Source organism: Humulus lupulus, chromosome 2 (assembly GCF_963169125.1).
Source record: "Humulus lupulus chromosome 2, drHumLupu1.1, whole genome shotgun sequence".
NCBI classification, from domain to species: Eukaryota; Viridiplantae; Streptophyta; class Magnoliopsida; order Rosales; family Cannabaceae; genus Humulus; species Humulus lupulus.
The window spans coordinates 729,662-801,750 of record NC_084794.1 but is presented as its reverse complement, the minus strand read 5'-3'; positions in this window follow the sequence as shown (position 1 = coordinate 801,750).

The window sequence follows — 72,089 nt, the reverse complement described above, 5'->3', positions numbered from 1 at the left end:
TGAGTGAATTACGAAATCGCTTCGGAGCCCTTGGCAGCTGCCTAGGAGATTTGGCCTGAAAGGTCAATTTTTTTGTTTGGTTGAATTAGGACCCCAATTCATGGTCAATAATAGCCCTATATAATATTACTGAGATGGGAAAAGGTTCAGAAAAATTAGAGCTTGTTAGAGAGAAATATGAGTGAATGACGAGATCGCTTCGAAGCCCTAGGCAGCTGCCTAGGAGATTTGGCCTGAAAGGTCAATTTTTTTGTTTGGTTTAATTAGGACCCAAATTCATGGTCAATAATAGCCCTATTTAATATTACTGAGATGGGAAAAGGTTCAAAAAAATTAGAGCTTGTTAGAGAGAAATATGAGTGATTGACGAGATCGCTTCGAAGTCCTAGGCAACTGCCAAGGAGATTTGGCCTGAAAGGTCAATTTTATTGTTTGGTTGAATTAGGACCCCAATTCATGGTCAATAATAGCCCTATTTAATATTACTGAGATGGGAAAAGGTTCAAAAAAATTAGAGCTTGTTAGAGAGAAATATGAGTGAATGACGAGATCGCTTCGGAGCCCTAGGCAGCAGCCTAGGAGATTTGGCCTGAAAGGTCAATTTTTTTGTTTGGTTGAATTAGGACCCCAATTCATAGTCAATAATAGCCCTATATAATGTTATTGAGATGGGAAGAGGTTCAAAAAAATTAGAGCTTGTTAGAGAGAAATATGAGTGAATTACGAAATCGCTACGGAGACCTAGGCAACTGCCTAGGAGATTTGGCCTGAAAGGTCAATTTTTTTGTTTGGATAAATTAGGAACCCAATTCATGGTCAATAATAGCCCTATTTAATATTACTGAGATGGGAAAAGGTTCAAAAAAATTAGAGCTTGTTAGAGAGAAATATGAGTGAATGACGAGATTGCTTCGGAGCCCAAGGCAGCAGCCTAGGAGATTTGGCCTGAACGGTCAATTTTTTTGTTTGGTTGAATTAGGACCCCAATTCATAGTCAATAATAGCCCTATATAATATTACTGAGATGGGAAAAGGTTCAGAAAAATTAGAGCTTGTTAGAGAGAAATATGAGTGAATGACGAGATCGCTTCGAAGCCCTAGGCAGCTGCCTAGGAGATTTGGCCTGAAAGGTCAATTTTTTTGTTTGGTTTAATTAGGACCCCAATTCATGGTCAATAATAGCCCTATATAATATTACTGAGATGGGAAAAGGTTCAGAAAAATTAGAGCTTGTTAGAGAGAAATATGAGTGAATGACGAGATCGCTTCGGAGCCCTACGCAGCTGCCTAGGAGATTTGGCCAGAAAGGTCAATTTTTTTGTTTGGTTGAATTAGGACCCCAATTCATAGTCAATAATAGCCCTATATAATATTATTGAGATGGGAAGAGGTTCAAAAAAATTAGAGCTTGTTAGAGAGAAATATGAGTGAATTACGAAATCGCTACGGAGACCTAGGCAGCTGCCTAGGAGATTTGGCCTGAAAGGTCAATTTTTTTGTTTGGATAAATTAGGACCCCAATTCATGGTCAATAATAGCCCTATATAATATTACTGAGATGGGAAAAGGTTCAGAAAAATTAGAGCTTGTTAGAGAGAAATATGAGTGAATGACGAGATCGCTTCGAAGCCCTAGGCAGCTGCCTAGGAGATTTGGCCTGAAAGGTCAATTTTTTTGTTTGGTTAAATTAGGACCCCAATTCATGGTCAATAATAGCCCTATTTAATATTACTGAGATGGGAAAAGGTTCAAAAAAATTAGAGCTTGTTAGAGAGAAATATGAGTGAATGACGAGATCGCTTCGCAGCCCTAGGCAGCTGCCTAGGAGATTTGGCCTGAAAGGTCAATTTTTTTGTTTGGTTGAATTAGGACCCCAATTCATGGTCAATAATAGCCCTATTTAATATTACTGAGATGGGAAAAGGTTCAAAAAAATTAGAGCTTGTTAGAGAGAAATATGAGTGAATGACGAGATCGCTTCGGAGCCCTAGGCAGCTGCCTAGGAGATTTGGCCAGAAAGGTCAATTTTTTTGTTTGGTTGAATTAGGACCCCAATTCATAGTGAATAAAAGCCCTATATAATATTATTGAGATGGGAAGAGGTTCAAAAAAATTAGATCTTGTTAGAGAGAAATATGAGTGAATTACGAAATCGCTACGGAGACCTAGGCAGCTGCCTAGAAGATTTGGCCTGAAAGGTCAATTTTTTTGTTTGGATAAATGAGGACCCCAATTCATGGTCAATAATAGCCCTATATAATATTACTGAGATGGGAAAAGGTTCAGAAAAATTAGAGCTTGTTAGAGAGAAATATGAGTGAATGACGAGATCGCTTCGGAGCCCTAGGCAGCTGCCTAGGAGATTTGGCCAGAAAGGTCAATTTCTTTGTTTGGTTGAATTAGGACCCCAATTCATAGTCAATAATAGCCCTATATAATATTATTGAGATGGGAAGAGGTTCAAAAAAATTAGAGCTTGTTAGAGAGAAATATGAGTGAATTACGAAATCGCTACGGAGACCTAGGCAACTGCCTAGGAGATTTGGCCTGAAAGGTCAATTTTTTTGTTTGGATAAATTAGGACCCCAATTCATGGTCAATAATAGCCCTATATAATATTACTGAGATGGGAAAAGGTTCAGAAAAATTAGAGCTTGTTAGAGAGAAATATGAGTGAATGACGAGATCGCTTCGAAGCCCTAGGCAGCTGCCTAGGAGATTTGGCCTGAAAGGTCAATTTTTTTGTTTGGTTAAATTAGGACCCCAATTCATGGTCAATAATAGACCTATTTAATATTACTGAGATGGGAAAAGGTTCAAAAAAATTAGAGCTTGTTAGAGAGAAATATGAGTGAATGACGAGATCGCTTCGCAGCCCTAGGCAGCTGCCTAGGAGATTTGGCCTGAAAGGTCAATTTTTTTGTTTGGTTGAATTAGGACCCCAATTCATGGTCAATAATAGCCCTATTTAATATTACTGAGATGGGAAAAGGTTCAAAAAAATTAGAGCTTGTTAGAGAGAAATATGAGTGAATGACGAGATCGCTTCGGAGCTCTAGGCAGCAGCAGCCTAGGAGATTTGGCCGGAAAGGTCAATTTTTTTGTTTGGTTGAATTAGGACCCCAATTCATAGTCAATAATAGCCCAATATAATATTATTGAGATGGGAAGAGGTTCAAAAAAATTAGAGCTTGTTAGAGAGAAATATGAGTGAATTACGAAATCGCTACGGAGACCTAGGCAGCTGCCTAGGAGATTTGGCCTGAAAGGTCAATTTTTTTGTTTGGATAAATTAGGACCCCAATTCATGGTCAATAATAGCCCTATATAATATTACTGAGATGGGAAAAGGTTCAGAAAAATTAGAGCTTGTTAGAGAGAAATATGAGTGAATGACGAGATCGCTTCGAAGCCCTAGGCAGCTGCCTAGGAGATTTGGCCTGAAAGGTCAATTTTTTTGTTTGGTTAAATTAGGACCCCAATTCATGGTCAATAATAGCCCTATTTAATATTACTGAGATGGGAAAAGGTTAAAAAATATTAGAGCTTGTTAGAGAGAAATATGAGTGAATGACGAGATCGCTTCGCAGCCCTAGGCAGCTGCCTAGGAGATTTGGCCTGAAAGGTCAATTTTTTTGTTTGGTTGAATTAGGACCCCAATTCATGGTCAATAATAGCCCTATATAATATTACTGAGATGGGAAAAGGTTCAGAAAAATTAGAGCTTGTTAGAGAGAAATATGAGTGAATGACGAGATCGCTTCGGAGCCCTTGGCTGCTGCCTAGGAGATTTGGCCAGAAAGGTCAATTTTTTTGTTTGGTTGAATTAGGACCCCAATTCATAGTCAATAATAGCCCTATATAATATTATTGAGATGGGAAGAGGTTCAAAAAAATTAGAGCTTGTTAGAGAGAAATATGAGTGAATTACGAAATCGCTACGGAGACCTAGGCAGCTGCCTAGGAGATTTGGCCTGAAAGGTCAATTTTTTTGTTTGGATAAATTAGGACCCCAATACATTGTCAATAATAGCCCTATATAATATTACTGAGATGGGAAAAGGTTCAGAAAAATTAGAGCTTGTTAGAGAGAAATATGAGTGAATGATGAGATCGCTTCGAAGCCCTAGGCAGCTGCCTAGGAGATTTGGCCTGAAAGGTCAATTTTTTTGTTTGGTTTAATTAGGACCCCAATTCATGGTCAATAATAGCCCAATTTAATATTACTGAGATGGGAAAAGGTTCAAAAAAATTAGAGCTTGTTAGAGAGAAATATGAGTGAATGACGAGATCGCTTCGGAGCCCTAGGCAGCTGCCTAGGAGATTTGGCCAGAAAGGTCAATTTTTTTGTTTGGTTGAATTAGGACCCCAATTCATAGTGAATAAAAGCCCTATATAATATTATTGAGATGGGAAGAGGTTCAAAAAAATTAGAGCTTGTTAGAGAGAAATATGAGTGAATTACGAAATCGCTTCGGAGACCTAGGCAGCTGCCTAGGAGATTTGGCCTGAAAGGTCAATTTTTTTGTTTGGTTGAATTAGGACCCCAATTCAAGGTCAATAATAGCCCTATATAATATTACTGAGATGGGAAAAGGTTCAGAAAAATTAGAGCTTGTTAGAGAGAAATATGAGTGAATGACGAGATCGCTTCGAAGCCCTAGGCAGCTGCCTAGGAGATTTGGCCTGAAAGGTTAATTTTTTTGTTTGGTTTAATTAGGACCCAAATTCATGGTCAATAATAGCCCTATTTAATATTACTGAGAAGGGAAAAGGTTCAAAAAAATTAGAGCTTGTTAGAGAGAAATATGAGTGAATTACGAAATCGCTACGGAGACCTAGGCAGCTGCCTAGGAGATTTGGCCTGAAAGGCCAATTTTTTTGTTTGGATAAATTAGGACCCCAATACATTGTCAATAATAGCCCTATATAATATTACTGAGATGGGAAAAGGTTCAGAAAAATTAGAGCTTGTTAGAGAGAAATATGAGTGAATGACGAGATCGCTTCGAAGCCCTAGGCAGCTGCCTAGGAGATTTGGCCTGAAAGGTCAATTTTTTTGTTTGGTTTAATTAGGACCCCAATTCATGGTCAATAATAGCCCTATTTAATATTACTTAGATGGGAAAAGGTTCAAAAAAATTAGAGCTTGTTAGAGAGAAATATGAGTGAATGACGAGATCGCTTCGGAGCCCTAGGCAGCTGCCTAGGAGATTTGGCCAGAAAGGTCAATTTTTTTGTTTGGTTGAATTAGGAACCCAATTCATAGTGAATAAAAGCCCTATATAATATTATTGAGATGGGAAAAGGTTCAGAAAAATTAGAGCTTGTTAGAGAGAAATATGAGTGAATGACGAGATCGCTTCGAAGCCCTAGGCAGCTGCCTAGGAGATTTGGCCTGAAAGGCCAATTTTTTTGTTTGGTTTAATTAGGACCCCAATTCATGGTCAATAATAGCCCTATTTAATATTACTGAGATGGGAAAAGGTTCAAAAAAATTAGAGCTTGTTAGAGAGAAATATGAGTGAATGACGAGATCGCTTCGAAGCCCTAGGCAGCTGCCTAGGAGATTTGGCCTGAAAGGTCAATTTTTTTGTTTGGATAAATTAGGAACCCAATTCATGGTCAATAATAGCCCTATATAATATTACTGAGATGGGAAAAGGTTCAAAAAAATTAGAGCTTGTTAGAGAGAAATATGAGTGAATGACGAGATCGCTTCGGAGCCCTAGGCAGCATCCTAGGAGATTTGGCCTGAAAGGTCAATTTTTTTGTTTGGTAGAATTAGGACCCCAATTCATAGTCAATAATAGCCCTATATAATATTACTAAGATGGGAAGAGGTTAAAAAAAATTAGAGCTAGTTAGAGAGAAATATGAGTGAATTACGAAATCGCTTCGGAGCCCTTGGCAGCTGCCTAGGAGATTTGGCCTGAAAGGTCAATTTTTTTGTTTGGTTGAATTTGGACCCCAATTCAAGGTCAATAATAGCCCTATATAATATTACTGAGATGGGAAAAGGTTAAAAAAAATTAGAGCTTGTTAGAGAGAAATATGAGTGAATTACGAAATCGCTTCGGAGACCTAGGCAGCTGCCTAGGAGATTTGGCCTGAAAGGTCAATTTTTTTGTTTGGTTGAACTAGGACCCCAATTCATGGTCAATAATAGCCCTATTTAATATTACTGAGATGGGAAAAGGTTCAAAAAAATTAGAGCTTGTTAGAGAGAAATATGAGTGAATGACGAGATCGCTTCGGAGCCCTAGGCAGCAGCCTAGGAGATTTGGCCTGAAAGGTCAATTTTTTTGTTTGGTTGAATTAGGACCCCAATTCATAGTCAATAATAGCCCTATATAATATTACTAAGATGGGAAGAGGTTCAAAAAAATTAGAGCTAGTTAGAGAGAAATATGAGTGAATTACGAAATCGCTTCGGAGCCCTTGGCAGCTGCCTAGGAGATTTGGCCTGAAAGGTCAATTTTTTTGTTTGGTTTAATTTGGACCCCAATTCAAGGTCAATAATAGCCCTATATAATATTACTGAGATGGGAAAAGGTTCAAAAAAATTAGAGCTTGTTAGAGAGAAATATGAGTGAATTACGAAATCGCTTCGGAGACCTAGGCAGCTGCCTAGGAGATTTGGCCTGAAAGGCCAATTTTTTTGTTTGGTTGAATTAGGACCCCAATTCATGGTCAATAATAGCCCTATATAATATTACTGAGATGGGAAAAGGTTCAGAAAAATTAGAGCTTGTTAGAGAGAAATATGAGTGAATGACGAGATCGCTTCGAAGCCCTAGGCAGCTGCCTAGGAGATTTGGCCTGAAAGGTCAATTTTTTTGTTTGGTTTAATTAGGACCCAAATTCATGGTCAATAATAGCCCTATTTAATATTACTGAGATGGGAAAAGGTTCAAAAAAATTAGAGCTTGTTTGAGAGAAATATGAGTGAATGACGAGATCGCTTCGAAGCCCTAGGCAGCTGCCTAGGAGATTTGGCCTGAAAGGTCAATTTTATTGTTTGGTTGAATTAGGACCCCAATTCATGGTCAATAATAGCCCTATTTAATATTACTGAGATGGGAAAAGGTTCAAAAAAATTAGAGCTTGTTAGAGAGAAATATGAGTGAATGACGAGATCGCTTCGGAGCCCTAGGCAGCAGCCTAGGAGATTTGGCCTGAAAGGTCAATTTTTTTGTTTGGTTGAATTAGGACCCCAATTCATAGTCAATAATAGCCCTATATAATATTATTGAGATGGGAAGAGGTTCAAAAAAATTAGAGCTTGTTAGAGAGAAATATGAGTGAATTACGAAATCGCTACGGAGACCTAGGCAGCTGCCTAGGAGATTTGGCCTGAAAGGTCAATTTTTTTGTTTGGATAAATTAGGAACCCAATTCATGGTCAATAATAGCCCTATTTAATATTACTGAGATGGGAAAAGGTTCAAAAAAATTAGAGCTTGTTAGAGAGAAATATGAGTGAATGACGAGATTGCTTCGGAGCCCTAGGCAGCAGCCTAGGAGATTTGGCCTGAACGGTCAATTTTTTTGTTTGGTTGAATTAGGACCCCAATTCATAGTCAATAATAGCCCTATATAATATTACTGAGATGGGAAAAGGTTCAGAAAAATTAGAGCTTGTTAGAGAGAAATATGAGTGAATGACGAGATCGCTTCGAAGCCCTAGGCAGCTGCCTAGGAGATTTGGCCTGAAAGGTCAATTTTTTTGTTTGGTTTAATTAGGACCCCAATTCATGGTCAATAATAGCCCTATTTAATATTACTGAGATGGGAAAAGGTTCAAAAAAATTAGAGCTTGTTAGAGAGAAATATGAGTGAATGACGAGATCGCTTCGAAGCCCTAGGCAGCTGCCTAGGAGATTTGGCCTGAAAGGTCAATTTTATTGTTTGGTTGAATTAGGACCCCAATTCATGGTCAATAATAGCCCTATTTAATATTACTGAGATGGGAAAAGGTTCAAAAAAATTAGAGCTTGTTAGAGAGAAATATGAGTGAATGACGAGATCGCTTCGGAGCCCTAGGCAGCAGCCTAGGAGATTTGGCCTGAAAGGTCAATTTTTTTGTTTGGTTGAATTAGGACCCCAATTCATAGTCAATAATAGCGCTATATAATATTATTGAGATGGGAAGAGGTTCAAAAAAATTAGAGCTAGTTAGAGAGAAATATGAGTGAATTACGAAATCGCTTCGGAGCCCTTGGCAGCTGCCTAGGAGATTTGGCCTGAAAGGTCAATTTTTTTGTTTGGTTGAATTTGGACCCCAATTCAAGGTCAATAATAGCCCTATATAATATTACTGAGATGGGAAAAGGTTAAAAAAAATTAGAGCTTGTTAGAGAGAAATATGAGTGAATTACGAAATCGCTTCGGAGACCTAGGCAGCTGCCTAGGAGATTTGGCCTGAAAGGTCAATTTTTTTGTTTGGTTGAACTAGGACCCCAATTCATGGTCAATAATAGCCCTATTTAATATTACTGAGATGGGAAAAGGTTCAAAAAAATTAGAGCTTGTTAGAGAGAAATATGAGTGAATGACGAGATCGCTTCGGAGCCCTAGGCAGCAGCCTAGGAGATTTGGCCTGAAAGGTCAATTTTTTTGTTTGGTTGAATTAGGACCCCAATTCATAGTCAATAATAGCCCTATATAATATTACTAAGATGGGAAGAGGTTCAAAAAAATTAGAGCTAGTTAGAGAGAAATATGAGTGAATTACGAAATCGCTTCGGAGCCCTTGGCAGCTGCCTAGGAGATTTGGCCTGAAAGGTCAATTTTTTTGTTTGGTTTAATTTGGACCCCAATTCAAGGTCAATAATAGCCCTATATAATATTACTGAGATGGGAAAAGGTTCAAAAAAATTAGAGCCTGTTAGAGAGAAATATGAGTGAATTACGAAATCGCTTCGGAGACCTAGGCAGCTGCCTAGGAGATTTGGCCTGAAAGGTCAATTTTTTTGTTTGGTTGAATTAGGACCCCAATTCATGGTCAATAATAGCCCTATATAATATTACTGAGATGGGAAAAGGTTCAGAAAAATTAGAGCTTGTTAGAGAGAAATATGAGTGAATGACGAGATCGCTTCGAAGCCCTAGGCAGCTGCCTAGGAGATTTGGCCTGAAAGGTCAATTTTTTTGTTTGGTTGAATTAGGACCCCAATTCATAGTCAATAATAGCCCTATATAATATTATTGAGATGGGAAGAGGTTCAAAAAAATTAGAGCTTGTTAGAGAGAAATATGAGTGAATTACGAAATCGCTACGGAGACCTAGTCAGCTGCCTAGGAGATTTGGCCTGAAAGGTCAATTTTTTTGTTTGGATAAATTAGGAACCCAATTCATGGTCAATAATAGCCCTATTTAATATTACTGAGATGGGAAAAGGTTCAAAAAAATTAGAGCTTGTTAGAGAGAAATATGAGTGAATGACGAGATTGCTTCGGAGCCCTAGGCAGCAGCCTAGGAGATTTGGCCTGAACGGTCAATTTTTTTGTTTGGTTGAATTAGGACCCCAATTCATAGTCAATAATAGCCCTATATAATATTACTGAGATGGGAAAAGGTTCAGAAAAATTAGACCTTGTTAGAGAGAAATATGAGTGAATGACGAGATCGCTTCGAAGCCCTAGGCAGCTGCCTAGGAGATTTGGCCTGAAAGGTCAATTTTTTTGTTTGGTTTAATTAGGACCCCAATTCATGGTCAATAATAGCCCTATTTAATATTACTGAGATGGGAAAAGGTTCAAAAAAATTAGAGCTTGTTAGAGAGAAATATGAGTGAATGACGAGATCGCTTCGAAGCCCTAGGCAGCTGCCTAGGAGATTTGGCCTGAAAGGTCAATTTTATTGTTTGGTTGAATTAGGACCCCAATTCATGGTCAATAATAGCCCTATTTAATATTACTGAGATGGGAAAAGGTTCAAAAAAATTAGAGCTTGTTAGAGAGAAATATGAGTGAATGACGAGATCGCTTCGGAGCCCTAGGCAGCAGCCTAGGAGATTTGGCCTGAAAGGTCAATTTTTTTGTTTGGTTGAATTAGGACCCCAATTCATAGTCAATAATAGCGCTATATAATATTATTGAGATGGGAAGAGGTTCAAAAAAATTAGAGCTAGTTAGAGAGAAATATGAGTGAATTACGAAATCGCTTCGGAGCCCTTGGCAGCTGCCTAGGAGATTTGGCCTGAAAGGTCAATTTTTTTGTTTGGTTGAATTTGGACCCCAATTCAAGGTCAATAATAGCCCTATATAATATTACTGAGATGGGAAAAGGTTAAAAAAAATTAGAGCTTGTTAGAGAGAAATATGAGTGAATTACGAAATCGCTTCGGAGACCTAGGCAGCTGCCTAGGAGATTTGGCCTGAAAGGTCAATTTTTTTGTTTGGTTGAACTAGGACCCCAATTCATGGTCAATAATAGCCCTATTTAATATTACTGAGATGGGAAAAGGTTCAAAAAAATTAGAGCTTGTTAGAGAGAAATATGAGTGAATGACGAGATCGCTTCGGAGCCCTAGGCAGCAGCCTAGGAGATTTGGCCTGAAAGGTCAATTTTTTTGTTTGGTTGAATTAGGACCCCAATTCATAGTCAATAATAGCCCTATATAATATTACTAAGATGGGAAGAGGTTCAAAAAAATTAGAGCTAGTTAGAGAGAAATATGAGTGAATTACGAAATCGCTTCGGAGCCCTTGGCAGCTGCCTAGGAGATTTGGCCTGAAAGGTCAATTTTTTTGTTTGGTTTAATTTGGACCCCAATTCAAGGTCAATAATAGCCCTATATAATATTACTGAGATGGGAAAAGGTTCAAAAAAATTAGAGCTTGTTAGAGAGAAATATGAGTGAATTACGAAATCGCTTCGGAGACCTAGGCAGCTGCCTAGGAGATTTGGCCTGAAAGGTCAATTTTTTTGTTTGGTTGAATTAGGACCCCAATTCATGGTCAATAATAGCCCTATATAATATTACTGAGATGGGAAAAGGTTCAGAAAAATTAGAGCTTGTTAGAGAGAAATATGAGTGAATGACGAGATCGCTTCGAAGCCCTAGGCAGCTGCCTAGGAGATTTGGCCTGAAAGGTCAATTTTTTTGTTTGGTTTAATTAGGACCCAAATTCATGGTCAATAATAGCCCTATTTAATATTACTGAGATGGGAAAAGGTTCAAAAAAATTAGAGCTTGTTAGAGAGAAATATGAGTGAATGACGAGATCGCTTCGAAGCCCTAGGCAGCTGCCTAGGAGATTTGGCCTGAAAGGTCAATTTTATTGTTTGGTTGAATTAGGACCCCAATTCATAGTCAATAATAGCCCTATATAATATTACTGAGATGGGAAAAGGTTCAGAAAAATTAGACCTTGTTAGAGAGAAATATGAGTGAATGACGAGATCGCTTCGAAGCCCTAGGCAGCTGCCTAGGAGATTTGGCCTGAAAGGTCAATTTTTTTGTTTGGTTTAATTAGGACCCCAATTCATGGTCAATAATAGCCCTATTTAATATTACTGAGATGGGAAAAGGTTCAAAAAAATTAGAGCTTGTTAGAGAGAAATATGAGTGAATGACGAGATCGCTTCGAAGCCCTAGGCAGCTGCCTAGGAGATTTGGCCTGAAAGGTCAATTTTATTGTTTGGTTGAATTAGGACCCCAATTCATGGTCAATAATAGCCCTATTTAATATTACTGAGATGGGAAAAGGTTCAAAAAAATTAGAGCTTGTTAGAGAGAAATATGAGTGAATGACGAGATCGCTTCGGAGCCCTAGGCAGCAGCCTAGGAGATTTGGCCTGAAAGGTCAATTTTTTTGTTTGGTTGAATTAGGACCCCAATTCATAGTCAATAATAGCGCTATATAATATTATTGAGATGGGAAGAGGTTCAAAAAAATTAGAGCTAGTTAGAGAGAAATATGAGTGAATTACGAAATCGCTTCGGAGCCCTTGGCAGCTGCCTAGGAGATTTGGCCTGAAAGGTCAATTTTTTTGTTTGGTTGAATTTGGACCCCAATTCAAGGTCAATAATAGCCCTATATAATATTACTGAGATGGGAAAAGGTTAAAAAAAATTAGAGCTTGTTAGAGAGAAATATGAGTGAATGACGAGATTGCTTCGGAGCCCTAGGCAGCAGCCTAGGAGATTTGGCCTGAACGGTCAATTTTTTTGTTTGGTTGAATTAGGACCCCAATTCATAGTCAATAATAGCCCTATATAATATTACTGAGATGGGAAAAGGTTCAGAAAAATTAGACCTTGTTAGAGAGAAATATGAGTGAATGACGAGATCGCTTCGAAGCCCTAGGCAGCTGCCTAGGAGATTTGGCCTGAAAGGTCAATTTTTTTGTTTGGTTTAATTAGGACCCCAATTCATGGTCAATAATAGCCCTATTTAATATTACTGAGATGGGAAAAGGTTCAAAAAAATTAGAGCTTGTTAGAGAGAAATATGAGTGAATGACGAGATCGCTTCGAAGCCCTAGGCAGCTGCCTAGGAGATTTGGCCTGAAAGGTCAATTTTATTGTTTGGTTGAATTAGGACCCCAATTCATGGTCAATAATAGCCCTATTTAATATTACTGAGATGGGAAAAGGTTCAAAAAAATTAGAGCTTGTTAGAGAGAAATATGAGTGAATGACGAGATCGCTTCGGAGCCCTAGGCAGCAGCCTAGGAGATTTGGCCTGAAAGGTCAATTTTTTTGTTTGGTTGAATTAGGACCCCAATTCATAGTCAATAATAGCGCTATATAATATTATTGAGATGGGAAGAGGTTCAAAAAAATTAGAGCTAGTTAGAGAGAAATATGAGTGAATTACGAAATCGCTTCGGAGCCCTTGGCAGCTGCCTAGGAGATTTGGCCTGAAAGGTCAATTTTTTTGTTTGGTTGAATTTGGACCCCAATTCAAGGTCAATAATAGCCCTATATAATATTACTGAGATGGGAAAAGGTTAAAAAAAATTAGAGCTTGTTAGAGAGAAATATGAGTGAATTACGAAATCGCTTCGGAGACCTAGGCAGCTGCCTAGGAGATTTGGCCTGAAAGGTCAATTTTTTTGTTTGGTTGAACTAGGACCCCAATTCATGGTCAATAATAGCCCTATTTAATATTACTGAGATGGGAAAAGGTTCAAAAAAATTAGAGCTTGTTAGAGAGAAATATGAGTGAATGACGAGATCGCTTCGGAGCCCTAGGCAGCAGCCTAGGAGATTTGGCCTGAAAGGTCAATTTTTTTGTTTGGTTGAATTAGGACCCCAATTCATAGTCAATAATAGCCCTATATAATATTACTAAGATGGGAAGAGGTTCAAAAAAATTAGAGCTAGTTAGAGAGAAATATGAGTGAATTACGAAATCGCTTCGGAGCCCTTGGCAGCTGCCTAGGAGATTTGGCCTGAAAGGTCAATTTTTTTGTTTGGTTTAATTTGGACCCCAATTCAAGGTCAATAATAGCCCTATATAATATTACTGAGATGGGAAAAGGTTCAAAAAAATTAGAGCTTGTTAGAGAGAAATATGAGTGAATTACGAAATCGCTTCGGAGACCTAGGCAGCTGCCTAGGAGATTTGGCCTGAAAGGTCAATTTTTTTGTTTGGTTGAATTAGGACCCCAATTCATGGTCAATAATAGCCCTATATAATATTACTGAGATGGGAAAAGGTTCAGAAAAATTAGAGCTTGTTAGAGAGAAATATGAGTGAATGACGAGATCGCTTCGAAGCCCTAGGCAGCTGCCTAGGAGATTTGGCCTGAAAGGTCAATTTTTTTGTTTGGTTTAATTAGGACCCAAATTCATGGTCAATAATAGCCCTATTTAATATTACTGAGATGGGAAAAGGTTCAAAAAAATTAGAGCTTGTTAGAGAGAAATATGAGTGAATGACGAGATCGCTTCGAAGCCCTAGGCAGCTGCCTAGGAGATTTGGCCTGAAAGGTCAATTTTATTGTTTGGTTGAATTAGGACCCCAATTCATAGTCAATAATAGCCCTATATAATATTACTGAGATGGGAAAAGGTTCAGAAAAATTAGACCTTGTTAGAGAGAAATATGAGTGAATGACGAGATCGCTTCGAAGCCCTAGGCAGCTGCCTAGGAGATTTGGCCTGAAAGGTCAATTTTTTTGTTTGGTTTAATTAGGACCCCAATTCATGGTCAATAATAGCCCTATTTAATATTACTGAGATGGGAAAAGGTTCAAAAAAATTAGAGCTTGTTAGAGAGAAATATGAGTGAATGACGAGATCGCTTCGAAGCCCTAGGCAGCTGCCTAGGAGATTTGGCCTGAAAGGTCAATTTTATTGTTTGGTTGAATTAGGACCCCAATTCATGGTCAATAATAGCCCTATTTAATATTACTGAGATGGGAAAAGGTTCAAAAAAATTAGAGCTTGTTAGAGAGAAATATGAGTGAATGACGAGATCGCTTCGGAGCCCTAGGCAGCAGCCTAGGAGATTTGGCCTGAAAGGTCAATTTTTTTGTTTGGTTGAATTAGGACCCCAATTCATAGTCAATAATAGCGCTATATAATATTATTGAGATGGGAAGAGGTTCAAAAAAATTAGAGCTAGTTAGAGAGAAATATGAGTGAATTACGAAATCGCTTCGGAGCCCTTGGCAGCTGCCTAGGAGATTTGGCCTGAAAGGTCAATTTTTTTGTTTGGTTGAATTTGGACCCCAATTCAAGGTCAATAATAGCCCTATATAATATTACTGAGATGGGAAAAGGTTAAAAAAAATTAGAGCTTGTTAGAGAGAAATATGAGTGAATTACGAAATCGCTTCGGAGACCTAGGCAGCTGCCTAGGAGATTTGGCCTGAAAGGTCAATTTTTTTGTTTGGTTGAACTAGGACCCCAATTCATGGTCAATAATAGCCCTATTTAATATTACTGAGATGGGAAAAGGTTCAAAAAAATTAGAGCTTGTTAGAGAGAAATATGAGTGAATGACGAGATCGCTTCGGAGCCCTAGGCAGCAGCCTAGGAGATTTGGCCTGAAAGGTCAATTTTTTTGTTTGGTTGAATTAGGACCCCAATTCATAGTCAATAATAGCCCTATATAATATTACTAAGATGGGAAGAGGTTCAAAAAAATTAGAGCTAGTTAGAGAGAAATATGAGTGAATTACGAAATCGCTTCGGAGCCCTTGGCAGCTGCCTAGGAGATTTGGCCTGAAAGGTCAATTTTTTTGTTTGGTTTAATTTGGACCCCAATTCAAGGTCAATAATAGCCCTATATAATATTACTGAGATGGGAAAAGGTTCAAAAAAATTAGAGCTTGTTAGAGAGAAATATGAGTGAATTACGAAATCGCTTCGGAGACCTAGGCAGCTGCCTAGGAGATTTGGCCTGAAAGGTCAATTTTTTTGTTTGGTTGAATTAGGACCCCAATTCATGGTCAATAATAGCCCTATATAATATTACTGAGATGGGAAAAGGTTCAGAAAAATTAGAGCTTGTTAGAGAGAAATATGAGTGAATGACGAGATCGCTTCGAAGCCCTAGGCAGCTGCCTAGGAGATTTGGCCTGAAAGGTCAATTTTATTGTTTGGTTGAATTAGGACCCCAATTCATGGTCAATAATAGCCCTATTTAATATTACTGAGATGGGAAAAGGTTCAAAAAAATTAGAGCTTGTTAGAGAGAAATATGAGTGAATGACGAGATCGCTTCGGAGCCCTAGGCAGCAGCCTAGGAGATTTTGCCTGAAAGGTCAATTTTTTTGTTTGGTTGAATTAGGACCCCAATTCATAGTCAATAATAGCCCTATATAATATTATTGAGATGGGAAGAGGTTCAAAAAAATTAGAGCTTGTTAGAGAGAAATATGAGTGAATTACGAAATCGCTACGGAGACCTAGGCAGCTGCCTAGGAGATTTGGCCTGAAAGGTCAATTTTTTTGTTTGGTTTAATTAGGACCCAAATTCATGGTCAATAATAGCCCTATTTAATATTACTGAGATGGGAAAAGGTTCAAAAAAATTAGAGCTTGTTAGAGAGAAATATGAGTGAATGACGAGATCGCTTCGAAGCCCTAGGCAGCTGCCTAGGAGATTTGGCCTGAAAGGTCAATTTTATTGTTTGGTTGAATTAGGACCCCAATTCATGGTCAATAATAGCCCTATTTAATATTACTGAGATGGGAAAAGGTTCAAAAAAATTAGAGCTTGTTAGAGAGAAATATGAGTGAATGACGAGATCGCTTCGGAGCCCTAGGCAGCAGCCTAGGAGATTTGGCCTGAAAGGTCAATTTTTTTGTTTGGTTGAATTAGGACCCCAATTCATAGTCAATAATAGCCCTATATAATATTATTGAGATGGGAAGAGGTTCAAAAAAATTAGAGCTTGTTAGAGAGAAATATGAGTGAATTACGAAATCGCTACGGAGACCTAGGCAGCTGCCTAGGAGATTTGGCCTGAAAGGTCAATTTTTTTGTTTGGATAAATTAGGAACCCAATTCATGGTCAATAATAGCCCTATTTAATATTACTGAGATGGGAAAAGGTTCAAAAAAATTAGAGCTTGTTAGAGAGAAATATGAGTGAATGACGAGATTGCTTCGGAGCCCTAGGCAGCAGCCTAGGAGATTTGGCCTGAACGGTCAATTTTTTTGTTTGGTTGAATTAGGACCCCAATTCATAGTCAATAATAGCCCTATATAATATTACTGAGATGGGAAAAGGTTCAGAAAAATTAGAGCTTGTTAGAGAGAAATATGAGTGAATGACGAGATCTCTTCGAAGCCCTAGGCAGCTGCCTAGGAGATTTGGCCTGAAAGGTCAATTTTTTTGTTTGGTTTAATTAGGACCCCAATTCATGGTCAATAATAGCCCTATTTAATATTACTGAGATGGGAAAAGGTTCAAAAAAATTAGAGCTTGTTAGAGAGAAATATGAGTGAATGACGAGATCGCTTCGAAGCCCTAGGCAGCTGCCTAGGAGATTTGGCCTGAAAGGTCAATTTTATTGTTTGGTTGAATTAGGACCCCAATTCATGGTCAATAATAGCCCTATTTAATATTACTGAGATGGGAAAAGGTTCAAAAAAATTAGAGCTTGTTAGAGAGAAATATGAGTGAATGACGAGATCGCTTCGGAGCCCTAGGCAGCAGCCTAGGAGATTTTGCCTGAAAGGTCAATTTTTTTGTTTGGTTGAATTAGGACCCCAATTCATAGTCAATAATAGCCCTATATAATATTATTGAGATGGGAAGAGGTTCAAAAAAATTAGAGCTTGTTAGAGAGAAATATGAGTGAATTACGAAATCGCTACGGAGACCTAGGCAGCTGCCTAGGAGATTTGGCCTGAAAGGTCAATTTTTTTGTTTGGATAAATTAGGAACCCAATTCATGGTCAATAATAGCCCTATTTAATATTACTGAGATTGGAAAAGGTTCAAAAAAATTAGAGCTTGTTAGAGAGAAATATGAGTGAATGACGAGATTGCTTCGGAGCCCTAGGCAGCAGCCTAGGAGATTTGGCCTGAACGGTCAATTTTTTTGTTTGGTTGAATTAGGACCCCAATTCATAGTCAATAATAGCCCTATATAATATTACTGAGATGGGAAAAGGTTCAGAAAAATTAGAGCTTGTTAGAGAGAAATATGAGTGAATGACGAGATCGCTTCGAAGCCCTCGGCTGCTGCCTAGGAGATTTGGCCTGAAAGGTCAATTTTTTTGTTTGGTTTAATTAGGACCCCAATTCATGGTCAATAATAGCCCTATTTAATATTACTGAGATGGGAAAAGGTTCAAAAAAATTAGAGCTTGTTAGAGAGAAATATGAGTGAATGACGAGATCGCTTCGAAGCCCTAGGCAGCTGCCTAGGAGATTTGGCCTGAAAGGTCAATTTTTTTGTTTGGATAAATTAGGAACCCAATTCATGGTCAATAATAGCCCTATATAATATTACTGAGATGGGAAAAGGTTCAAAAAAATTAGAGCTTGTTCGAGAGAAATATGAGTGAATTACGAAATCGCTTCGGAGCCCTAGGCAGCTGCCTAGGAGATTTGGCCTGAATGATCAATTTTTTTGTTTGGTTGAATTAGGACCCCAATTCATGGTCAACAATAGCCCTATATAATATTACTGAGATGGGAAAAGGTTCAGAAAAATTAGAGCTTGTTAGAGAGAAATATGAGTGAATGACGAGATCGCTTCGGAGCCCTTGGCAGCTGCCTAGGAGATTTGGCCAGAAAGGTCAATTTTTTTGTTTGGTTGAATTAGGACCCCAATTCATAGTCAATAATAGCCCTATATAATATTATTGAGATGGGAAGAGGTTCAAAAAAATTAGAGCTTGTTAGAGAGAAATATGAGTGAATTACGAAATCGCTACGGAGACCTAGGCAGCTGCCTAGGAGATTTGGCCTGAAAGGTCAATTTTTTTGTTTGGATAAATTAGGAACCCAATTCATGGTCAATAATAGCCCTATTTAATATTACTGAGATTGGAAAAGGTTCAAAAAAATTAGAGCTTGTTAGAGAGAAATATGAGTGAATGACGAGATTGCTTCGGAGCCCTAGGCAGCAGCCTAGGAGATTTGGCCTGAACGGTCAATTTTTTTGTTTGGTTGAATTAGGACCCCAATTCATAGTCAATAATAGCCCTATATAATATTACTGAGATGGGAAAAGGTTCAGAAAAATTAGAGCTTGTTAGAGAGAAATATGAGTGAATGACGAGATCGCTTCGAAGCCCTCGGCTGCTGCCTAGGAGATTTGGCCTGAAAGGTCAATTTTTTTGTTTGGTTTAATTAGGACCCCAATTCATGGTCAATAATAGCCCTATTTAATATTACTGAGATGGGAAAAGGTTCAAAAAAATTAGAGCTTGTTAGAGAGAAATATGAGTGAATGACGAGATCGCTTCGAAGCCCTAGGCAGCTGCCTAGGAGATTTGGCCTGAAAGGTCAATTTTTTTGTTTGGATAAATTAGGAACCCAATTCATGGTCAATAATAGCCCTATATAATATTACTGAGATGGGAAAAGGTTCAAAAAAATTAGAGCTTGTTCGAGAGAAATATGAGTGAATTACGAAATCGCTTCGGAGCCCTAGGCAGCTGCCTAGGAGATTTGGCCTGAATGATCAATTTTTTTGTTTGGTTGAATTAGGACCCCAATTCATGGTCAACAATAGCCCTATATAATATTACTGAGATGGGAAAAGGTTCAGAAAAATTAGAGCTTGTTAGAGAGAAATATGAGTGAATGACGAGATCGCTTCGGAGCCCTTGGCAGCTGCCTAGGAGATTTGGCCAGAAAGGTCAATTTTTTTGTTTGGTTGAATTAGGACCCCAATTCATAGTCAATAATAGCCCTATATAATATTATTGAGATGGGAAGAGGTTCAAAAAAATTAGAGCTTGTTAGAGAGAAATATGAGTGAATTACGAAATCGCTACGGAGACCTAGGCAGCTGCCTAGGAGATTTGGCCTGAAAGGTCAATTTTTTTGTTTGGATAAATTAGGACCCCAATACATTGTCAATAATAGCCCTATATAATATTACTGAGATGGGAAAAGGTTCAGAAAAATTAGAGCATGTTAGAGAGAAATATGAGTGAATGACGAGATCGCTTCGAAGCCCTAGGCAGCTGCCTAGGAGATTTGGCCAGATAGGTCAATTTTTTTGTTTGGTTGAATTAGGACCCCAATTCATAGTGAATAAAAGCCCTATATAATATTATTGAGATGGGAAGAGGTTCAAAAAAATTAGAGCTTGTTAGAGAGAAATATGAGTGAATTACGAAATCGCTACGGAGACCTAGGCAGCTGCCTAGGAGATTTGGCCTGAATGGTCAATTTTTTTGTTTGGATAAATTAGGAACCCAATTCATGGTCAATAATAGCCCTATATAATATTACTGAGATGGGAAAAAGTTCAAAAAAATTAGAGCTTGTTAGAGAGAAATATGAGTGAATTACGAAATCGATTCGGAGCCCTAGGCAGCTGCATAGGAGATTTGGCCTGAAAGATCAATTTTTTTGTTTGGTTGAATTAGGACCCCAATTCATGGTCAATAATAGCCCTATATAATATTACTGAGATGGGAAAAGGTTCAGAAAAATTAGAGCTTGTTAGAGAGAAATATGAGTGAATGACGAGATCGCTTCGAAGCCCTAGGCAGCAGCCTAGGAGATTTGGCCTGAAAGGTCAATTTTTTTGTTTGGTTTAATTAGGACCCCAATTCATCGTCAATAATAGCCCTATTTAATATTACTGAGATGGGAAAAGGTTCAAAAAAATTAGAGCTTGTTAGAGAGAAATATGAGTGAATGACGAGATCGCTTCGAAGCCCTAGGCAGCTGCCTAGGAGATTTGGCCTGAAAGGTCAATTTTTTTGTTTGGATAAATTAGGAACCCAATTCATGGTCAATAATAGCCCTATATAATATTACTGAGATGGGAAAAGGTTCAAAAAAATTAGAGCTTGTTCGAGAGAAATATGAGTGAATTACGAAATCGCTTCGGAGCCCTAGGCAGCTGCCTAGGAGATTTGGCCTGAAAGATCAATTTTTTTGTTTGGTTGAATTAGGACCCCAATTCATGGTCAACAATGGCCCTATATAATATTACTGAGATGGGAAAAGGTTCAGAAAAATTAGAGCTTGTTAGAGAGAAATATGAGTGAATGACGAGATCGCTTCGGAGCCCTTGGCAGCTGCCTAGGAGATTTGGCCAGAAAGGTCAATTTTTTTGTTTGGTTGAATTAGGACCCCAATTCATAGTCAATAATAGCCCTATATAATATTATTGAGATGGGAAGAGGTTCAAAAAAATTAGAGCTTGTTAGAGAGAAATATGAGTGAATTACGAAATCGCTACGGAGACCTAGGCAGCTGCCTAGGAGATTTGGCCTGAAAGGTCAATTTTTTTGTTTGGATAAATTAGGACCCCAATACATTGTCAATAATAGCCCTATATAATATTACTGAGATGGGAAAAGGTTCAGAAAAATTAGAGCATGTTAGAGAGAAATATGAGTGAATGACGAGATCTCTTCGAAGCCCTAGGCAGCTGCCTAGGAGATTTGGCCTGAAAGGTCAATTTTTTTGTTTGGTTTAATTAGGACCCCAATTCATGGTCAATAATAGCCCTATTTAATATTACTGAGATGGGAAAAGGTTCAAAAAAATTAGAGCTTGTTAGAGAGAAATATGAGTGAATGACGAGATCGCTTCGGAGCCCTAGGCAGCTGCCTAGGAGATTTGGCCAGAAAGGTCAATTTTTTTGTTTGGTTGAATTAGGACCCCAATTCATAGTGAATAAAAGCCCTATATAATATTATTGAGATGGGAAGAGGTTCAAAAAAATTAGAGCTTGTTAGAGAGAAATATGAGTGAATTACGAAATCGCTACGGAGACCTAGGCAGCTGCCTAGAAGATTTGGCCTGAAAGGTCAATTTTTTTGTTTGGATAAATGAGGACCCCAATTCATGGTCAATAATAGCCCTATATAATATTACTGAGATGGGAAAAGGTTCAGAAAAATTAGAGCTTGTTAGAGAGAAATATGAGTGAATGACGAGATCGCTTCGGAGCCCTAGGCAGCTGCCTAGGAGATTTGGCCAGAAAGGTCAATTTTTTTGTTTGGTTGAATTAGGACCCCAATTCATAGTCAATAATAGCCCTATATAATATTATTGAGATGGGAAGAGGTTCAAAAAAATTAGAGCTTGTTAGAGAGAAATATGAGTGAATTACGAAATCGCTACGGAGACCTAGGCAACTGCCTAGGAGATTTGGCCTGAAAGGTCAATTTTTTTGTTTGGATAAATTAGGACCCCAATTCATGGTCAATAATAGCCCTATATAATATTACTGAGATGGGAAAAGGTTCAGAAAAATTAGAGCTTGTTAGAGAGAAATATGAGTGAATAACGAGATCGCTTCGAAGCCCTAGGCAGCTGCCTAGGAGATTTGGCCTGAAAGGTCAATTTTTTTGTTTGGTTAAATTAGGACCCCAATTCATGGTCAATAATAGCCCTATATAATATTATTGAGATGGGAAGAGGTTCAAAAAAATTAGAGCTTGTTAGAGAGAAATATGAGTGAATTACGAAATCGCTACGGAGACCTAGGCAGCTGCCTAGAAGATTTGGCCTGAAAGGTCAATTTTTTTGTTTGGTTGAATTAGGACCCCAATTCATAGTCAATAATAGCCCTATATAATATTATTGAGATGGGAAGAGGTTCAAAAAAATTAGAGCTTGTTAGAGAGAAATATGAGTGAATTACGAAATCGCTACGGAGACCTAGGCAGCTGCCTAGGAGATTTGGCCTGAAAGGTCAATTTTTTTGTTTGGATAAATTAGGACCCCAATTCATGGTCAATAATAGCCCTATATAATATTACTGAGATGGGAAAAGGTTCAGAAAAATTAGAGGTTGTTAGAGAGAAATATGAGTGAATGACGAGATCGCTTCGAAGCCCTAGGCAGCTGCCTAGGAGATTTGGCCTGAAAGGTCAATTTTTTTGTTTGGTTAAATTAGGACCCCAATTCATGGTCAATAATAGCCCTATTTAATATTACTGAGATGGGAAAAGGTTCAAAAAAATTAGAGCTTGTTAGAGAGAAATATGAGTGAATGACGAGATCGCTTCGCAGCCCTAGGCAGCTGCCTAGGAGATTTGGCCTGAAAGGTCAATTTTTTTGTTTGGTTGAATTAGGACCCCAATTCATGGTCAATTATAGCCCTATTTAATATTACTGAGATGGGAAAAGGTTCAAAAAAATTAGAGCTTGTTAGAGAGAAATATGAGTGAATGACGAGATCGCTTCGGAGCCCTTGGCAGCTGCCTAGGAGATTTGGCCAGAAAGGTCAATTTTTTTGTTTGGTTGAATTAGGACCCCAATTCATAGTCAATAATAGCCCTATATAATATTATTGAGATGGGAAGAGGTTCAAAAAAATTAGAGCTTGTTAGAGAGAAATATGAGTGAATTACGAAATCGCTACGGAGACCTAGGCAGCTGCCTAGAAGATTTGGCCTGAAAGGTCAATTTTTTTGTTTGGATAAATGAGGACCCCAATTCATGGTCAATAATAGCCCTATATAATATTACTGAGATGGGAAAAGGTTCAGAAAAATTAGAGCTTGTTAGAGAGAAATATGAGTGAATGACGAGATCGCTTCGGAGCCCTAGGCAGCTGCCTAGGAGATTTGGCCAGAAAGGTCAATTTTTTTGTTTGGTTGAATTAGGACCCCAATTCATAGTCAATAATAGCCCTATATAATATTATTGAGATGGGAAGAGGTTCAAAAAAATTAGAGCTTGTTAGAGAGAAATATGAGTGAATTACGAAATCGCTACGGAGACCTAGGCAGCTGCCTAGGAGATTTGGCCTGAAAGGTCAACTTTTTTGTTTGGATAAATTAGGACCCCAATTCATGGTCAATAATAGCCCTATATAATATTACTGAGATGGGAAAAGGTTCAGAAACATTAGAGCTTGTTAGAGAGAAATATGAGTGAATGACGAGATCGCTTCGAAGCCCTAGGCAGCTGCCTAGGAGATTTGGCCTGAAAGGTCAATTTTTTTGTTTGGTTAAATTAGGACCCCAATTCATGGTCAATAATAGCCCTATTTAATATTACTGAGATGGGAAAAGGTTCAAAAAAATTAGAGCTTGTTAGAGAGAAATATGAGTGAATGACGAGATCGCTTCGCAGCCCTAGGCAGCTGCCTAGGAGATTTGGCCTGAAAGGTCAATTTTTTTGTTTGGTTGAATTAGGACCCCAATTCATGGTCAATAATAGCCCTATATAATATTACTGAGATGGGAAAAGGTTCAGAAAAATTACAGCTTGTTAGAGAGAAATATGAGTGAATGACGAGATCGCTTCGAAGCCCTAGGCAGCTGCCTAGGAGATTTGGCCTGAAAGGTCAATTTTTTTGTTTGGTTTAATTAGGACCCCAATTCATGGTCATTAATAGCCCTATTTATTATTACTGAGATGGGAAAAGGTTCAAAAAAATTAGAGCTTGTTAGAGAGAAATATGAGTGAATGACGAGATCGCTTCGGAGCCCTAGGCAGCTGCCTAGGAGATTTGGCCAGAAAGGTCAATTTTTTTGTTTGGTTGAATTAGGACCCCAATTCATAGTGAATAAAAGCCCTATATAATATTATTGAGATGGGAAGAGGTTCAAAAAAATTAGAGCTTGTTAGAGAGAAATATGAGTGAATTACGAAATCGCTACGGAGACCTAGGCAGCTGCCTAGAAGATTTGGCCTGAAAGGTCAATTTTTTTGTTTGGATAAATTAGGACCCCAATTCATGGTCAATAATAGCCCTATATAATATTACTGAGATGGGAAAAGGTTCAGAAAAATTAGAGCTTGTTAGAGAGAAATATGAGTGAATGACGAGATCGCTTCGGAGCCCTAGGCAGCTGCCTAGGAGATTTGGCCAGAAAGGTCAATTTTTTTGTTTGGTTGAATTAGGACCCCAATTCATAGTCAATAATAGCCCTATATAATATTATTGAGATGGGAAGAGGTTCAAAAAAATTAGAGCTTGTTAGAGAGAAATATGAGTGAATTACGAAATCGCTACGGAGACCTAGGCAGCTGCCTAGGAGATTTGGCCTGAAAGGTCAATTTTTTTGTTTGGATAAATTAGGACCCCAATTCATGGTCAATAATAGCCCTATATAATATTACTGAGATGGGAAAAGGTTCAGAAAAATTAGAGCTTGTTAGAGAGAAATATGAGTGAATAACGAGATCGCTTCGAAGCCCTAGGCAGCTGCCTAGGAGATTTGGCCTGAAAGGTCAATTTTTTTGTTTGGTTAAATTAGGACCCCAATTCATGGTCAATAATAGCCCTATATAATATTATTGAGATGGGAAGAGGTTCAAAAAAATTAGAGCTTGTTAGAGAGAAATATGAGTGAATTACGAAATCGCTACGGAGACCTAGGCAGCTGCCTAGGAGATTTGGCCTGAAAGGTCAATTTTTTTGTTTGGTTGAATTAGGACCCCAATTCATAGTCAATAATAGCCCTATATAATATTATTGAGATGGGAAGAGGTTCAAAAAAATTAGAGCTTGTTAGAGAGAAATATGAGTGAATTACGAAATCGCTACGGAGACCTAGGCAGCTGCCTAGGAGATTTGGCCTGAAAGGTCAATTTTTTTGTTTGGATAAATTAGGACCCCAATTCATGGTCAATAATAGCCCTATATAATATTACTGAGATGGGAAAAGGTTCAGAAAAATTAGAGCTTGTTAGAGAGAAATATGAGTGAATGACGAGATCGCTTCGAAGCCCTAGGCAGCTGCCTAGGAGATTTGGCCTGAAAGGTCAATTTTTTTGTTTGGTTAAATTAGGACCCCAATTCATGGTCAATAATAGCCCTATTTAATATTACTGAGATGGGAAAAGGTTCAAAAAAATTAGAGCTTGTTAGAGAGAAATATGAGTGAATGACGAGATCGCTTCGCAGCCCTAGGCAGCTGCCTAGGAGATTTGGCCTGAAAGGTCAATTTTTTTGTTTGGTTGAATTAGGACCCCAATTCATGGTCAATAATAGCCCTATTTAATATTACTGAGATGGGAAAAGGTTCAAAAAAATTAGAGCTTGTTAGAGAGAAATATGAGTGAATGACGAGATCGCTTCGGAGCCCTAGGCAGCAGCAGCCTAGGAGATTTGGCCTGAAAGGTCAATTTTTTTGTTTGGTTGAATTAGGACCCCAATTCATAGTCAAAAATAGCCCTATATAATATTATTGAGATGGGAAGAGGTTCAAAAAAATTAGAGCTTGTTAGAGAGAAATATGAGTGAATTACGAAATCGCTACGGAGACCTAGGCAGCTGCCTAGGAGATTTGGCCTGAAAGATCAATTTTTTTGTTTGGTTGAATTAGGACCCCAATTCATGGTCAATAATAGCCCTATATAATATTATTGAGATGGGAAAAGGTTCAAAAAATTTAGAGCTTGTTAGAGAGAAATATTAGTGAATTACGAAATCGCTTCGGAGCCCTAGGCAACTTCCTAGGAGATTAGGCCTGAAAGGTCACTTTTGTTGTTTGGTTGAATTAGGACCCCAATTCATGGACAATAATAGCCCTATTTAATATTATTGATATGGGAAAAGGTTAAAAAAAATTAGAGCTTGTTGGATGGAAATATGAGGGAATTACGAAATCGCTTCGGAGCCCTTGGCAGCTTGCCTAGGAGATTTGGCCTGAAAGGTCAATATTTTTGTTTGGTTGAATTAGGACCCCAATTCATGGTCTATAATAGCAGTATATAATATTATTAAGATGGGAAAAGGTTCAAAAAAATTTGAGCTTGTTAGAGAGAAATATGAGTGAATTACGAAATCGCTTCGGAGCCCTAGGCAGCTGCCTATGAGATTTGGCCTGAAAGGTCAATTTTTTTGTTTGGTTGAATTAGGACCCTAATTCATGGACAATAATAGCCCTATATAATATTATTGATATGGGAAAAGGTTAAAAAAAATTAGAGCATGTTGGATGGAAATATGAGGGAATTACGAAATCGCTTCGGAGCCCTTGGCAGCTTGCCAAGGAGATTTGGCCTGAAAGGTCAATTTTTTTGTTTGGTTGAATTAGGACCCCAATTCATGGTCAATAATAGCCCTATATAATATTTTTGAGATTGGAAAGGGTTCAAAAAAACTAGAGCTATTTAGAGAGAAATATGAGTGAATTTCGAAATCGCTTCGGAGCCCTAGGCAGCTGCCTATGAGATTTGGCCTGAAAGGTCAATTTTTTTGTTTGGTTGAATTAGGACCCCAATTCATGGTCAATAATCGCCCTATATAATATTATTGAGATGGGAAAAGGTTCAAAAAATTAGAGCTTGTTAGAGAGAAATATAAGTGAATTACGAAATCGCTTCGGAGCCCTAGGCAGCAGCCTAGGAGTTTTGGCCTGAAAGGTCTATTTTTTTGTTTGGTTGGATTAGGACCCCAATTCATGGCCAATAATTGCCCTATATAATATTATTGATATGGGAAAAGGTTAAAAAAAATTAGAGCTTGTTGGATGGAAATATGAGGGAATTACGAAATCGCTTCGGAGCCCTTGGCAGCTTGCCTAGGAGATTTGGCCTGAAAGGTCAATTTTTTTGTTTGGTTGAATTAGGACCCCAATTCATGGTCAATAATAGCCCTATATAATATTTTTGATATGGGAAAAGTTTCAAAAAAATTAGAGCAATTTATAGAGAAATATGAGTGAAATACGAAATCGCTTCGGAGCCCTAGGCGGCTGCCTATGAGATTTGGCCTGAAAGGTCAATTTTTTTGTTTGGTTGAATTAGGACCCCAATTCATGGTCAATAATCGCCCTATATAATATTATTGAGATGGGAAAAGGTTCAAAAAAATTAGAGCTTGTTAGATAGAAATATGAGTGAATTACGAAATCGCTTCGGAGCCCTAGGCAGCTGCCTAGGAGATTTGGCCTGAAAGGTCAATTTTTTTATTTGGTTGAATTAGGACCCCAATTCATGGTCAATAATAGCCCTATATAATATTATTGAGATGGGAAAAGGTTCAAAAAAATTAGAGCTTGTTAGAGAGAAATATGAGTGAATTACGAAATCGCTTCGGAGCCCTAGGCAACTTCCTAAGAGATTAGGCCTGAAAGGCCACTTTTGTTGTTTGGTTGAATTAGGACCCCAATTCATGGACAATAATAGCCCTATATAATATTATTGATATGGGAAAAGGTTAAAAAAAATTAGAGCTTGTTGGATGGAAATATGAGGGAATTACGAAATCGCTTCGGAGCCCTAGGCAGCTGCCTAGGAGATTTGGCCTGAATGGTCAATATTTTTGTTTGGTTGAATTAGGACCCCAATTCATGGTCTATAATAGCCCTATATAATATTATTGAGATGGGAAAAGGTTCAAAAAAATTAGAGCTTGTTAGAGAGAAATATAAGTGAATTACGAAATCGCTTCGGAGCCCTAGGCAGCTGCCTAGGAGATTTGGCCTGAAAGGACAATTTTAATGTTTCGTTGAATTAGGACCCCAATTCATGGACAATAATAGCCCTATATAATATTATTGATATGGGAAAAGGTTCAAAAAAATTAGAGCTTGTTGGAGGGAAATATGAGGGAATTACGAAATCGCTTCGGAGCCCTTGGCAGCTTGCCTAGGAGATTTGGCCTGAAAGGTCAATTTTTTTGTTTGGTTGAATTAGGACACCAATTCATGGTCAATAATAGCCCTATATAATATTTTTGATATGGGAAAAGGTTCAAAAAAATTAGAGCAATTTATAGAGAAATATGAGTGAATTACGAAATCGCTTCGGAGCCCTAGGCAGCTGCCTATGAGATTTGGCCTGAAAGGTCAATTTTTTTGTTTGGTTGAATTAGGACCCTAATTCATGGACAATAATAGCCCTATATAATATTATTGATATGGGAAAAGGTTAAAAAAAATTAGAGCATGTTGGATGGAAATATGAGGGAATTACGAAATCGCTTCGGAGCCCTTGGCAGCTTGCCAAGGAGATTTGGCCTGAAAGGTCAATTTTTTTGTTTGGTTGAATTAGGACCCCAATTCATGGTCAATAATAGCCCTATATAATATTATTGAGATGGGAAAAGGTTCAAAAAAATTAGAGCTTGTTAGAGAGAAATATGAGTGAATTACGAAATCGCTTCGGAGCCCTAGGCAACTTCCTAAGAGATTAGGCCTGAAAGGCCACTTTTGTTGTTTGGTTGAATTAGGACCCCAATTCATGGACAATAATAGCCCTATATAATATTATTGATATGGGAAAAGGTTCAAAAAAATTAGAGCTTGTTGGAGGGAAATATGAGGGAATTACGAAATCGCTTCGGAGCCCTTGGCAGCTTGCCTAGGAGATTTGGCCTGAAAGGTCAATTTTTTTGTTTGGTTGAATTAGGACACCAATTCATGGTCAATAATAGCCCTATATAATATTTTTGATATGGGAAAAGGTTCAAAAAAATTAGAGCAATTTATAGAGAAATATGAGTGAATTACGAAATCGCTTCGGAGCCCTAGGCAGCTGCCTATGAGATTTGGCCTGAAAGGTCAATTTTTTTGTTTGGTTGAATTAGGACCCTAATTCATGGACAATAATAGCCCTGTATAATATTATTGATATGGGAAAAGGTTAAAAAAAATTAGAGCATGTTGGATGGAAATATGAGGGAATTACGAAATCGCTTCGGAGCCCTTGGCAGCTTGCCAAGGAGATTTGGCCTGAAAGGTCAATTTTTTTGTTTGGTTGAATTAGGACCCCAATTCATGGTCAATAATAGCCCTATATAATATTTTTGAGATTGGAAAGGGTTCAAAAAAACTAGAGCTATTTAGAGAGAAATATGAGTGAATTTCGAAATCGCTTCGGAGCCCTAGGCAGCTGCCTATGAGATTTGGCCTGAAAGGTCAATTTTTTTGTTTGGTTGAATTAGGACCCCAATTCATGGTCAATAATCGCCCTATATAATATTATTGAGATGGGAAAAGGTTCAAAAAATTAGAGCTTGTTAGAGAGAAATATAAGTGAATTACGAAATCGCTTCGGAGCCCTAGGCAGCAGCCTAGGAGTTTTGGCCTGAAAGGTCTATTTTTTTGTTTGGTTGGATTAGGACCCCAATTCATGGTCAATAATAGCCCTATATAATATTATTGATATGGGAAAAGGTTAAAAAAAATTAGAGCTTGTTGGATGGAAATATGAGGGAATTACGAAATCGCTTCGGAGCCCTTGGCAGCTTGTCTAGGAGATTTGGCCTGAAAGGTCAATTTTTTTGTTTGGTTGAATTAGGACCCCAATTCATGGTCAATAATAGCCCTATATAATATTTTTGATATGGGAAAAGGTTCAAAAAAATTAGAGCAATTTATAGAGAAATATGAGTGAATTACGAAATCGCTTCGGAGCCCTAGGCGGCTGCCTATAAGATTTGGCCTGAAAGGTCAATTTTTTTGTTTGGTTGAATTAGGACCCCAATTCATGGTCAATAATCGCCCTATATAATATTATTGAGATGGGAAAAGGTTCAAAAAAATTAGAGCTTGTTAGATAGAAATATGAGTGAATTACGAAATCGCTTCGGAGCCCTAGGCAGCTGCCTAGGAGATTTGGCCTGAAAGGTCAATTTTTTTGTTTGGTTGAATTAGGACCCCAATTCATGGTCAATAATAGCCCTATATAATATTATTGATATGGGAAAAGGTTCAAAAAAATTAGAGCAATTTATAGAGAAATATGAGTGAAATACGAAATCGCTTCGGAGCCCTAGGCGGCTGCCTATGAGATTTGGCCTGAAAGGTCAATTTTTTTGTTTGGTTGAATTAGGACCCCAATTCATGGTCAATAATCGCCCTATATAATATTATTGAGATGGGAAAAGGTTCAAAAAAATTAGAGCTTGTTAGATAGAAATATGAGTGAATTACGAAATCGCTTCGGAGCCCTAGGCAGCTGCCTAGGAGATTTGGCCTGAAAGGTCAATTTTTTTATTTGGTTGAATTAGGACCCCAATTCATGGTCAATAATAGCCCTATATAATATTATTGAGATGGGAAAAGGTTCAAAAAAATTAGAGCTTGTTAGAGAGAAATATGAGTGAATTACGAAATCGCTTCGGAGCCCTAGGCAACTTCCTAAGAGATTAGGCCTGAAAGGCCACTTTTGTTGTTTGGTTGAATTAGGACCCCAATTCATGGACAATAATAGCCCTATATAATATTATTGATATGGGAAAAGGTTAAAAAAAATTAGAGCTTGTTGGATGGAAATATGAGGGAATTACGAAATCGCTTCGGAGCCCTAGGCAGCTGCCTAGGAGATTTGGCCTGAATGGTCAATATTTTTGTTTGGTTGAATTAGGACCCCAATTCATGGTCTATAATAGCCCTATATAATATTATTGAGATGGGAAAAGGTTCAAAAAAATTAGAGCTTGTTAGAGAGAAATATAAGTGAATTACGAAATCGCTTCGGAGCCCTAGGCAGCTGCCTAGGAGATTTGGCCTGAAAGGACAATTTTAATGTTTCGTTGAATTAGGACCCCAATTCATGGACAATAATAGCCCTATATAATATTATTGATATGGGAAAAGGTTCAAAAAAATTAGAGCTTGTTGGAGGGAAATATGAGGGAATTACGAAATCGCTTCGGAGCCCTTGGCAGCTTGCCTAGGAGATTTGGCCTGAAAGGTCAATTTTTTTGTTTGGTTGAATTAGGACACCAATTCATGGTCAATAATAGCCCTATATAATATTTTTGATATGGGAAAAGGTTCAAAAAAATTAGAGCAATTTATAGAGAAATATGAGTGAATTACGAAATCGCTTCGGAGCCCTAGGCAACTGCCTATGAGATTTGGCCTGAAAGGTCAATTTTTTTGTTTGGTTGAATTAGGACCCTAATTCATGGACAATAATAGCCCTATATAATATTATTGATATGGGAAAAGGTTAAAAAAAATTAGAGCATGTTGGATGGAAATATGAGGGAATTACAAAATCGCTTCGGAGCCCTTGGCAGCTTGCCAAGGAGATTTGGCCTGAAAGGTCAATTTTTTTGTTTGGTTGAATTAGGACCCCAATTCATGGTCAATAATAGCCCTATATAATATTATTGAGATGGGAAAAGGTTCAAAAAAATTAGACCTTGTTAGAGAGAAATATGAGTGAATTACGAAATCGCTTCGGAGCCCTAGGCAACTTCCTAAGAGATTAGGCCTGAAAGGCCACTTTTGTTGTTTGGTTGAATTAGGACCCCAATTCATGGACAATAATAGCCCTATATAATATTATTGATTTGGGAAAAGGTTCAAAAAAATTAGAGCTTGTTGGAGGGAAATATGAGGGAATTACGAAATCGCTTCGGAGCCCTTGGCAGCTTGCCTAGGAGATTTGGCCTGAAAGGTCAATTTTTTTGTTTGGTTGAATTAGGACACCAATTCATGGTCAATAATAGCCCTATATAATATTTTTGAGATTGGAAAGGGTTCAAAAAAACTAGAGCTATATAGAGAGAAATATGAGTGAATTTCGAAATCGCTTCGGAGCCCTAGGCAGCTGCCTATGAGATTTGGCCTGAAAGGTCAATTTTTTTGTTTGGTTGAATTAGGACCCCAATTCATGGTCAATAATCGCCCTATATAATATTATTGAGATGGGAAAAGGTTCAAAAAATTAGAGCTTGTTAGAGAGAAATATAAGTGAATTACGAAATCGCTTCGGAGGCCTAGGCAGCAGCCTAGGATTTTTGGCCTGAAAGGTCTATTTTTTTGTTTGGTTGGATTAGGACCCCAATTCATGGTCAATAATAGCCCTATATAATATTATTGATATGGGAAAAGGTTAAAAAAAATTAGAGCTTTTTGGATGGAAATATGAGGGAATTACGAAATCGCTTCGGAGCCCTTGGCAGCTTGTCTAGGAGATTTGGCCTGAAAGGTCAATTTTTTTGTTTGGTTGAATTAGGACCCCAATTCATGGTCAATAATAGCCCTATATAATATTTTTGATATGGGAAAAGGTTCAAAAAAATTAGAGCAATTTATAGAGAAATATGAGTGAATTACGAAATCGCTTCGGAGCCCTAGGCGGCTGCCTATGAGATTTGGCCTGAAAGGTCAATTTTTTTGTTTGGTTGAATTAGGACCCCAATTCATGGTCAATAATCGCCCTATATAATATTATTGAGATGGGAAAAGGTTCAAAAAAATTAGAGCTTGTTAGATAGAAATATGAGTGAATTACGAAATCGCTTCGGAGCCCTAGGCAGCTGCCTAGGAGATTTGGCCTGAAAGGTCAATTTTTTTGTTTGGTTGAATTAGGACCCCAATTCATGGTCAATAATAGCCCTATATAATATTATTGATATGGGAAAAGGTTCAAAAAAATTAGAGCTTGTTAGAGAGAAATATGAGTGAATTACGAGGTCGCTTCGAAGCCCTAGGCAGCTGCCTAGGAGATTTGGCCTGAAAGGTCAATTTTTTTGTTTGGTTGAATTAGGACCCCAATTCATGGTCAATAATAGCCCTATATAATATTATTGAGATGGGAAAAGGTTCAAAAAAATTAGGGCTTGTTAGAGAGAAATATGAGTGAATTACAAAATCGCTTCGGAGCCCTAGGCAACTTCCTAAGAGATTAGGCCTGAAAGGCCACTTTTGTTGTTTGGTTGAATTAGGACCCCAATTCATGGACAATAATAGCCCTATATAATATTATTGATATGGGAAAAGGTTAAAAAAAATTAGAGCTTGTTGGATGGAAATATGAGGGAATTACGAAATCGCTTCGGAGCCCTAGGCAGCTGCCTAGGTGATTTGGCCTGAATGGTCAATATTTTTGTTTGGTTGAATTAGGACCCCAATTCATGGTCTATAATAGCCCTATATAATATTATTGAGATGGGAAAAGGTTCAAAAAAATTAGAGCTTGTTAGAGAGAAATATGAGTGAATTACGAAATCGCTTCGGAGCCCTAGGCAGCTGCCTAGGAGATTTGGCCTGAAAGGACAATTTTAATGTTTCGTTGAATTAGGACCCCAATTCATGGACAATAATATCCCTATACAATATTATTGATATGGGAAAAGGTTCAAATAAAATTAGAGCTTGTTGGAGGGAAATATGAGGGAATTACGAAATCGCTTCGGAGCCCTAGACAACTGCCTAGGAGATTTGGCCTGAAAGGTCAATTTTTTTGTTTGGTTGAATTAGGACCCCAATTCATGGTCAATAATAGCCCTATATAATATTATTGATATGGGAAAAGGTTCAAAAAAATTAGAGCTTGTTAGAGTGAAATATGAGTGAATTACGAGTTCGCTTCGAAGCCCTAGGCAGCTGCCTAGGAGATTTGGCCAGAAAGGTCAATTTTAATGTTTGGTTGAATTAGGACCCCAATTCATGGACAATAATAGCCCTATATAATATTATTGATATGGGAAAAGGTTCAAAAAAATTAGAGCTTGTTAGAGGGAAATATGAGGGAATTACGAAATCGCTTCGGAGCCCAAGGCAGCTGCCTAGGAGATTTGGCCTGAATGGTCAATATTTTTGTTTGGTTGAATTAGGACCCCAATTCGTGGTCTATAATAGCCCTATATAATATTATTGAGATGGGAAAAGGTTCAAAAAAATTAGAGCTTGTTAGAGAGAAATATGAGTGAATTACGAAATCGCTTCGGAGCCCTAGGCAGCTGCCTAGGAGATTTGGCCTGAAAGGTCAATTTTTTTGTTTCGTTGAATTAGGACCCCAATTCATGGTCAATAATAGCCCTATATAATATTATTGAGATGGGAAAAGGTTCAAAAAAATTAGAGCTTGTTAGAGAGAAATATGAGTGAATTACGAAATCGCTTTGGAGCCCTAGGCAACTGCCTAGGAGATTAGGCCTGAAAGGTCAATTTTTTTGTTTGGTTGAATTAGGACCCCAATTCATGGAAAATACTGGCCCTATATAATATTATTGATATGGGAAAAGGTTCAAAAAAATTAGAGCTTGTTAGATGGAAATATGAGGGAATTACGAAATCGCTTCGGAGACCTAGGCAGCTGCCTAGGAGATTTGGCCTGAAAGGTCAATATTTTTGTTTGGTTGAATTAGGACCCCAATTCATGGTCTATAATAGCCCTATATAATATTATTGAGATGGGAAAAGGTTCAAAAAAATTAGAGCTTGTTAGAGAGAAATATGAGTGAATTACGAAATTGCTTCGGAGCCCTAGGCAGCTGCCTAGGAGATTTGGCCTGAAAGGACAATTTTAATGTTTCGTTGAATTAGGACCCCAATTCATGGACAATAATAGCCCTATATAATATTATTGATATGGGAAAAGGTTCAAAAAAATTAGAGCTTGTTGGAGGGAAATATGAGGGAATTACGAAATCGCTTCGGAGCCCTTGGCAGCTTGCCTAGGAGATTTGGCCTGAAAGGTCAATTTTTTTGTTTGGTTGAATTAGGACCCCAATTCATGGTCAATAATAGCCCTATATAATATTTTTGATATGGGAAAAGGTTCAAAAAAATTAGAGCAATTTATAGAGAAATATGAGTGAATTACGAAATCGCTTCGGAGCCCTAGGCAGCTGCCTATGAGATTTGGCCTGAAAGGTCAATTTTTTTGTTTGGTTGAATTAGGACCCCAATTCATGGACAATAATAGCCCTATACAATATTATTGATATGGGAAAAGGTTCAAATAAAATTAGAGCTTGTTGGAGGGAAATATGAGGGAATTACGAAATCGCTTCGGAGCCCTAGACAACTGCCTAGGAGATTTGGCCTGAAAGGTCAATTTTTTTGTTTGGTTGAATTAGGACCCCAATTCATGGTCAATAATAGCCCTATATAATATTATTGATATGGGAAAAGGTTCAAAAAAATTAGAGCTTGTTAGAGTGAAATATGAGTGAATTACGAGATCGCTTCGAAGCCCTAGGCAGCTGCCTAGGAGATTTGGCCTGAAAGGTCAATTTTAATGTTTGGTTGAATTAGGACCCCAATTCATGGACAATAATAGCCCTATATAATATTATTGATATGGGAAAAGGTTCAAAAAAATTAGAGCTTGTTAGAGGGAAATATGAGGGAATTACGAAATCGCTTCGGAGCCCTAGGCAGCTGCCTAGGAGATTTGGCCTCAATGGTCAATATTTTTGTTTGGTTGAATTAGGACCCCAATTCATGGTCTATAATAGCCCTATATAATATTATTGAGATGGGAAAAGGTTCAAAAAAATTAGAGCTTGTTAGAGAGAAATATGAGTGAATTACGAAATCGCTTCGGAGCCCTAGGCAGCTGCCTAGGAGATTTGGCCTGAAAGGTCAATTTTAATGTTTGGTTGAATTAGGACCCCAATTCATGGACAATAATAGCCCTATATAATATTATTGATATGGGCAAAGGTTCAAAAAAAATTAGAGCTTGTTGGAGGGAAATATGAGGGAATTCCGAAATCGCTTCGGAGCCCTAGACAACTGTCTAGGAGATTTGGCCTGAAAGGTCAATTTTTTTGTTTGGTTGAATTAGGACCCCAATTCATGGTCAATAATAGCCCTATATAATATTATTGATATGGGAAAAGGTTCAAAAAAATTAGAGCGTGTTAGAGTGAAATATGAGTGAATTACGAGATCGCTTCGAAGCCCTAGGCAGCTGCCTAGGAGATTTGGCCTGAAAGGTCAATTTTTTTGTTTGGTTGAATTAGGACCCCAATTCATGGTCAATAATAGCCCTATATAATATTATTGAGATGGGAAAAGGTTCAAAAAAATTAGAGCTTGTTAGAGAGAAATATGAGTGAATTACGAAATCGCTTCGGAGCCCTAGGCAACTGCCTAGGAGATTAGGCCTGAAAGGTCAATTTTTTTGTTTGGTTGAATTAGGACCCCAATTCATGGAAAATAATGGCCCTATATAATATTATGGATATGGGAAAACGTTAAAAAAAATTAGAGCTTGTTGGATGGAAATATGAGGGAATTACGAAATCGCTTCGGAGCCCTTGGCAGCTTGCCTAGGAGATTTGGCCTGAAAGGTCAATTTTTTTGTTTGGTTGAATTAGGACCCCAATTCATGGTCAATAATAGCCCTACATAATATTTTTGAGATTGGAAATGGTTCAAAAAAACTAGAGCTATTTAGAGAGAAATATGAGTGAATTACGAAATCGCTTCGGAGCCCTAGGCAGCTGCCTATGAGATTTGGCCTGAAAGGTCAATTTTTTTGTTTGGTTGAATTAGGACCCCAATTCATGGTCAATAATCGCGCTATATAATATTATTGAGATGGGAAAAGGTTCAAAAAAATTAGAGCTTGTTAGAGAGAAATATAAGTGAATTACGAAATCGCTTCGGAGCCCTAGGCAGCTGCCTAGGAGTTTTGGCCTGAAAGTTCTATTTTTTTGTTTGGTTGGATTAGGACCCCAATTCATGGTCAATAATAGCCCTATATAATATTATTGAGATGGGAAAAGGTTCAAACAAATTAGAGCTTGTTAGAGAGAAATATGAGTGAATTACGAGATCGCTTCGGAGCCCTAGGCAGCTACCTAGGAGATTTGGCCTGAAAGGTCAATTTTTTTGTTTGGTTGAATTAGGACCCCAATACATGGTCAATAATCGCCCTATATAATATTATTGAGATGGGAAAAGGTTCAAACAAATTAGAGCTTGTTAGAGAGAAATATGAGTGAATTACGAGATCGCTTCGGAGCCCTAGGCAGCTACCTAGGAGATTTGGCCTGAAAGGTCAATTTTTTTGTTTGGTTTAATTAGGACCCCAATACATGGTCAATAATCGCCCTATATAATATTATTGAGATGGGAAAAGGTTCAAAAAAATTAGAGCTTGTTAGATAGAAGTATGAGTGAATTACGAAATCGCTTCGGAGCCCTAGGCAGCTGCCTAGGAGATTTCGCCTGAAAGGTCAATTTTTTTGTTTGGTTGAATTAGGACCCCAATTCATGGACAATAATAGCCCTATATAATATTATTGAGATGGGAAAAGGTTCAAAAAATTAGAGCTTGTTAGAGAGAAATATGAGTGAATTACGAAATTGCTTCGGAGCCCTAGGCAGCTGCCTAGGAGATTTGGCCTGAAAGGACAATTTTAATGTTTCGTTGAATTAGGACCCCAATTCATGGACAATAATAGCCCTATATAATATTATTGATATGGGAAAAGGTTCAAAAAAATTAGAGCTTGTTGGAGGGAAATATGAGGGAATTACGAAATCGCTTCGGAGCCCTTGGCAGCTTGCCTAGGAGATTTGGCCTGAAAGGTCAATTTTTTTGTTTGGTTGAATTAGGACCCCAATTCATGGTCAATAATAGCCCTATATAATATTTTTGATATGGGAAAAGGTTCAAAAAAATTAGAGCAATTTATAGAGAAATATGAGTGAATTACGAAATCGCTTCGGAGCCCTAGGCAGCTGCCTATGAGATTTGGCCTGAAAGGTCAATTTTTTTGTTTGGTTGAATTAGGACCCCAATTCATGGACAATAATAGCCCTATACAATATTATTGATATGGGAAAAGGTTCAAATAAAATTAGAGCTTGTTGGAGGGAAATATGAGGGAATTACGAAATCGCTTCGGAGCCCTAGACAACTGCCTAGGAGATTTGGCCTGAAAGGTCAATTTTTTTGTTTGGTTGAATTAGGACCCCAATTCATGGTCAATAATAGCCCTATATAATATTATTGATATGGGAAAAGGTTCAAAAAATCAGAGCTTGTTAGAGTGAAATATGAGTGAATTACGAGATCGCTTCGAAGCCCTAGGCAGCTGCCTAGGAGATTTGGCCTGAAAGGTCAATTTTAATGTTTGGTTGAATTAGGACCCCAATTCATGGACAATAATAGCCCTATATAATATTATTGATATGGGAAAAGGTTCAAAAAAATTAGAGCTTGTTAGAGGGAAATATGAGGGAATTACGAAATCGCTTCGGAGCCCTAGGCAGCTGCCTAGGAGATTTGGCCTCAATGGTCAATATTTTTGTTTGGTTGAATTAGGACCCCAATTCATGGTCTATAATAGCCCTATATAATATTATTGAGATGGGAAAAGGTTCAAAAAAATTAGAGCTTGTTAGAGAGAAATATGAGTGAATTACGAAATCGCTTCGGAGCCCTAGGCAGCTGCCTAGGAGATTTGGCCTGAAAGGTCAATTTTAATGTTTGGTTGAATTAGGACCCCAATTCATGGACAATAATAGCCCTATATAATATTATTGATATGGGCAAAGGTTCAAAAAAAATTAGAGCTTGTTGGAGGGAAATATGAGGGAATTCCGAAATCGCTTCGGAGCCCTAGACAACTGTCTAGGAGATTTGGCCTGAAAGGTCAATTTTTTTGTTTGGTTGAATTAGGACCCCAATTCATGGTCAATAATAGCCCTATATAATATTATTGATATGGGAAAAGGTTCAAAAAAATTAGAGCGTGTTAGAGTGAAATATGAGTGAATTACGAGATCGCTTCGAAGCCCTAGGCAGCTGCCTAGGAGATTTGGCCTGAAAGGTCAATTTTTTTGTTTGGTTGAATTAGGACCCCAATTCATGGTCAATAATAGCCCTATATAATATTATTGAGATGGGAAAAGGTTCAAAAAAATTAGAGCTTGTTAGAGAGAAATATGAGTGAATTACGAAATCGCTTCGGAGCCCTAGGCAACTGCCTAGGAGATTAGGCCTGAAAGGTCAATTTTTTTGTTTGGTTGAATTAGGACCCCAATTCATGGAAAATAATGGCCCTATATAATATTATGGATAAGGGAAAACGTTAAAAAAAATTAGAGCTTGTTGGATGGAAATATGAGGGAATTACGAAATCGCTTCGGAGCCCTTGGCAGCTTGCCTAGGAGATTTGGCCTGAAAGGTCAATTTTTTTGTTTGGTTGAATTAGGACCCCAATTCATGGTCAATAATAGCCCTACATAATATTTTTGAGATTGGAAATGGTTCAAAAAAACTAGAGCTATTTAGAGAGAAATATGAGTGAATTACGAAATCGCTTCGGAGCCCTAGGCAGCTGCCTATGAGATTTGGCCTGAAAGGTCAATTTTTTTGTTTGGTTGAATTAGGACCCCAATTCATGGTCAATAATCGCGCTATATAATATTATTGAGATGGGAAAAGGTTCAAAAAAATTAGAGCTTGTTAGAGAGAAATATAAGTGAATTACGAAATCGCTTCGGAGCCCTAGGCAGCTGCCTAGGAGTTTTGGCCTGAAAGTTCTATTTTTTTGTTTGGTTGGATTAGGACCCCAATTCATGGTCAATAATAGCCCTATATAATATTATTGAGATGGGAAAAGGTTCAAACAAATTAGAGCTTGTTAGAGAGAAATATGAGTGAATTACGAGATCGCTTCGGAGCCCTAGGCAGCTACCTAGGAGATTTGGCCTGAAAGGTCAATTTTTTTGTTTGGTTGAATTAGGACCCCAATACATGGTCAATAATCGCCCTATATAATATTATTGAGATGGGAAAAGGTTCAAACAAATTAGAGCTTGTTAGAGAGAAATATGAGTGAATTACGAGATCGCTTCGGAGCCCTAGGCAGCTACCTAGGAGATTTGGCCTGAAAGGTCAATTTTTTTGTTTGGTTGAATTAGGACCCCAATACATGGTCAATAATCGCCCTATATAATATTATTGAGATGGGAAAAGGTTCAAAAAAATTAGAGCTTGTTAGATAGAAGTATGAGTGAATTACGAAATCGCTTCGGAGCCCTAGGCAGCTGCCTAGGAGATTTCGCCTGAAAGGTCAATTTTTTTGTTTGGTTGAATTAGGACCCCAATTCATGGACAATAATAGCCCTATATAATATTATTGAGATGGGAAAAGGTTCAAAAAATTAGAGCTTGTTAGAGAGAAATATAAGTGAATTATGAAATCGCTTCGGAGCCCTAGGCAGCTGCCTAGGAGTTTTGGCCTGAAAGTTCAATTTTTTTGTTTGGTTGAATTAGGACCCCAATTCATGGTCTATTATCGCCCAATATAATATTATTGAGATGGGAAAAGGTTCAAAAAAATTAGAGCTTGTTAGATAGAAATATGAGTGAATTACGAAATCGCTTCGGAGCCCTAGGCAGCTGCCTAGGAGATTTGGCCTGAAAGGTCAATTTTTTTGTTTGGTTGAATTAGGACCCCAATTCATGGAAAATAATAGCCCTATATAATATTATTGATATGGGAAAAGGTTCAAAAAAATTAGAGCTTGTTAGAGGGAAATATGAGGGAATTACGAAATCGCTTCGGAGCCCTAGGCAGCTGCCTAGGAGTTTTGGCCTGAAAGTTCTATTTTTTTGTTTGGTTGGATTAGGACCCCAATTCATGGTCAATAATAGCCCTATATAATATTATTGAGATGGGAAAAGGTTCAAACAAATTAGAGCTTGTTAGAGAGAAATATGAGTGAATTACGAGATCGCTTCGGAGCCCTAGGCAGCTACCTAGGAGATTTGGCCTGAAAGGTCAATTTTTTTGTTTGGTTGAATTAGGACCCCAATACATGGTCAATAATCGCCCTATATAATATTATTGAGATGGGAAAAGGTTCAAAAAAATTAGAGCTTGTTAGATAGAAGTATGAGTGAATTACGAAATCGCTTCGGAGCCCTAGGCAGCTGCCTAGGAGATTTCGCCTGAAAGGTCAATTTTTTTGTTTGGTTGAATTAGGACCCCAATTCATGGACAATAATAGCCCTATATAATATTATTGAGATGGGAAAAGGTTCAAAAAATTAGAGCTTGTTAGAGAGAAATATAAGTGAATTATGAAATCGCTTCGGAGCCCTAGGCAGCAGCCTAGGAGTTTTGGCCTGAAAGTTCAATTTTTTTGTTTGGTTGAATTAGGACCCCAATTCATGGTCTATTATCGCCCAATATAATATTATTGAGATGGGAAAAGGTTCAAAAAAATTAGAGCTTGTTAGATAGAAATATGAGTGAATTACGAAATCGCTTCGGAGCCCTAGGCAGCTGCCTAGGAGATTTGGCCTGAAAGGTCAATTTTTTTGTTTGGTTGAATTAGGACCCCAATTCATGGAAAATAATAGCCCTATATAATATTATTGATATGGGAAAAGGTTCAAAAAAATTAGAGCTTGTTAGAGGGAAATATGAGGGAATTACGAAATCGCTTCGGATCCCTAGGCAGCTGCCTAGGAGATTTGGCCTGAATGGTCAATATTTTTGTTTGGTTGAATTAGGACCCCAATTCATGGTCTATAATAGCCCTATATAATATTATTGAGATGGGAAAAGGTTCAAAAAAATTAGAGCTTGTTAGAGAGAAATATGAGTGAATTACGAAATCGCTTCGGAGCCCTAGGCAGCTGCCTAGGAGATTTGGCCTGAAAGGTCAATTTTTTTGTTTGGTTGAATTAGGACCCCAATTCATGGACAATAATAGCCCTATATAATATTATTGATATGGGAAAAGGTTCAAAAAAATTAGAGCTTGTTAGAGGGAAATATGAGGGAAATACGAAATCGCTTCGGAGCCATAGGCAGCTGCCTAGGAGATTTGGCCTGAATGGTCAATATTTTTGTTTGGTTGAATTAGGACCCCAATTCATGGTCTATAATAGCCCCATATAATATTATTGAGATGGGAAAAGGTTCAAAAAAATTAGAGCTTCTTAGAGAGAAATATGAGTGAATTACGAAATCGCTTCGGAGCCCTAGGCAGCCGCCTAGGAGATTTGGCCTGAAAGGTCAATTTTAATGTTTGGTTGAATTAGGACCCCAATTCATGGACAATAATAGCCCTATATAATATTATTGATATGGGCAAAGGTTCAAAAAAAATTAGAGCTTGTTGGAGGGAAATATGAGGGAATTACGAAATCGCTTCGGAGCCCTGGACAACTGCCTAGGAGATTTGGCCTGAAAGGTCAATTTTTTTGTTTGGTTGAATTAGGACCCCAATTCATGGAAAATAATGGCCCTATATAATATTATGGATATGGGAAAAGGTTAAAAAAAATTAGAGCTTATTGGATGGAAATATGAGGGAATTACGAAATCGCTTCGGAGCCCTTGGCAGCTTGCCTAGGAGATTTGGCCTGAAAGGTCAATTTTTTTGTTTGGTTGAATTAGGACCCCAATTCATGGTCAATAATAGCCCTACATAATATTTTTGAGATTGGAAATGGTTCAAAAATACTAGAGCTATTTAGAGAGAAATATGAGTGAATTACGAAATCGCTTCGGAGCCCTAGGCAGCTGCGTATGAGATTTGGCCTGAAAAGTCAATTTTTTTGTTTGGTTGAATTAGGACCCCGATTCATGGTCAATAATCGCGCTGTATAATATTATTGAGATGGGAAAAGGTTCAAAAAATTAGAGCTTGTTAGAGAGAAATATAAGTGAATTACGAAATCGCTTCGGAGCCCTAGGCAGCTGCCTAGGAGTTTTGGCCTGAAAGGTCTATTTTTTTGTTTGGTTGGATTAGGACCCCAATTCAAGGTCAATAATAGCCCTATATAATATTATTGAGATGGTAAAAGATTCAAAAAAATTAGAGCTTGTTAGAGAGAAATATGAGTGAATTACGAGATCGCTTCGGAGCCCTAGGCAGCTACATAGGAGATTTGGCCTGAAAGGTCAATTTTTTTGTTTGGTTGAATTAGGACCCCAATACATGGTCAATAATCGCCCTATATAATATTATTGAGATGGTAAAAGGTTCAAAAAAATTAGAGCTTGTTAGATAGAAATATGAGTGAATTACGAAATCGCTTCGGAGCCCTAGGCATCTGCCTAGGAGATTTCTCCTGAAAGGTCAATTTTTTTGTTTGGTTGAATTAGGACCCCAATTCATGGACAATAATAGCCCTATATAATATTATTGAGATGGGAAAAGGTTCAAAAAATTAGAGCTTGTTAGAGAGAAATATAAGTGAATTACGAAATCGCTTCGGAGCCCTAGGCAGCTGCCTAGGAGTTTTGGCCTGAAAGGTCAATTTTTTTGTTTGGTAGAATTAGGACCCCAATTCATGGTCAATAATCGCCCTATATAATATTATTGAGATGGGAAAAGGTTCAAAAAAATTAGAGCTTGTTAGAGAGAAATATGAGTGAATTACGAAATCGCTTCGGAGCCCTAGGCAGCTGCCTAGGAGATTTGGCCTGAAAGGTCAATTTTTTTGTTTGGTTGAATTAGGACCCCAATTCATGGACAATAATAGCCCTATATAATATTATTGATATGGGAAAAGGTTCAAAAAAATTAGAGCTTGTTGGATGGAAATATGAGGGAATTATGAAATCGCTTCAGAGCCCTAGGCAGCTGCCTAGAAGATTTGGCCTGAATGGTAAATATTTTTGTTTGGTTGAATTAGGACCCCAATTCATGGTCTATAATGGCCCTATATAATATTATTGAGATGGGAAAAGGTTCAAAAAAATTAGAGCTTGTTAGAGAGAAATATGAGTGAATTACGAAATCGCTTCGGAGCCCTAGGCAGCTGCCTAGGAGATTTGGCCTGAAAGGTCAATTTTAATGTTTGGTTGAATTAGGACCCCAATTCATGGACAATAATAGCCCTATATAATATTATTGATATGGGCAAAGGTTCAAAAATAATTAGAGCTTGTTGGAGGGAAATATGAGGGAATTACGAAATCGCTTCGGAGCCCTGGACAACTGCCTAGGAGATTTGGCCTGAAAGGTCAATTTTTTTGTTTGGTTGAATTAGGACCCCAATTCATGGAAAATAATGGCCCTATATAATATTATGGATATGGGAAAAGGTTAAAAAAAATTAGAGCTTGTTGGATGGAAATATGAGGGAATTACGAAATCGCTTCGGAGCCTTTGGCAGCTTGCCTAGGAGATTTGGCCTGAAAGGTCAATTTTTTTGTTTGGTTGAATTAGGACCCCAATTCATGGTCAATAATAGCCCTACATAATATTTTTGAGATTGGAAATGGTTCAAAAAAACTAGAGTTATTTAGAGAGAAATATGAGTGAATTAAGAAATCGCTTCGGTGCCCTAGGCAGCTGCCTATGAGATTTGGCCTGAAAGGTCAATTTTTTTGTTTGGTTGAATTAGGACCCCAATTCATGGTCAATAATCGCGCTATATAATATTATTGAGATGGGAAAAGGTTCAAAAAATTAGAGCTTGTTAGAGAGAAATATAAGTGAATTACGAAATCGCTTCGGAGCCCTAGGCAGCTGCCTAGGAGTTTTGGCCTGAAAGGTCTATTTTTTTGTTTGGTTGGATTAGGACCCCAATTCATGGTCAATAATAGCCCTATATAATATTATTGAGATGGGAAAGGGTTCAAAAAAATTAGAGCTTGTTAGAGAGAAATATGAGTGAATTACGAGATCGCTTCGGAGCCCTAGGCAGCTACCTAGGAGATTTGGCCTGAAAGGTTAATTTTTTTGTTTGGTTGAATTAGGACCCCAATTCATGGTCAATAATCGCGCTATATAATATTATTGAGATGGGAAAAGGTTCAAAAAATTAGAGCTTGTTAGAGAGAAATATAAGTGAATTACGAAATCGCTTCGGAGCCCTAGGCAGCTGCCTAGGAGTTTTGGCCTGAAAGGTCTATTTTTTTGTTTGGTTGGATTAGGACCCCAATTCATGGTCAATAATAGCCCTATATAATATTATTGAGATGGGAAAGGGTTCAAAAAAATTAGAGCTTGTTAGAGAGAAATATGAGTGAATTACGAGATCGCTTCGGAGCCCTAGGCAGCTACCTAGGAGATTTGGCCTGAAAGGTCAATTTTTTTGTTTGGTTGAATTAGGACCCCAATTCATGGACAATAATAGCCCTATATAATATTATTGAGATGGGAAAAGTATCAAAAAATTAGAGCTTGTTAGAGAGAAATATAAGTGAATTACGAAATCGCTTCGGAGCCCTAGGCAGCTGCCTAGGAGTTTTGGCCTGAAAGGTCAATTTTTTTGTTTGGTTGAATTAGGACCCCAATTCATGGTCAATAATCGCCCTATATAATATTATTGAGATGGGAAAAGGTTCAAAAAAATTAGAGCTTGTTAGAGGGAAATATGAGGGAATTACGAAATCGCTTCGGAGCCCAAGGCAGATGCCTAGGAGATTTGGCCTGAATGGTCAATATTTTTGTTTGGTTGAATTAGGACCCCAATTCATGGTCTATAATAGCCCTATAGAATATTATTGAGATGGGAAAAGGTTCAAAAAAATTAGAGCTTGTTAGAGAGAAATATGAGTGAATTACGAAATCGCTTCGGAGCCCTAGGCAGCTGCCTAGGAGATTTGTCCTGAAAGGTCAATTTTAATGTTTGGTTGAATTAGGACCCCAATTCATGGACAATAATAGCCCTATATAATATTATTGATATGGGAAAAGGTTCAAAAAAAATTAGAGCTTGTTGGAGGGAAATATGAGGGAATTACGAAATCGCTTCGGAGCCCTGGACAACTGCCTAGGAGATTTGGCCTGAAAGGTCAATTTTTTTGTTTGGTTGAATTAGGTCCCCAATTCATGGAAAATAATGGACCTATATAATATAATGGATATGGGAAAAGGTTAAAAAAAATTAGAGCTTGTTGGATGGAAATATGAGGGAATTACGAAATCGCTTCGGAGCCCTTGGCAGCTTGCCTAGGAGATTTGGCCTGAAAGGTCATTTTTTTTGTTTGGTTGAATTAGGACCCCAATTCATGCACAATAATAGCCCTATATAATATTATTGATATGGGAAAAGGTTCAAAAAAATTAGAGCTTGTTAGAGGGAAATATGAGGGAATTACGAAATCGCTTCGGTGCCCTAGGCAGCTGCCTAGGAGATTTGGCCTGAAAGGTCAATTTTTTTTTTTGGTTGAATTAGGACCCCAATACATGGTCAATAATCGCCCTATATAATATTATTGAGATGGAAAAAGGTTCAAAAAAATTAGAGCTTGTTAGATAGAAATATGAGTGAATTACGAAATCGCTTCGGAGCCCTAGGCAGCTGCCTAGGAGATTTCTCCTGAAAGGTCAATTTTTTTGTTTGGTTAAATTAGGACCCCAATACATGGACAATAATAGCCCTATATAATATTATTGAGATGGGAAAAGGTTCAAAAAATTAGAGCTTGTTAGAGAGAAATATGAGTGAATTACGAAATCGCTTCGGAGCCCTAGGCAGCTGCCTAGGAGTTTTGGCCTGAAAGGTCAATTTTTTTGTTTGGTTGAATTAGGACCCCAATTCATGGAAAATAATCGCCCTATATAATATTATTGAGATGGGAAAAGGTTCAAAAAAATTAGAGCTTGTTAGAGGGAAATATGAGGGAATTACGAAATCGCTTCGGAGCCCTAGGCAGCTGCCTAGGAGATTTGGCCTGAATGGTCAATATTTTTGTTTGGTTGAATTAGGACCCCAATTCATGGTCTATAATAGCCCTATATAATATTATTGAGATGGGAAAAGGTTCAAAAAAATTAGAGCTTGTTAGAGAGAAATATGAGAGAATTACGAAATCGCTTCGGAGCCCTAGGCAGCTGCCTAGGAGATTTGGCCTGAAAGGTCAATTTTAATGTTTGGTTGAATTAGGACCCCAATTCATGGACAATAATAGCCCTATATAATATTATTGATATGGGAAAAGGTTCAAAAAAATTAGAGCTTGTTAGAGGGAAATATGAGGGAATTACGAAATCGCTTCGGAGCCCTAGGCAGCTGCCTAGGAGATTTGGCCTGAATGGTCAATTTTTTTGTTTGGTTGAATTAGGACCCCAATTCATGGTCTATAATAGCCCTATATAATATTATTGAGATGGGAAAAGGTTCAAAAAAATTAGAGCTTGTTAGAGTGAAATATGAGTGAATTACGAAATCGCTTCGGAGCCCTAGGCAGCTGCCTAGGAGATTTGGCCTGAAAGGTCAATTTTAATGTTTGGTTGAATTAGGACCCCAATTCATGGACAATAATAGCCGTATATAATATTATTGATATGGGCAAAGGTAAAAAAAAAATTAGAGCTTGTTGGAGGGAAATATGAGGGAATTACGAAATCGCTTCGGAGACCTGGACAACTGCCTAGGAGATTTGGTCTGAAAGGTCAATTTTTTTGTTTGGTTGAATTAGGACCCCAATTCAAGGAAAATAATGGCCCTATATAATATTATGGAAATGGGAAAAGGTTAAAAAAAATTAGAGCTTGTTGGATGGAAATATGAGGGAATTACGAAATCGCTTCGGAGCCCTTGGCAGCTTGCCTAGGAGATTTCGCCTGAAATGTCAATTTTTTTGTTTGGTTGAATTAGGACCCCAATTCATGGTCAATAATAGCCCTACATAATATTTTTGAGATTGGAAATGGTTCAAAAAAACTAGAGCTATTTAGAGAGAAATATGAGTGAATTACGAAATCGCTTCGGAGCCCTAGGCAGCTGCCTATGAGATTTGGCCGGAAAGGTCAATTTTTTTGTTTGGTTGAATTAGGACCCCAATTCATGGTCAATAATCGCGCTATATAATATTATGGAGATGGGAAAAGGTTCAAAAAATTAGAGCTTGTTAGAGAGAAATATAAGTGAATTACGAAATCGCTTCGGAGCCCTAGGCAGCTGCCTAGGAGTTTTGGCCTGAAAGGTCTATTTTTTTGTTTGGTTGGATTAGGACCCCAATTCATGGTCAATAATAGCCCTATATAATATTATTGAGATGGGAAAAGGTTCAAAAAAATTAGAGCTTGTTAGAGTGAAATATGAGTGAATTACGAAATCGCTTCGGAGCCCTAGGCAGCTGCCTAGGAGATTTGGCCTGAAAGGTCAATTTTTTTGTTTGGTTGAATTAGGACCCCAATTCTTGGACAATAATAGCCCTATATAATATTATTGATATGGGAAAAGGTTCAAAAAAATTAGAGCTTGTTAGAGGGAAATATGAGGGAATTACGAAATCGCTTCGGAGCCCTAGGCAGCTGCCTAGGAGATTTGGCCTGAAAGGTCAATTTTTTTGTTTGGTTGAATTAGGACCCCAATACATGGTCAATAATCGCCCTATATAATATTATTGAGATGGTAAAAGGTTAAAAAAAATTAGAGCTTGTTAGATAGAAATATGAGTGAATTACGAAATCGCTTCGGAGCCCTAGGCAGCTGCCTAGGAGATTTCTCCTGAAAGGTCAATTTTTTTGTTTGGTTGAATTAGGACCCCAATTCATGGACAATAATAGCCCTATATAATATTATTGAGATGGGAAAAGGTTCAAAAAATTAGAGCTTGTTAGAGAGAAATATGAGTGAATTACGAAATCGCTTCGGAGCCCTAGGCAGCTGCCAAGGAGTTTTGGCCTGAAAGGTCAATTTTTTTGTTTGGTTGAATTAGGACCCCAATTCATGATCAATAATCGCCCTATAAAATATTATTGAGATGGGAAAAGGTTCAAAAAAATTAGAGCTTGTTAGATAGAAATATGAGTGAATTACGAAATCGCTTCGGAGCCCTAGGCAGCGGCATAGGAGATTTGGCCTGAAAGGTCAATTTTTTTGTTTGGTTGAATTAGGACCCCAATACATGGACAATAATAGCCCTATATAATATTATTGATATGGGAAATGGTTCAAAAAAATTAGAGCTTGTTAGAGGGAAATATGAGGAAATTACGAAATCGCTTCGGAGCCCTAGGCAGCTGCCTAGGAGATTTGGCCTGAAAGGTCAATTTTTTTGTTTGGTTGAATTAGGACCCCAATACATGGTCAATAATCGCCCTATATAATATTATTGAGATGGTAAAAGGTTCAAAGAAATTAGAGCTTGTTAGATAGAAATATGAGTGAATTACGAAATCGCTTCGGAGCCCTAGGCAGCTGCCTAGGAGATTTCTCCTGAAAGGTCAATTTTTTTGTTTGGTTGAATTAGGACCCCAATTCATGGACAATAATAGCCCTATATAATATTATTGAGATGGGAAAAGGTTCAAAAAATTAGAGCTTGTTAGAGAGAAATATGAGTGAATTACGAAATCGCTTCGGAGCCCTAGGCAGCTGCCTAGGAGTTTTGGCCTGAAAGGTCAATTTTTTTGTTTGGTTGAATTAGGACCCCAATTCATGGTCAATAATCGCCCTATATAATATTATTGAGATGGGAAAAGGTTCAAAAAAATTAGAGCTTGTTAGATAGAAATATGAGTGAATTACGAAATCGCTTCGGAGCCCTAGGCAGCTGCCTAGGAGATTTGGCCTGAAAGGTCAATTTTTTTGTTTGGTTGAATTAGGACCCCAATTCATGGACAATAATAGCCCTATATAATATTATTGATATGGGAAAAGGTTCAAAAAAATTAGAGCTTGTTAGAGGGAAATATGAGGGAATTACGAAATCGCTTCGGAGCCCTAGGCAGCTGCCTAGGAGATTTGGCCTGAAAGGTCAATTTTTTTGTTTGGTTGAATTAGGACCCCAATACATGGTCAATAATCGCCCTATATAATATTATTGAGATGGTAAAAGGTTCAAAAAAATTAGAGCTTGTTAGATAGAAATATGAGTGAATTACGAAATCGCTTCGGAGCCCTAGGCAGCAGCCTAGGAGATTTCTCCTGAAAGGTCAATTTTTTTGTTTGGTTAAATTAGGACCCCAATTCATGGACAATAATAGCCCTATATAATATTATTGAGATGGGAAAAGGTTCAAAAAATTAGAGCTTGTTAGAGAGAAATATGAGTGAATTACGAAATCGCTTCGGAGCCCTAGGCAGCTGCCTAGGAGATTTGGCCTGAAAGGTCAATTTTTTTGTTTGGTTGAATTAGGACCCCAATTCTTGGACAATAATAGCCCTATATAATATTATTGATATGGGAAAAGGTTCAAAAAAATTAGAGCTTGTTAGAGGGAAATATGAGGGAATTACGAAATCGCTTCGGAGCCCTAGGCAGCTGCCTAGGAGATTTGGCCTGAAAGGTCAATTTTTTTGTTTGGTTGAATTAGGACCCCAATACATGGTCAATAATCGCCCTATATAATATTATTGAGATGGTAAAAGGTTAAAAAAAATTAGAGCTTGTTAGATAGAAATATGAGTGAATTACGAAATCGCTTCGGAGCCCTAGGCAGCTGCCTAGGAGATTTCTCCTGAAAGGTCAATTTTTTTGTTTGGTTGAATTAGGACCCCAATTCATGGACAATAATAGCCCTATATAATATTATTGAGATGGGAAAAGGTTCAAAAAATTAGAGCTTGTTAGAGAGAAATATGAGTGAATTACGAAATCGCTTCGGAGCCCTAGGCAGCTGCCAAGGAGTTTTGGCCTGAAAGGTCAATTTTTTTGTTTGGTTGAATTAGGACCCCAATTCATGATCAATAATCGCCCTATAAAATATTATTGAGATGGGAAAAGGTTCAAAAAAATTAGAGCTTGTTAGATAGAAATATGAGTGAATTACGAAATCGCTTCGGAGCCCTAGGCAGCGGCATAGGAGATTTGGCCTGAAAGGTCAATTTTTTTGTTTGGTTGAATTAGGACCCCAATACATGGACAATAATAGCCCTATATAATATTATTGATATGGGAAAAGGTTCAAAAAAATTAGAGCTTGTTAGAGGGAAATATGAGGAAATTACGAAATCGCTTCGGAGCCCTAGGCAGCTGCCTAGGAGATTTGGCCTGAAAGGTCAATTTTTTTGTTTGGTTGAATTAGGACCCCAATACATGGTCAATAATCGCCCTATATAATATTATTGAGATGGTAAAAGGTTCAAAGAAATTAGAGCTTGTTAGATAGAAATATGAGTGAATTACGAAATCGCTTCGGAGCCCTAGGCAGCTGCCTAGGAGATTTCTCCTGAAAGGTCAATTTTTTTGTTTGGTTGAATTAGGACCCCAATTCATGGACAATAATAGCCCTATATAATATTATTGATATGGGCAAAGGTTCAAAAAAAATTAGAGCTTGTTGGAGGGAAATATGAGGGAATTACGAAATCGCTTCGGAGCCCTGGACAACTGCCTAGGAGATTTGGACTGAAAGGTCAATTTTTTTGTTTGGTTGAATTAGGACCCCAATTCATGGAAAATAATGGCCCTATATAATATTATGGATATGGGAAATGGTTAAAAAAAATTAGAGCTTGTTGGATGGAAATATGAGGGAATTACGAAATCGCTTCGGAGCCCTTGGCAGCTTGCCTAGGAGATTTGTCCTGAAAGGTCAATTTTTTTGTTTGGTTGAATTAGGACCCCAATTCAAGGTCAATAATAGCCCTACATAATATTTTTGAGATTGGAAATGGTTCAAAAAAACTAGAGCAATTTAGAGAGAAATATGAGTGAATTAAGAAATCACTTCAGAGCCCTAGGCAGCTGCCTATGAGATTTGGCCTGAAAGGTCAATTTTTTTGTTTGGTTGAATTAGGACCCCAATTCATGGTCAATAATAGCACTATATAATATTATTGAGATGGGAAAAGGTTCAAAAAATTAGAGCTTGTTAGAGAGAAATATAAGTGAATTACGAAATCGCTTCGGAGCCCTAGGCAGCTGCCTAGGAGTTTTGGCCTGAAAGGTCAATTTTTTTGTTTGGTTGGATTAGGACCCCAATTCATGGTCAATAATAGCCCTATATAATATTATTGAGATGGGAAAAGGTTCAAAAAAATTAGAGCTTGTTAGAGAGAAATATAAGTGAATTACGAAATCGCTTCGGAGCCCTAGGCAGCTGCCTAAGAGTTTTGGCCTGAAAGGTCAATTTTTTTGTTTGGTTGAATTAGGACCCCAATACATGGTCAATAATCGCCCTATATAATATTATTGAGATGGTAAATGGTTCAAAAAAATTAGAGCTTGTTAGATAGAAATATGAGTGAATTACGAAATCGCTTCGGAGCCCTAGGCAGCTGCCTAGGAGATTTCTCCTGAAAGGTCAATTTTTTTGTTTGGTTGAATTAGGACCCCAATTCATGGACAATAATAGCCCTATATAATATTATTGATATGGGCAAAGGTTCAAAAAAAATTAGAGCTTGTTGGAGGGAAATATGAGGGAATTACGAAATCGCTTCGGAGCCCTGGACAACTGCCTAGGAGATTTGGACTGAAAGGTCAATTTTTTTGTTTGGTTGAATTAGGACCCCAATTCATGGAAAATAATGGCCCTATATAATATTATGGATATGGGAAATGGTTAAAAAAAATTAGAGCTTGTTGGATGGAAATATGAGGGAATTACGAAATCGCTTCGGAGCCCTTGGCAGCTTGCCTAGGAGATTTGTCCTGAAAGGTCAATTTTTTTGTTTGGTTGAATTAGGACCCCAATTCAAGGTCAATAATAGCCCTACATAATATTTTTGAGATTGGAAATGGTTCAAAAAAACTAGAGCAATTTAGAGAGAAATATGAGTGAATTAAGAAATCACTTCAGAGCCCTAGGCAGCTGCCTATGAGATTTGGCCTGAAAGGTCAATTTTTTTGTTTGGTTGAATTAGGACCCCAATTCATGGTCAATAATAGCACTATATAATATTATTGAGATGGGAAAAGTTTCAAAAAATTAGAGCTTGTTAGAGAGAAATATAAGTGAATTACGAAATCGCTTCGGAGCCCTAGGCAGCTGCCTAGGAGTTTTGGCCTGAAAGGTCAATTTTTTTGTTTGGTTGGATTAGGACCCCAATTCATGGTCAATAATAGCCCTATATAATATTATTGAGATGGGAAAAGGTTCAAAAAAATTAGAGCTTGTTAGAGAGAAATATAAGTGAATTACGAAATCGCTTCGGAGCCCTAGGCAGCTGCCTAAGAGTTTTGGCCTGAAAGGTCAATTTTTTTGTTTGGTTGAATTAGGACCCCAATTCATGGTCAATAATCGCCCTATATAATATTATTGAGATGGGAAAAGGTTCAAAAAAATTAGAGCTTGTTAGATAGAAATATGAGTGAATTACGAAATCGCTTCGGAGCCCTAGGCAGCTGCCTAGGAGATTTGGCCTGAAAGGTCAATTTTTTTGTTTGGTTGAATTAGGACCCCAATTCATGGACAATAATAGCCCTATAAAATATTATTGATATGGGAAAAGGTTCAAAAAAATTAGAGCTTGTTAGAGGGAAATATGAGGGAATTACGAAATCGCTTCGAAGCCCTAGGCAGCTGCCTAGGAGAATTGGCCTGAATGGTCAATATTTTTGTTTGGTTGAATTAGGACCCCAATTCATGGTCTATAATAGCCCTATATAATATTATTGAGATGGGAAAAGGTTCAAAAAAATTAGAGCTTGTTAGAGAGAAATATGAGTGAATTACGAAATCGATTCGGAGCCCTAGGCAGCTGCCTAGGAGATTTGGCCTGAAAGGTCAATTTTAATGTTTGGTTGAATTAGGACCCCAATTCATGGAAAATAATAGCCCTATATAATATTATTGATATGGGAAAAGGTTCAAAAAAATTAGAGCTTGTTAGAGGGAAATATGAGGGAATTACGAAATCGCTTCGGAGCCCTAGGCAGCTGCCTAGGAGATTTGGCCTGAATGGTCAATTTTTTTGTTTGGTTGAATTAGGACCCCAATTCATGGTCTATAAAAGCCCTATATAATATTATTGAGATGGGAAAAAGTTCAAAAAAATTAGAGCTTGTTAGAGTGAAATATGAGTGAATTACGAAATCGCTTCGGAGCCCTAGGCAGCTGCCTAGGAGATTTGGCCTGAAAGGTCAATTTTAATGTTTGGTTGAATTAGGACCCCAATTCATGGACAATAATAGCCCTATATAATATTATTGATATGGGCAAAGGTTCAAAAAAAATTAGAGCTTGTTGGAGGGAAATATGAGGGAATTACGAAATCGCTTCGGAGCCCTGGACAACGGCCTAGGAGATTTGGCCTGAAAGGACAATTTTTTTGTTTGGTTGAATTAGGACCCCAATTCATGGTCAATAATAGCCCTACATAATATTTTTGAGATTGGAAATGGTTCAAAAAAATCAGAGCTATTTAGAGAGAAATATGAGTGAATTACGAAATCGCTTCGGAGCCCTAGGCAGCTGCCTATGAGATTTGGCCTGAAAGGTCAATTTTTTTGTTTGGTTGAATTAGGACCCCAATTCATGGTCAATTATCGCGCTATATAATATTATTGAGATGGGAAAAGGTTCAAAAAATTAGAGCTTGTTAGATAGAAATATAAGTGAATTACGAAATCGCTTCGGAGCCCTAGGAAGCTGCCTAGGAGTTTTGGCCTGAAAGGTCTATTTTTTTGTTTGGTTGGATTAGGACCCCAATTCATGGTCAATAATAGCCCTATATAATATTATTGAGATGGGAAAAGGTTCAAAAAAATTAGAGCTTGTTAGAGAGAAATATGAGTGAATTACGAAATCGCTTCGGAGCCCTAGGCAGCTGCCTAGGAGATTTGGCCTGAAAGGTCAATTTTTTTGTTTGGTTGAATTAGGACCCCAATTCATGCACAATAATAGCCCTATATAATATTATTGATATGGGAAAAGGTTCAAAAAAATTAGAGCTTGTTAGAGGGAAATATGAGAGAATTACGAAATCGCTTCGGAGCCCTAGGCAGCTGCCTAGGAGATTTGGCCTGAAAGGTAAATTTTTTTGTTTGGTTGAATTAGGACCCCAATACATGGTCAATAATCGCCCTATATAATATTATTGAGATGGTAAAAGGTTCAAAAAAATTAGAGCTTGTTAGAGGGAAATATGAGGGAATTACGAAATCGCTTCGGAGCCCTAGGCAGCTGCCTAGGAGATTTGGCCTGAATGGTCAATATTTTTGTTTGGTTGAATTAGGACCCCAATTCATGGTCTATAATAGCCCTATATAATATTATTGAGATGGGAAAAGGTTCAAAAAAATTAGAGCTTGTTAGAGAGAAATATGAGAGAATTACGAAATCGCTTCGGAGCCCTAGGCAGCTGCCTAGGAGATTTGGCCTGAAAGGTCAATTTTAATGTTTGGTTGAATTAGGACCCCAATTCATGGACAATAATAGCCCTATATAATATTATTGATATGGGAAAAGGTTCAAAAAAATTAGAGCTTGTTAGAGGGAAATATGAGGGAATTACGAAATCGCTTCGGAGCCCTAGGCAGCTGCCTAGGAGATTTGGCCTGAATGGTCAATATTTTTGTTTGGTTGAATTAGGACCCCAATTCATGGTCTATAATAGCCCTATATAATATTATTGAGATGGGAAAAGGTTCAAAAAAATTAGAGCTTGTTAGAGTGAAATATGAGTGAATTACGAAATCGCTTCGGAGCCCTAGGCAGCTGCCTAGGAGATTTGGCCTGAAAGGTCAATTTTAATGTTTGGTTGAATTAGGACCCCAATTCATGGACAATAATAGCCCTATATAATATTATTGATATGGGCAAAGGTTCAAAAAAAATTAGAGCTTGTTGGAGGGAAATATAAGGGAATTACGAAATCGCTTCGGAGCCCTGGACAACTGCCTAGGAGATTTGGCCTGATAGGTCAATTTTTTTGTTTGGTTGAATTAGGACCCAAATTCATGGAAAATAATGGCCCTATATAATATTATGGAAATGGGAAAAGGTTAAAAAAAATTAGAGCTTGTTGGATGGAAATATGAGGGAATTACGAAATCGCTTCGGGGCCCTTGGCAGCTTGCCTAGGAGATTTCGCCTGAAAGGTCAATTTTTTTGTTTGGTTGATTTAGGACCCCAATTCATGGTCAATAATAGCCCTACATAATATTTTTGAGATTGGAAATGGTTCAAAAACACTAGAGCTATTTAGAGCGAAATATGAGTGAATTACGAAATCGCTTCGGAGCCCTAGGCAGCTGCCTATGAGATTTGGCCGGAAAGGTCAATTTTTTTGTTTGGTTGAATTAGGACCCCAATTCATGGTCAATAGTCGCGCTATATAATATTATTGAGATGGGAAAAGGTTCAAAAAATTAGAGCTTGTTAGAGAGAAATATAAGTGAATTACGAAATCGCTTCGGAGCCCTAGGCAGCTGCCTAGGAGTTTTGGCCTGAAAGGTCTATTTTTTTGTTTGGTTGGATTAGGACCCCAATTCATGGTCAATAATAGCCCTATATAATATTATTGAGATGGGAAAAGGTTCAAAAAAATTAGAGCTTCTTAGAGAGAAATATGAGTGAATTACGAAATCGCTTCGGAGCCCTAGGCAGCTGCCTAGGAGATTTGGCCTGAAAGGTCAATTTTTTTGTTTGGTTGTATTAGGACCCCAATTCATGGACAATAATAGCCCTATATAATATTATTGATATGGGAAAAGGTTCAAAAAAATTAGAGCTTGTTGGAGGGAAATATGAGGGAATTACGAAATCGCTTCGGAGCCCTAGGCAGCTGCCTAGGAGATTTGGCCTGAAAGGTCAATTTTTTTGTTTGGTTGAATTAGGACCCCAATACATGGTCAATAATCGCCCTATATGATATTATTGAGATGGTAAAAGGTTTAAAAAAATTAGAGCTTGTTAGATAGAAATATGAGTGAATTACGAAATCGCTTCGGAGCCCTAGGCAGCTGCCTAGGAGATTTCTCCTGAAAGGTCAATTTTTTGGTTGGTTGAATTAGGACCCCAATTCATGGACAATAATATCCCTATATAATATTATTGAGATGGGAAAAGGTTCAAAAAATTAGAGCTTTTTAGAGAGAAATATGAATGAATTACGAAATCGCTTCGGAGCCCTAGGCAGCTGCCTAGGAGTTTTGGCCTGAAAGGTCAATTTTTTTGTTTGGTTGAATTAGGACCCCAATTCATGGTCAATAATCGCCCTATATAATATTATTGAGATGGGAAAAGGTTCAAAAAATTAGAGCTTGTTAGATAGAAATATGAGTGAATTACGAAATCGCTTCGGAGACCTAGGCAGCTGCCTAGGAGATTTCTCCTGAAAGGTCAATTTTTTTGTTTGGTTGAATTAGGACCCCAATTCATGGACAATAATAGCCCTATATAATATTATTGAGATGGGAAAGGGTTCAAAAAATTAGAGCTTGTTAGAGAGAAATATGAGTGAATTACGAAATCGCTTCGGAGCCCTAGGCAGCTGCCTAGGAGTTTTGGCCTGAAAGGTCAATTTTTTTGTTTGGTTGAATTAGGACCCCAATTCATGGTCAATAATCGCCCTATATAATATTATTGAGATGGGAAAAGGTTCAAAAAAATTAGAGCTTGTTAGATAGAAATATGAGTGAATTACGAAATCGCTTCGGAGCCCTAGGCAGCTGCTTAGGAGATTTGGCCTGAAAGGTCAATTTTTTTGTTTGGTTGAATTAGGACCCCAATTCATGGACAATAATAGCCCTATATAATATTATTGATATGGGAAAAGGTTCAAAAAAATTAGAGCTTGTTAGAGGGAAATATGAGGGAATTACGAAATCGCTTCGAAGCCCTAGGCAACTGCCTAGGAGATTTGGCCTGAATGGTCAATATTTTTGTTTGGTTGAATTAGGACCCCAATTCATGGTCTATAATAGCCCTATATAATATTATTGAGATGGGAAAAGGTTCAAAAAAATTAGAGCTTGTTAGAGAGAAATATGAGTGAATTACGAAATCGCTTCGGAGCCCTAGGCAGCTGCCTAGGAGATTTGGCCTGAAAGGTCAATTTTAATGTTTGGTTGAATTAGGACCCCAATTCATGGAAAATAATAGCCCTATATAATATTATTGATATGGGAAAAGGTTCAAAAAAATTAGAGCTTGTTAGAGGGAAATATGAGGGAATTACGAAATCGCTTCGGAGCCCTAGGCAGCTGCCTAGGAGATTTGGCCTGAATGGTCAATTTTTTTGTTTGGTTGAATTAGGACCCCAATTCATGGTCTATAAAAGCCCTATATAATATTATTGAGATGGGAAAAAGTTCAAAAAAATTAGAGCTTGTTAGAGTGAAATATGAGTGAATTACGAAATCGCTTCGGAGCCCTAGGCAGCTGCCTAGGAGATTTGGCCTGAAAGGTCAATTTTAATGTTTGGTTGAATTAGGACCCCAATTCATGGACAATAATAGCCCTATATAATATTATTGATATGGGCAAAGGTTCAAAAAAAATTAGAGCTTGTTGGAGGGAAATATGAGGGAATTACGAAATCGCTTCGGAGCCCTGGACAACGGCCTAGGAGATTTGGCCTGAAAGGACAATTTTTTTGTTTGGTTGAATTAGGACCCCAATTCATGGTCAATAATAGCCCTACATAATATTTTTGAGATTGGAAATGGTTCAAAAAAACTAGAGCTATTTAGAGAGAAATATGAGTGAATTACGAAATCGCTTCGGAGCCCTAGGCAGCTGCCTATGAGATTTGGCCTGAAAGGTCAATTTTTTTGTTTGGTTGAATTAGGACCCCAATTCATGGTCAATTATCGCGCTATATAATATTATTGAGATGGGAAAAGGTTCAAAAAATTAGAGCTTGTTAGATAGAAATATAAGTGAATTACGAAATCGCTTCGGAGCCCTAGGCAGCTGCCTAGGAGTTTTGGCCTGAAAGGTCTATTTTTTTGTTTGGTTGGATTAGGACCCCAATTCATGGTCAATAATAGCCCTATATAATATTATTGAGATGGGAAAAGGTTCAAAAAAATTAGAGCTTGTTAGAGAGAAATATGAGTGAATTACGAAATCGCTTCGGAGCCCTAGGCAGCTGCCTAGGAGATTTGGCCTGAAAGGTCAATTTTTTTGTTTGGTTGAATTAGGACCCCAATTCATGCACAATAATAGCCCTATATAATATTATTGATATGGGAAAAGGTTCAAAAAAATTAAAGCTTCTTAGAGGGAAATATGAGAGAATTACGAAATCGCTTCGGAGCCCTAGGCAGCTGCCTAGGAGATTTGGCCTGAAAGGTAAATTTTTTTGTTTGGTTGAATTAGGACCCCAATACATGGTCAATAATCGCCCTATATAATATTATTGAGATGGTAAAAGGTTCAAAAAAATTAGAGCTTGTTAGAGGGAAATATGAGGGAATTACGAAATCGCTTCGGAGCCCTAGGCAGCTGCCTAGGAGATTTGGCCTGAATGGTCAATATTTTTGTTTGGTTGAATTAGGACCCCAATTCATGGTCTATAATAGCCCTATATAATATTATTGAGATGGGAAAAGGTTCAAAAAAATTAGAGCTTGTTAGAGAGAAATATGAGAGAATTACGAAATCGCTTCGGAGCCCTAGGCAGCTGCCTAGGAGATTTGGCCTGAAAGGTCAATTTTAATGTTTGGTTGAATTAGGACCCCAATTCATGGACAATAATAGCCCTATATAATATTATTGATATGGGAAAAGGTTCAAAAAAATTAGAGCTTGTTAGAGGGAAATATGAGGGAATTACGAAATCGCTTCGGAGCCCTAGGCAGCTGCCTAGGAGATTTGGCCTGAATGGTCAATATTTTTGTTTGGTTGAATTAGGACCCCAATTCATGGTCTATAATAGCCCTATATAATATTATTGAGATGGGAAAAGGTTCAAAAAAATTAAAGCTTGTTAGAGTGAAATATGAGTGAATTACGAAATCGCTTCTGAGCCCTAGGCAGCTGCCTAGGAGATTTGGCCTGAAAGGTCAATTTTAATGTTTGGTTGAATTAGGACCCCAATACATGGACAATAATAGCCCTATATAATATTATTGATATGGGCAAAGGTTCAAAAAAAATTAGAGCTTGTTGGAGGGAAATATAAGGGAATTACGAAATCGCTTCGGAGCCCTGGACAACTGCCTAGGAGATTTGGCCTGATAGGTCAATTTTTTTGTTTGGTTGAATTCGGACCCCAATTCATGGAAAATAATGGCCCTATATAATATTATGGAAATGGGAAAAGGTTAAAAAAAATTAGAGCTTGTTGGATGGAAATATGAGGGAATTACGAAATCGCTTCGGGGCCCTTGGCAGCTTGCCTAGGAGATTTCGCCTGAAAGGTCAATTTTTTTGTTTGGTTGAATTAGGACCCCAATTCATGGTCAATAATAGCCCTACATAATATTTTTGAGATTGGAAATGGTTCAAAAACACTAGAGCTATTTAGAGCGAAATATGAGTGAATTACGAAATCGCTTCGGAGCCCTAGGCAGCTGCCTATGAGATTTGGCCGGAAAGGTCAATTTTTTTGTTTGGTTGAATTAGGACCCCAATTCATGGTCAATAATCGCGCTATATAATATTATTGAGATGGGAAAAGGTTCAAAAAATTAGAGCTTGTTAGAGAGAAATATAAGTGAATTACGAAATCGCTTCGGAGCCCTAGGCAGCTGCCTAGGAGTTTTGGCCTGAAAGGTCTATTTTTTTGTTTGGTTGGATTAGGACCCCAATTCATGGTCAATAATAGCCCTATATAATATTATTGAGATGGGAAAAGGTTCAAAAAAATTAGAGCTTGTTAGAGAGAAATATGAGTGAATTACGAAATCGCTACGGAGCCCTAGGCAGCTGCCTAGGAGATTTGGCCTGAAAGGTCAATTTATATGTTTGGTTGAATTAGGACCCCAATTCATGGACAATAATAGCCCTATATAATATTATTGATATGGGAAAAGGTTCAAAAAAATTAGAGCTTGTTGGAGGGAAATATGAGGGAATTACGAAATCGCTTCGGAGCCCTAGGCAGCTGCCTAGGAGATTTGGCCTGAAAGGTCAATTTTTTTGTTTGGTTGAATTAGGACCCCAATACATGGTCAATAATCGCCCTATATAATATTATTGAGAAGGTAAAAGGTTCAAAAAAATTAGAGCTTGTTAGATAGAAATATGAGTGAATTACGAAATCGCTTCGGAGCCCTAGGCAGCTGCCTAGGAGATTTCTCCTGAAAGGTCAATTTTTTTGTTTGGTTGAATTAGGACCCCAATTCATGGACAATAATATCCCTATATAATATTATTGAGATGGGAAAAGGTTCAAAAAATTAGAGCTTGTTAGATAGAAATATGAGTGAATTACGAAATCGCTACGGAGCCCTAGGCAGCTGCCTAGGAGATTTCTCCTGAAAGGTCAATTTTTTTGTTTGGTTGAATTAGGACCCCAATTCATGGACAATAATATCCCTATATAATATTATTGAGATGGGAAAAGGTTCAAAAAATTAGAGCTTGTTAGAGAGAAATATGAGTGAATTACGAAATCGCTTCGGAGCCCTAGGCAGCTGCCTAGGAGTTTTGGCCTGAAAGGTCAATTTTTTTGTTTGGTTGAATTAGGACCCCAATTCATGGTCAATAATCGCGCTATATAATATTATTGAGATGGGAAAAGGTTCAAAAAATTAGAGCTTGTTAGAGAGAAATATGAGTGAATTACGAAATCGCTTCGGAGCCCTAGGCAGCTGCCTAGGAGTTTTGGCCTGAAAGGTCAATTTTTTTGTTTGGTTGAATTAGGACCCCAATACATGGTCAATAATTGCCCTATATAATATTATTGAGATGGTAAAAGGTTCAAAAAAATTAGAGCTTGTTAGATAGAAATATGAGTGAATTACGAAATCGCTTTTGAGACCTAGGCAGCTGCCTAGGAGATTTCTCCTGAAAGGTCAATTTTTTTGTTTGGTTGAATTAGGACCCCAATTCATGGACAATAATAGCCCTATATAATATTATTGAGATGGGAAAGGGTTCAAAAAATTAGAGCTTGTTAGAGAGAAATATGAGTGAATTACGAAATCGCTTCGGAGCCCTAGGCAGCTGCCTAGGAGTTTTGGCCTGAAAGGTCAATTTTTTTGTTTGGTTGAATTAGGACCCCAATTCATGGTCAATAATCGCCCTATATAATATTATTGAGATGGGAAAAGGTTCAAACAAATTAGAGCTTGTTAGATAGAAATATGAGTGAATTACGAAATCGCTTCGGAGCCCTAGGCAGCTGCCTAGGAGATTTGGCCTGAAAGGTCAATTTTTTTGTTTGGTTGAATTAGGACCCCAATTCATGGACAATAATAGCCCTATATAATATTATTGATATGGGAAAAGGTTCAAAAAAATTAGAGCTTGTTAGAGGGAAATATGAGGGAATTACGAAATCGCTTCGGAGCCCTAGGCAGCTGCCTAGGAGATTTGGCCTGAAAGGTCAATTTTTTTGTTTGGTTGAATTAGGACCCCAATACATGGTCAATAATCGCCCTATATAATATTATTGAGATGGTAAAAGGTTCAAAAAAATTAGAGCTTGTTAGATAGAAATATGAGTGAATTACGAAATCGCTTCGGAGCCCTAGGCAGCTGCCTAGGAGATTTCTCCTGAAAGGTCAATTTTTTTGTTTGGTTGAATTAGGACCCCAATTCATTGACAATAATAGCCCTATATAATATTATTGATATGGGCAAAGGTTCAAAAAAATTAGAGCTTGTTGGAGGGAAATATGAGGGAATTACGAAATCGCTTCGGAGCCCTAGGCAGCTGCCTAGGAGATTTGGCCTGAAAGGTCAATTTATTTGTTTGGTTGAATTAGGACCCCAATTCATGGACAATAATAGCCCTATATAATATTATTGATATGGGAAAAGGTTCAAAAAAATTAGAGCTTGTTGGAGGGAAATATGAGGGAATTACGAAATCGCTTCGGATCCCTAGGCAGCTGCCTAGGAGATTTGGCCTGAAAGGTCAATTTTTTTGTTTGGTTGAATTAGGACCCCAATACATGGTCAATAATCGCCCTATATAATATTATTGAGATGGTAAAAGGTTCAAAAAAATTAGAGCTTGTTAGATAGAAATATGAGTGAATTACGAAATCGCTTCGGAGCCCTAGGCAGCTGCCTAGGAGATTTCTCCTGAAAGGTCAATTTTTTTGTTTGGTTGAATTAGGACCCCAATTCATGGACAATAATATCCCTATATAATATTATGGAGATGGGAAAAGGTTCAAAAAATTAGAGCTTGTTAGATAGAAATATGAGTGAATTACGAAATCGCTACGGAGCCCTAGGCAGCTGCCTAGGAGATTTCTCCTGAAAGGTCAATTTTTTTGTTTGGTTGAATTAGGACCCCAATTCATGGACAATAATATCCCTATATAATATTATTGAGATGGGAAAAGGTTCAAAAAATTAGAGCTTGTTAGAGAGAAATATGAGTGAATTACGAAATCGCTTCGGAGCCCTAGGCAGCTGCCTAGGAGTTTTGGCCTGAAAGGTCAATTTTTTTGTTTGGTTGAATTAGGACCCCAATTCATGGTCAATAATCGCGCTATATAATATTATTGAGATGGGAAAAGGTTCAAAAAATTAGAGCTTGTTAGAGAGAAATATGAGTGAATTACGAAATCGCTTCGGAGCCCTAGGCAGCTGCCTAGGAGTTTTGGCCTGAAAGGTCAATTTTTTTGTTTGGTTGAATTAGGACCCCAATACATGGTCAATAATTGCCCTATATAATATTATTGAGATGGTAAAAGGTTCAAAAAAATTAGAGCTTGTTAGATAGAAATATGAGTGAATTACGAAATCGCTTTTGAGACCTAGGCAGCTGCCTAGGAGATTTCTCCTGAAAGGTCAATTTTTTTGTTTGGTTGAATTAGGACCCCAATTCATGGACAATAATAGCCCTATATAATATTATTGAGATGGGAAAGGGTTCAAAAAATTAGAGCTTGTTAGAGAGAAATATGAGTGAATTACGAAATCGCTTCGGAGCCCTAGGCAGCTGCCTAGGAGTTTTGGCCTGAAAGGTCAATTGTTTTGTTTGGTTGAATTAGGACCCCAATTCATGGTCAATAATCGCCCTATATAATATTATTGAGATGGGAAAAGGTTCAAAAAAATTAGAGCTTGTTAGATAGAAATATGAGTGAATTACGAAATCGCATCGGAGCCCTAGGCAGCTGCCTAGGAGATTTGGCCTGAAAGGTCAATTTTTTTGTTTGGTTGAATTAGGACCCCAATTCATGGACAATAATAGCCCTATATAATATTATTGATATGGGAAAAGGTTCAAAAAAATTAGAGCTTGTTAGAGGGAAATATGAGGGAATTACGAAATCGCTTCGGAGCCCTAGGCAGCTGCCTAGGAGATTTGGCCTGAAAGGTCAATTTTTTTGTTTGGTTGAATTAGGACCCCAATACATGGTCAATAATCGCCCTATATAATATTATTGAGATGGTAAAAGGTTCAAAAAAATTAGAGCTTGTTAGATAGAAATATGAGTGAATTACGAAATCGCTTCGGAGCCCTAGGCAGCTGCCTAGGAGATTTCTCCTGAAAGGTCAATTTTTTTGTTTGGTTGAATTAGGACCCCAATTCATGGACAATAATAGCCCTATATAATATTATTGATATGGGCAAAGGTTCAAAAAAATTAGAGCTTGTTGGAGGGAAATATGAGGGAATTACGAAATCGCTTCGGAGCCCTGGACAACTGCCTAGGAGATTTGGCCTGAAAGGTCAATTTTTTTGTTTGGTTGAATTAGGACCCCAATTCATGGAAAATAATGGCCCTATATAATATTATGGATATGGGAAAAGGTTCAAAAAAATTAGAGCTTGTTAGAGGGAAATATGAGGGAATTACGAAATCGCTTCGGAGCCCTAGGCAGCTGCCTAGGAGACTTGGCCTGAATGGTCAATTTTTTTGTTTGGTTGAATTAGGACCCCAATTCATGGTCTATAATAGCCCTATATAATATTATTGAGATGGGAAAAGGTTCAAAAAAATTAGAGCTTGTTAGAGTGAAATATGAGGGAATTACGAAATCGCTTCGGAGCCCTAGGCAGCTGCCTAGGAGATTTGGCCTGAAAGGTCAATTTTAATGTTTGGTTGAATTAGGACCCCAATTCATGGACAATAATAGCCCTATATAATATTATTGATATGGGCAAAGGTTCAAAAAAAATTAGAGCTTGTTGGAGGGAAATATGAGGGAATTACGAAATCGCTTCGGAGCCCTAGGCAGCTGCCTAAGAGTTTTGGCCTGAAAGGTCAATTTTTTTGTTTGGTTGAATTAGGACCCCAATTCATGGTCAATAATCGCCCTATATAAATTATTGAGATGGGAAAAGGTTCAAAAAAATTAGAGCTTGTTAGATAGAAATATGAGTGAATTACGAAATCGCTTCGGAGCCCTAGGCAGCTGCCTAGGAGATTTCTCCTGAAAGGTCAATTTTTTTGTTTGGTTGAATTAGGACCCCAATTCATGGACAATAATAGCCCTATATAATATTATTGATATGGGCAAAGGTTCAAAACAAATTAGAGCTTGTTGGAGGGAAATATGAGGGAATTACGAAATCGCTTCGGAGCCCTGGACAACTGCCTAGGAGATTTGGCCTGAAGGGTCAATTTTTTTGTTTGGTTGAATTAGGACCCCAATTCATGGAAAATAATGGCCCTATATAATATTATGGATATGGGAAAAGGTTCAAAAAAATTAGAGCTTGTTAGAGGGAAATATGAGGGAATTACGAAATCGCTTCGGAGCCCTAGGCAGCTGCCTAGGAGATTTGGCCTGAATGGTCAATTTTTTTGTTTGGTTGAATTAGGACCCCAATTCATGGTCTATAATAGCCCTATATAATATTATTGAGATGGGAAAAGGTTCAAAAAAATTAGAGCTTGTTAGAGTGAAATATGAGTGAATTACGAAATCGCTTCGGAGCCCTAGGCAGCTGCCTAGGAGATTTGGCCTGAAAGGTCAATTTTAGTGTTTGGTTGAATTAGGACCCCAATTCATGGACAATAATAGCCCTATATAATATTATTGATATGGGCAAAGGTTCAAAAAAAATTAGAGCTTGTTGGAGGGAAATATGAGGGAATTACGAAATCGCTTCGGAGCCCTAGGCAGCTGCCTAGGAGATTTGGCCTGAAAGGTCAATTTTTTTGTTTGGTTGAATTAGGACCCCAATTCATGGTCTATAATAGCCCTATATAATATTATTGAGATGGGAAAAGGTTCAAAAAAATTAGAGCTTGTTAGATAGAAATATGTGTGAATTACGAAATCGCTTCGGAGCCCTAGGCAGCCTGCCTAGGAGATTTCTCCTGAAAGGTCAATTTTTTTGTTTGGTTGAATTAGGACCCCAATTCATGGACAATAATAGCCCTATATAATATTATTGATATGGGCAAAGGTTCAAAAAAAATTAGAGCTTGTTGGAGGGAAATATGAGGGAATTACGAAATCGCTTCGGAGCCCTGGACAACTGCCTAGGAGATTTGGCCTGAAAGGTCAATTTTTTTGTTTGGTTGAATTAGGACCCCAATTCATGGAAAATAATGGCCCTATATAATATTATGGATATGGGAAAAGGTTCAAAAAAATTAGAGCTTGTTAGAGGGAAATATGAGGGAATTACGAAATCGCTTCGGAGCCCTAGGCAGCTGCCTAGGAGACTTGGCCTGAATGGTCAATTTTTTTGTTTGGTTGAATTAGGACCCCAATTCATGGTCTATAATAGCCCTATATAATATTATTGAGATGGGAAAAGGTTCAAAAAAATTAGAGCTTGTTAGAGTGAAATATGAGTGAATTACGAAATCGCTTCGGAGCCCTAGGCAGCTGCCTAGGAGATTTGGCCTGAAAGGTCAATTTTAATGTTTGGTTGAATTAGGACCCCAATTCATGGACAATAATAGCCCTATATAATATTATTGATATGGGCAAAGGTTCAAAAAAAATTAGAGCTTGTTGGAGGGAAATATGAGGGAATTACGAAATCGCTTCGGAGCCCTAGGCAGCTGCCTAGGAGATTTGGCCTGAAAGGTCAATTTTTTTGTTTGGTTGAATTAGGACCCCAATTCATGGTCTATAATAGCCCTATATAATATTATTGAGATGGGAAAAGGTTCAAAAAAATTAGAGCTTGTTAGATAGAAATATAAGTGAATTACGAAATCGCTTCGGAGCCCTAGGCAGCTGCCTAAGAGTTTTGGCCTGAAAGGTCAATTTTTTTGTTTGGTTGAATTAGGACCCCAATTCATGGTCAATAATCGCCCTATATAAATTATTGAGATGGGAAAAGGTTCAAAAAAATTAGAGCTTGTTAGATAGAAATATGAGTGAATTACGAAATCGCTTCGGAGCCCTAGGCAGCTGCCTAGGAGATTTCTCCTGAAAGGTCAATTTTTTTGTTTGGTTGAATTAGGACCCCAATTCATGGACAATAATAGCCCTATATAATATTATTGATATGGGCAAAGGTTCAAAACAAATTAGAGCTTGTTGGAGGGAAATATGAGGGAATTACGAAATCGCTTCGGAGCCCTGGACAACTGCCTAGGAGATTTGGCCTGAAGGGTCAATTTTTTTGTTTGGTTGAATTAGGACCCCAATTCATGGAAAATAATGGCCCTATATAATATTATGGATATGGGAAAAGGTTCAAAAAAATTAGAGCTTGTTAGAGGGAAATATGAGGGAATTACGAAATCGCTTCGGAGCCCTAGGCAGCTGCCTAGGAGATTTGGCCTGAATGGTCAATTTTTTTGTTTGGTTGAATTAGGACCCCAATTCATGGTCTATAATAGCCCTATATAATATTATTGAGATGGGAAAAGGTTCAAAAAAATTAGAGCTTGTTAGAGTGAAATATGAGTGAATTACGAAATCGCTTCGGAGCCCTAGGCAGCTGCCTAGGAGATTTGGCCTGAAAGGTCAATTTTAGTGTTTGGTTGAATTAGGACCCCAATTCATGGACAATAATAGCCCTATATAATATTATTGATATGGGCAAAGGTTCAAAAAAAATTAGAGCTTGTTGGAGGGAAATATGAGGGAATTACGAAATCGCTTCGGAGCCCTAGGCAGCTGCCTAGGAGATTTGGCCTGAAAGGTCAATTTTTTTGTTTGGTTGAATTAGGACCCCAATTCATGGTCTATAATAGCCCTATATAATATTATTGAGATGGGAAAAGGTTCAAAAAAATTAGAGCTTGTTAGATAGAAATATGTGTGAATTACGAAATCGCTTCGGAGCCCTAGGCAGCTGCCTAGGAGATTTCTCCTGAAAGGTCAATTTTTTTGTTTGGTTGAATTAGGACCCCAATTCATGGACAATAATAGCCCTATATAATATTATTGATATGGGCAAAGGTTCAAAAAAAATTAGAGCTTGTTGGAGGGAAATATGAGGGAATTACGAAATCGCTTCGGAGCCCTGGACAACTGCATAGGAGATTTGGCCTGAAGGGTCAATTTTTTTGTTTGGTTGAATTAGGACCCCAATTCATGGAAAATAATGGCCCTATATAATATTATGGATATGGGAAAAGGTTCAAAAAAATTAGAGCTTGTTAGAGGGAAATATGAGGGAATTACGAAATCGCTTCGGAGCCCTAGGCAGCTGCCTAGGAGATTTGGCCTGAATGGTCAATTTTTTTGTTTGGTTGAATTAGGACCCCAATTCATGGTCTATAATAGCCCTATATAATATTATTGAGATGGGAAAAGGTTCAAAAAAATTAGAGCTTGTTAGAGTGAAATATGAGTGAATTACGAAATCGCTTCGGAGCCCTAGGCAGCTGCCTAGGAGATTTGGCCTGAAAGGTCAATTTTAATTTTTGGTTTAATTAGGACCCCAATTCATGGACAATAATAGCCCTATATAATATTATTGATATGGGAAAAGGTTCAAAAAAATTAGAGCTTGTTAGAGGGAAATATGAGGGAATTACGAAATCGCTTCGGAGCTCTAGGCAGCTGCCTAGGAGATTTGGCCTGAAAGGTCAATTTTTTTGTTTGGTTGAATTAGGACCCCAATACATGGTCAATAATAGCCCTATATAATATTATTGAGATGGGAAAAGGTTCAAAAAATTAGAGCTTGTTAGAGAGAAATATGAGTGAATTACGAAATCGCTTCGGAGCCCTAGGCAGCTGCCTAGGAGATTTCTCCTGAAAGGTCAATTTTTTTGTTTGGTTGAATTAGGACCCCAATTCATGGAAAATAATAGCTCTATATAATATTATTGAGATGGGAAAAGGTTCAAAAAATTAGAGCTTGTTAGAGAGAAATATGAGTGAATTACGAAATCGCTTCGGAGCCCTAGGCAGCTGCCTAGGAGTTTTGGCCTGAAAGGTCAATTTTTTTGTTTGGTTGAATTAGGACCCCAATTCATGGTCAATAATCGCCCTATACAATATTATTGAGATGGGAAAAGGTTCAAAAAAATTAGAGCTTGTTAGATAGAAATATGAGTGAATTACGAAATCGCTTCGCAGCCCTAGGCAGCTACCTAGGAGATTTGGCCTGAAAGGTCAATTTTTTTGTTTGGTTGAATTAGGTCCCCAATTCATGGACAATAATAGCCCAATATAATATTATTGACATGGGAAAAGGTTCAAAAAAATTAGAGCTTGTTAGAGGGAAATATGAGGGAATTACGAAATCGCTTCGGAGCCCTAGGCAGCTGCCTAGGAGATTTGGCCTGAAAGGTCAATTTTTTTGTTTGGTTGAATTAGGACCCCAATACATGGTCAATAATCGTCCTATATAATATTATTGAGATGGTAAAAGGTTCAAAAAAATTAGAGCTTGTTAGATAGAAATATGAGTGAATTACGAAATCGCTTCGGAGCCCTAGGCAGCTGCCTAGGAGATTTCTCCTGAAAGGTCAATTTTTTTGTTTGGTTGAATTAGGACCCCAATTCATGGACAATAATAGCCCTATATAATATTATTGAGATGGGAAAAGGTTCAAAAAATTAGAGCTTGTTAGAGAGAAATATGAGTGAATTACGAAATCGCTTCGGAGCCCTAGGCAGCTGCCTAGGAGTTTTGGCCTGAAAGGTCAATTTTTTTGTTTGGTTGAATTAGGACCCCAATTCATGGTCAATAATCGCCCTATATAATATTATTGAGATGGGAAAAGGTTCAAAAAAATTAGAGATTGTTAGAGGGAAATATGAGGGAATTACGAAATCGCTTCGGAGCCCTAGGCAGCTGCCTAGGAGATTTGGCCTGAATGGTCAATATTTTTGTTTGGTTGAATTAGGACCCCAATTCATGGTCTATAATAGCCCTATATAATATTATTGAGATGGGAAAAGGTTCAAAAAAATTAGAGCTTGTTAGAGAGAAATATGAGTGAATTACGAAATCGCTTCGGAGCCCTAGGCAGCTGCCTAGGAGATTTGGCCTGAAAGGTCAATTTTACTGTTTGGTTGAATTAGGACCCCAATTCATGGACAATAATAGCCCTATATAATATTATTGATATGGGAAAACGTTCAAAAAAATTAGAGCTTGTTAGAGGGAAATATGAGGGAATTACGAAATCGCTTCGGAGCCCTAGGCAGCTGCCTAGGAGATTTGGCCTGAAAGGTCAATTTTTTTGTTTGGTTGAATTAGGACCCCAATACATGGTCAATAATAGCCCTATATAATATTATTGAGATGGGAAAAGGTTCAAAAAATTAGAGCTTGTTAGAGAGAAATATGAGTGAATTACGAAATCGCTTCGGAGCCCTAGGCAGCTGCCTAGGAGATTTCTCCTGAAAGGTCAATTTTTTTGTTTGGTTGAATTAGGACCCCAATTCATGGTCAATAATCGCCCTATATAATATTATTGAGATGGTAAAAGGTTCAAAAAAATTAGAGCTTATTAGATAGAAATATGAGTGAATTACGAAATCGCTTCGGAGCCCTAGGCAGCTGCCTAGGAGATTTCTCCTGAAAGGTCAATTTTTTTGTTTGGTTGAATTAGGACCCCAATTCATGGAAAATAATAGCCCTATATAATATTATTGAGATGGGAAAAGGTTCAAAAAATTAGAGCTTGTTAGGGAGAAATATGAGTGAATTACGAAATCGCTTCGGAGCCCTAGGCAGCTGCCTAGGAGTTTTGGCCTGAAAGGTCAATTTTTTTGTTTGGTTGAATTAGGACCCCAATTCATGTCAATAATCGCCCTATACAATATTATTGAGATGGGAAAAGGTTCAAAAAAATTAGAGCTTGTTAGATAGAAATATGAGTGAATTACGAAATCGCTTCGCAGCCCTAGGCAGCTGCCTAGGAGATTTGGCCTGAAAGGTCAATTTTTTTGTTTGGTTGAATTAGGACCCCAATTCATGGACAATAATAGCCCAATATAATATTATTGATATGGGAAAAGGTTCAAAAAAATTAGAGCTTGTTAGAGGGAAATATGAGGGAATTACGAAATCGCTTCGGAGCCCTAGGCAGCTGCCTAGGAGATTTGGCCTGAAAGGTCAATTTTTTTGTTTGGTTGAATTAGGACCCCAATACATGGTCAATAATCGTCCTATATAATATTATTGAGATGGTAAAAGGTTCAAAAAAATTAGAGCTTGTTAGATAGAAATATGAGTGAATTACGAAATCGCTTCGGAGCCCTAGGCAGCTGCCTAGGAGATTTCTCCTGAAAGGTCAATTTTTTTGTTTGGTTGAATTAGGACCCCAATTCATGGACAATAATAGCCCTATATAATATTATTGAGATGGGAAAAGGTTCAAAAAATTAGAGCTTGTTAGAGAGAAATATGAGTGAATTACGAAATCGCTTCGGAGCCCTAGGCAGCTGCCTAGGAGTTTTGGCCTGAAAGGTCAATTTTTTTGTTTGGTTGAATTAGGACCCCAATTCATGGTCAATAATCGCCCTATATAATATTATTGAGATGGGAAAAGGTTCAAAAAAATTAGAGCTTGTTA